The following is a 72,089-nucleotide window of genomic DNA, read 5'->3' on the forward strand; positions in this document are numbered from 1 at the left end:
TTGCAAGTTTGTCATCTTCCTCTTTAAGACTTAATTGACATTTAGTGTAAATACTAATCTCATCCTCAGTAAGCTTTCCCAACAACCTTTTTTTATATATAAAGAACCTCTAGCTGATCACTCCAACTTTTCCTGCTGTGTTTTCTCTCATAAGTGCTCAGTTTCCCCACCCTTCTAATAACACCCTGCATCTCATTGGCAAAGGATCTCCAAGCTCCTTCATTATTGCCTCTTCTTCTCAATCTGCATCTTCAGTATACCTGATGAGCAACTCATCCTTGAGCAGGGAATTATTGACCTTCAACTTCCTAGTGTCCCATTGGCTCAATTTCTCCTCCTCCCAATCTCACATGCCACTCCCACTTCAAGGGCATGTGATCAGAGAGGGCAGAGGAATGATCAATTTCAAGCTTTAAGGTATGAGGGACCCAGGTAGCTTGATGATTAAGGAAGACCCTGTCTAATTTGGAGGAGCCAAAGTACTGTAAACTGAAGTAGGTGTGTCCAGGGTGAGTTCCCCAACCCCCCAAGCTGCACCCTTCAAGATAGTACTCCCTCCACTTTGGTCAAAGTGTTTTTCAACCATGTTGAAGTCCCCCATCAAGATGCAAGGTCCTTGAATATTAAGGCCAGAAAGCAAGTCCCATAGACTCCCCCCCCTCTCTTTATAATTATGAGCTTCATAGATATTCACAACCTAGATTCTCTCTCCCCCAGTCTGAATCTCCACCACCAGAGCCCTACCATTAGGGTGATTGGCAACTAAGCAAGGGTTCAGAAATTTATTTATGATGGTCATCACACCACTATATCCAATCCCCCCATAATGCACTACCCAGACCTTGAAGCTATCCCTCCTAGCCACTTCCCCCCCAACAGGTTGTGTTCTTGGGTGGCTAGAATGGAGAGCCCCCATTCCTTAACAAGACTCCAAAAGGTTGAATTTTTTCCCTATCTTTGATACCTTTCACATTCCAAGTGCAACCCTTGACCTCCAACTTATTATTCATGTAAAGGCAGTTTCAGGGACCATTTCTACCTCCTCATTGCCTCCCTCATCAGGGGTTGGATTATGGGGATTCTTCTAGGTTGTCTCAACCTGCCAGTTAAATCTTTCCATGGAAGAGGTCTCACTATTTCACTCTACCAAGAGGACTAAAAGGGTTGGAATAAATCAAAGGGCTAAGATCACGAGCGAGGAGATTTGTTAGCACCCTTCTCCTTAATAAAGGATTTATTCTAAGACCTCCTGGCTTCTTCCTTGGTTAGTCTAAGACTAGATTTACTCTTTGTCTTCTCCATAACCTTGGACCACGCCCCTTTTGCTTGTCCACTTCCCAGAGGGTCCAACGAGCCTTACCCCTTATCTTCTTTCTTTTGATTATCAGTAGTCACAACTTTGTCTATTTTCATACCCCCCCCCTCTCTGAGTCATCAGCCTCTTTCTCCTCTCCATTGGCTCTCATCCGAGGTTCATTCCCACAAAATCTGGCTATGTGACCAAAGCCTCCACACTTAAAACACGCTCCAGGGATGGGATTAAAGCCAATTCAATTTTACCAAGTTTCCCCAAGTCAACTTCCATGGATTTAGGAGTCTCAATCCCGGTATTCCAAGAAATACAAAACACTATTCGTCTGTTGGCTGAAATCGTCTTCTTTGGGAGTGTACAGAGTTGGGCCCAGAGATTTGGCTAATTCTCCAAGCACGGCGGCAGCGATCGGAGCTAGGGAGGAAGACAATGAGCTCAACTCACAGAGGACAAGATTCTTTTAAACTTTTATTTACATAAAAAAGAGGATCAAAAGGTACTCCATGCACTAACTTAGGACCCATAAATAGAGGAGCCCTTGCAAAAAGCTTAGATATAGCCTGTCCTCTGAAGAAAAGAACACCCAAGATAAAAAATCAACGAGACCAACTTTTCGTGAAAGACATCCTCCTATAGCCATCTTCCAAGCTCTACTTTAGAGGGAGAGCGTCCTTGAGCAAAATAAAATGACACTGCATAATGAGAATAGGTTTACTTGCCTTCTTACCAGGTCGGCAGGGACCCTTGTACAGAAATTTGCTTTAGTTGATTGATCAGAAAGGATGCTAGGGCCCAATCTACTCGCTACCCACTCTGGATGCTTCCTCTTCGCATCCAGAGTTTCATGGCATTGCAATCTTCCAAGTCCCAGTCGCCCCAACTACGAGCCTCCTCCTGCACTCGAGCCTCACTCTCCCCCCTGCGACCACTCTTCTTCCCATGACTAAGGTAGCTAATCTTGCATGTGCGATGTATGCCGACCACACACCCCACTAAACATGCACGAGCGAAGTAAATAACCACTCCTTGTTCTATGCCTTCTCTTCTTTCAAGTTTCCTCGATTGAGAAGTGGGAATACCTTCTAAAGGGCTTTTCCCTACAATCCATATAAGTGGCTTGCAAATCATTAAATGCATTGCCACAAACTTTTGCTTGTCTTGCATTGCCACAAACTTTTGGTTATGTCATACTCATTGTGATGGCCAAGTTATTTAATTGCTCATAGCTTAATTGTCACGCCGTTGAAGTCTATTAAGAGGATATTTATATTTATATATATATAAATTTTGCCTTAAAGATTGTGTTGGGAAAAAATAGGGTCACACTGAAGGAAGAAGGATCACCTCACCTCAAGGCGTGCCATCTGCTGTTGTACGAAGAAATACAGCATGGCCGTCCGAGTGACAGTGGCGAAGAGCCCGGCGGATCCTAAGATGCAGGAAGGTAGCGGGGTGCCGTGGGGAGCTACGGTCACGCCCTTCGCAGCGCGAGACGAGAAGGGCATCCCTCCCGTATACCTGGCCCACAGCAGCAAGGATCCCCATCGCTTGCCCCGTTGCGAGAACTGCTGGGCGTACATCAGCTCCCTCTGCGAGATCGAGCAGTATGCCTGGAGATGCGCCCTCTGCGACTCTCTCAACGCTCTCTCCGAGTCCGACTGCGCGCGCTACACATCACCTCAGTGCCCAGAACTCTCCTCTTCTTTCATCGACATGGAACTTCCAGGTCAACTCCCTCTTCCATCAGTTCACTAGGAGTTCCCCCAAAGTAAGCAACTTCTTACGGTAGCCTGCCGGCTGTAAATTTGTTTAAACAGAAGATGACCTAGCAGTCAAGGACGACTTTCAAGGGAAACCGGTTTTTGTTGCAGCCGTGGACCTTTCTGGTAAGGCGAATTATAGCTCCGTGAAAATACTGATCCGTGGAAAACTGAAAAGCAAAAGAACTAGCTATCTATACTATGAATATGTGTAAAGAGAGAGAGAGAGAAAAAAAGAAGGATTATAAAAGACCCAAAGGGTCTATGAAACCAAAAGTAATACATGTGATATGTGGGTAACTATATGCCAGCAAAACATGAAAGGAAAAAAACTAGCTACCCGAAGAATAGGATCCATGTACTGGGTGTGTCTCGCATGTACTATGTGATCAACGGTCAACCCAATTGGCCATGTGGTTTCGATGGCTCGTGTGATCCCTTTGTCCATGTGGGGTTTGACTGGCCTCCTTTACCGTAGGCTGAGGCAGTCTAAAAAAGTCTATAATGGAGTTTGACTCTTGAGAAGCATCTGGCTGGCTGTGGGCCTGAGGCACTGTGTCAACATAGAGCTCTATTAGGTACATACCCTAGGATTGCTGATAGGCACACTGCATAACCTATCAGAGAGGGCGCGAAACTCATAATAGCCCGTAAATACATGCCTAAACATCTTTGGTCCTCATATTTGCGGACCTGTGTGAGGGGGCTAGATCTGTCTTGGAAGAGAATGAAATCTCCCTTGGATCTCATGGTAGGGTGGGCATCTAAACAAATAGCACTCCTCGTCCTCCTGCTCAAGACTCGAGTGCCAACTGAGAGCGAGAAGGGGCCAAGGCCTAAGAGGAGGTAGGGAGAGTGTGGGGCAGCCAAGGCTCAAGCCTCAACGAGGTAGGGAGAGTGTGGGGCAGCCAAGAGGAAGGGTGGAGTAGTAGGTGGAACAGAGAGTGTGGGGCAGCCAAGGGGGCAGCCAAGAGGAAGGGTGGAGTGGTAGGGAGAGCACTCAAGCAGCAGGCTCAACCAAAAAAACAGACGCAGCAAAATAAACCCGAACAGCAAATAAAACCCGCCGCCGCCACCGCCGCCGCCGTCGCGCACATGCGCACATGCCGGAACGCCCGGAACGGGCGTTCTGCCCTACGTTCCGGCGTTCCGCTCGCCGTTCCGCCACGTTCCACTGCAAGTCACGTTCCGCCTGCCGTTTCTGCGTTCCGGGCACGCGTTGAGCTCCAGACCGGCGTTCCGGCGTTCCAGGAAGGCGGAACGCCGTTCCGCGGTAACTATGAGCTCGGCAGAGTAGGTGCTGGATTGCTACCCCCTCTGGATCTCCAATTTGGGGCATTGCTACCACCTTGATTGTTTTGACGGGTGGAGGTAGTGGGGTTGGAGGTGTTGCCTCTATTTTCCTTGGCTTTAAAAACACACTCATCAAAAATGTCCAGTCATTTGGCAATAAGTGCAAAATCTATTCTTTTTGGGAATATTTTGCCAGTGGGGAATGGGTGTTGAGGCAGGGTTTTTGGAATCAATATTGTTGCCTGGAGGTTTGCCTTGATTTCTTGAGTTGCCGTTCCCCTTCCCTTGTGTCCTTTTTGAGTAGAGGTGGTATTGGACACAAGGGCCCCCTCTTGAGTGGAGGAAGAGGATGACTTCTTGGGATGAAATTGGTCATGCAACCGAGCGAAGCGCAAGAGTTGGTACTCACACTCATATAGGTTAGGCAAAGGTTCTAAACTAATGGTCTGTGTGACAAAAGTAAAGAAGCTAGGCGGCAACTTGTTTAGTAAAGTGATAACCTGGTCTTCCTGGGACTTGGCAGAACCAGTGGTGGCATACTCGGCGTTAAGGTGCCGATATTCAGCAACTTTGACGGTCAGGTCATTCCCTTCTTTGATAGAGAAAATTTGAATTTGATGCTCAAGATCAATGTGCGATTACGTGCGGCATCTCTCTCTGCAAGGTGTGCCCATCTGTCAGAGACATAGGGGAATTGCTGGAGTTGAGAATGAAACTCTGGCAAAAGGCCTTGCATGAGCTCCACTATAGCAGTGGCATTTCTAACTTCCCAATGGCTGATGACTTCAGGAGATGCTAGGGAAGGGTGGGGTTTTGGTTCAAATCCCTTTACTAGGTTCGAGGAACCTTGGGAAGTAAAAACTTGTTCCATAAGATTAACCCAGGTTGTATAATTAGACCCGTTAGAACTAGTCTTTTCTGTGAAAGCATTTCTGGACATAGATACATGAAAGGAAGATGGTGGGGGAGTCCAGGATGGCTGGTGCCCATATCCAGACTGTAAGGTTTGAGGAGGAAAACCAAAAAACCCATAGGTGTGGGACCCGTCGAGGGTGCTCCATAAGATGGAGTAAAGTTTTGGGCACTGAGCATAGGTGGAATACCTAGTTGAGGCACAAACCTTGGAGAGGACACATAATTAGGAAAAACACCAGTGCCAGAGATTGGTTGGTAAACCACCTGATACCCCGGAATGTTGGGTGGTACCCCAGTGCCAGAGGGCTTAGTGCTGAAAGATACGTGGGATAGGTAGAACCCATGCGCAGGACCCAAAGGAGGTGCAGGCGGTGACGATTGCATGCCAACAATAGTAGGAAGAGATATGGGTTGGGTGGGAGGGTTTTGTGCTTGAATTTGAGCAGTATTCCATTACACATTACAAGTAGGGACAGAAAGTGATCCAGAGGAGAAAACAGTGTTACCTCCTTGAACACCAGAAGTCGGAGAGTGAATTATACTCCTAGACCCTCCTCTGTTTGGGTTCACAAAATGCTAGGGATCGAGGGTAGTTGATGGTACCGTTTGTTGAACCTGTGCTACAGAAGAAGATACCCAGGTAGAGTTAGGAATATACGTACTAAAAGGCACATACGTATCTCGTGTACTTGCATGGAGCATGTCTATTTTGGTATAGTTTCGTGAACGGAGATTGTCCTTACTAATGTTGCATTGCATAGCATCTTTATGTGCTTGCTTGCAATTGAAATTGCATGCTGTTTTCATACTTGCCTGACCAATGTGTAGTTTCGGGTAAGGGGACGCTTGCCCATGAACCGTGTGTGTAATTGTCTACTGACATGGTTATGTGGCATGTGACAGGTGGTAGGTGGTCATAAATCTAGCTTTAGGAATTAGCACTAACTTATAAGTGAGTGTGTACTTACTACATTAAGTTTTGGGCGACCAAAACTCTCTTATAAGTTATGACCAGCCCTGTATTCGACCTTATTCCCTTTGTACAAAGGGAGCAACCAGCCATGTGTCATTCTAGATTGCACCACAATGCACTTGTCCTCTCTACCTGACACCTAGAGTGGACAACTCACCATCTCTTTCTTCCCTCTCTCTTCATGAGGTATGTTTCGCTGTATTTTCTGCACTTTCTCCTTCCCAACTCCATATCCAAGCTTGCTAGTGTGTTTTCCAAGTTTCCAAGAGTGTTTCCAGGTGGTGTTCACTCTCCCACACACTCCCAATGACTGAAATTTAACAAAACAGCTCTCAAACCAGCTTTTCTCTCTCTCTCTCTCTCTCTCTCTCAGTTAGTTGTTGTTTCAGTCTCAGTTAGTTGTTTAGTTGTTTTAGCTTTTCTTACACAGACATTGTATCAGATCCACCAATTGTTGTAACCTTTTTGGTCTCATAGGTCATTTTGGCCTTTTGAGGACGTTAATATATCATTTCATTTCATTTTCATTTTCTCTCTCTGCTACGCTAGTCTGTCCGTACAGCAGCACCGTAGAGTGGCTGCCACCAGAGGAAGAAGCCAGCCGTACAGTTGACAGTTTTGCTCCCTCTTATTCTTTGCTGGCCATACACTGCAGGCAGGGACTGTCGAGATTGGGCCGTACAACCTGGGCAGCCGACTGGGCTCTCGTATTCATCTCTCCCCCCCTCGGCAGTTATATAGGGGCCCACAGCTGGGCAGCCCCTTTATCTACAGGCCCCTGTTTCTCCACAGCAGTCGGGCAGGCTTTCGGTGGCCGTGTAGCATACTGTCCTGCCCTTTATCTCTTGCGCAGGTCTTACACAGGGTACAGCAGCTTATTCTCTCCTTGCACAGGCCCTACAGAGGAGCAGCAGTTGTACAGCACTCCAGTCCATCCATACACTGGTTGTACAGAAAGTACAGCAGCGGTACAACATACTTTTTCTTTGGTGCAGGCCGTACAGATGCTAAGAACAGCCCGTGTGCAGTAGCTGTACAACGGTACAGTTTAGGATCACACGTGTGTAACTCAAGGGCTGGTTTGGGGCGTGTTTTCAGGGGCTTCTCTTTCTTGACTGTTTGTCGACCTTTTGGGAGCTGAGTTGTTTCTCTGAAGTATTGGTGGAAAGATCTGGTGTTGTTCATACTCGCACCTTTGTTTGGTTGTAACCCTTTTATTCATTGGAATAAAGCAATTCCTATGGGGGCCGGCCGTTCCGGCTCAGTGTTGTGTTCCTTTTAATATTGTTTATGGTCATTTCCGCTGCGTTTTCACATCTTTGTTTGGCATCTGAAGTGTTTGTCCTTTGTTCCGGGATTCCGTTTGGTTTCATCCGCACTCCAGAGGAACTAGTGGATTTGGAGTTGGTGGATTGGAAGGTAATCTCTAGCATTTTGTGACGGCTATTGAGGATTTTTTTGCTTTGCTTTTGGGGCATGGATCAACTAGCACAAGTTGTGTGGCTTTTGGGTTGGCGGCTTCCTGAGCCCAACTTGGCGACTAGTTGACACTTTTCGATGGGTTTCATCGGGCTCATTAGTGTGCTACCTTGGATGTCAGGTGGGCCTTGACATTTCAGTTTAGTAGCACCCTCTGCTCTTGAGCCTTTAGAGGAAGCTCCTTTATTTGAGCACGACTCGGCTTCCAGATCCTCTTAGCCACCATGTGGTACATCACTTCTTGTTGGTGCGTCCCTCTTGTATTGGTGGTATAGAGGCTAATCTGAAACTTTCTTTGGTTAGGAGGAGATGGTCGACATGCGCGGGTGAAAGGTAGGCTGGCATGTGCTAATTCAACCTTGACGTGAGGGAGGCCTTGACTTGAGTGACTTGATAGTCTAGATGTAAAAGGCACTCTTAAGCTTGTCTAATCCTATCTCCTAAAAACAGTCCAAAACAAGAAAAGAGAAGCAAAAAAAGGGGAGTAGGCAAGCGCACCACCCGACTGCAGGATTAGGACTCTAATCCACCCCTAAGTAGTGAGGGCTAAGGCTCCACTCCACAGATACATGCCAGTCAGCATTGGCATCCCATACTACCAGTAGCATTGGCTCTCATACCACTAGTGCTTGCCCACGGGGCCCACTACAAGACTGTTTGTGATTTGCCATGTCCACGGCATAACTAGAAATAGTTAACCTGCTATAGATAGCCAACAGCGTAGTTTTATTAATTTTGAACCTTAGCCCTTTGCATGTGCCTGCTATCTTTGAATCCCATAACCCTATTGGATCAGTCTTGCTAATCCGAGGATTAGCTCTAGGTAGTAGAGCCCTCTTGGGCAAGCTGGGCAAGCTGATAGTGCGCAATCTTTAGTTAGAAGCAGAGCTCTTGAAGGATTTGCTCATTAGCCGCATCTCCTTGAGGCTTCCTTCCGGCGGACGCCTGTGGACCCCCAGCATCTAATGGATTTTCTCTGAGGCTCCTCTGCACGAGTATGACCCCTCTTTGGAGGACAAGTTTACTTCCAGCCTTTTTTGCACTTGGAGGATGCTTCTCCCAGTTCAGTTCTGATTCAGTCCTCTCGAGAATTGGAGGAGGATCATGAGCGGCAACCTCTAGTGTGGAACCCCCTTTACCCCCGAGACACTTGGTGGGGGCCGATCACATTTCTCCGTGGGCAGGTAGGCTTTGTGTGGGACTTGCCAAACCTTCGGCTCCTGGCAGAGCTTCCGTCGACTCCCAAAGGAGACCAAGATGGCGCACCTCTTGTGCCTGAGGGGAGCATGACATCGATTTAGCCATTCCTCTGGATTGGCTTCTTCCGTGAGAGACTTCCCCCTCCCCAGGATGGCTTTATTTTCTTGGACAGGAGTAGTCTTTGGTGTGTCACGCGAATTCACGGTGCTCACATTGGAGGTGGTTTTCCATGGGCAGCAGCTTACCCGTTCTCAAAGGACACTCGGAGATGATCTTTCCACTCCCCAATAGCGTTCGAGTTGTGGGATCGTAGGGGGGGGAGTGGTCTATCGATCCTCCCCTTTTTGAGGTCGGGGGCATCGCATCCTGGCGCCTCTGGCTTTGGGAGAATAGACCCCTTGCAAGTGTTCAATGGGACCCAGGTGAGTGATAGTGGCATGGTGACATTCCTGACCATGACATACCCTTTTTGAGTACTCTGCCCGACTGGGCAGACGGATCCTTCCTGCAGACGGTTGATGGCATCCCAACAGCCCTTCCTCATTGGTAGGCACAGGCAGTACCTGCACTTGTATAGAGGATTAGTGGTAGAGCCTCTGGAGCATTTTCGGGGCCTGGAAGGTGTTACTTTTTCTCTGATTTAACTCTTAGAAGGATCTTTTCTTGGGATTTTTTTTTTCAAGAAGGATCTTTTCTCGGTTAAAATATATCTCAATTGGGTAAAAACAGAATTGGGTAAAATTGGCACAAACAATTCAGCGGAAATGTGTCAGAATATGATACAAATTGGACCTTGAGTGAAATTTGGGTGTTATTAGGCAAAAATTGGGTCAACTGGGCGAAATGGGGCATATTGTGTGTCAATTTGATGCATGATCAACTCACCATCATTTGCATTTCATTCTTTTCCCAAGGAAATTTAAGCTCTCATACCACTGAAACAATCTTGTACTATTCTTTGGCTCATTGATTTCTCCCTAATTATTGTATTCAGTTTAAAACAACCTTAAAGCCTCTTTTGTAAGAAAACATCTTGGATAAAATTCAATACCACATTTCAAAAATCACAGGCCATGGACTCTGCACTAGTGGGCCAATCGAGAATTCGTACCATATCAAGCCTGAGATGCCATAAATCTTGTCATGCCTCTTCTTTAGAGTGAAGCCTATCAAATCCCTAGTCAAATTCAGTATGTAATTCTAACGTAGTTTCAAAAGAGAGACTTCTTCTTTAGGAGAGAGTTTTTTACTTGAGTTTTCCCTAGCCAAATTTAGTAAATAGGCTTCCCTCTAGCCAAAATTGGTATCTAATTACTAACCTAATTTCAAAAGAGAAACTTCCTTTTTAGGAGAAAGTTTATAACTTAAATTACAAAAACAACTTCTCTTTGGGCAAAGAGCCATGTGTAGAGCAAAAATTGCGCAAATGAATTGTTGAATTCCCAACTCTTGGTCATTGAACAAGTACAGGTGAAAACCCTTGCTTGCATTTTTTTAATCCTAATCTATAAGTATTTTCATATTGATGCTTTGCAGCTTCTGAAGAGTTTTTGGAGCTTGTCAAAAGTGCACTTCTGGCAGCATTAGAAGGTGAGAAATTTCTTCTCTTTTGTTGGTGTGGATTGTGGCCATACTTGCAAACAAGTAGAAATCCTTATTTACTCTGCAATTCTGAACTTGTGGAACTGAACTTGCATCATTTTACAGTATAACAAGCTGATTGAGAAAGAAATTAGGGTCGATCGATGTTTGGCTGTCATGAATATCATGGCTGGTTCACTTTTTACTTGATAGAAAGAATAGAACCCTTTGTGAGATATGTTTGTTGGACATGGGTTTTTTTAGCAGTTTCATGGTGGCTTAATGACACATCAGCTGATCCCACTTTGAGAATGTGATCTGTCTTATATTTGACCATCAAGGATGTGCTTTCGACCATGTTCCAGGCTATTATTGGAAGGAAAATCAAAGTTTTAGAGGACACACAAGAAGAGCTATGAATACTGCCTTGATTCTTTTTTTCTGAAGACAAAAGAATTGAGAGTCTGGCAGAAGTGGTCACTGAAGAATGCAAGTATGCACAAAGATCGTTTAAACAATGGAGAATGGAACAAAAGCCATTTATGCACAAGGACACAGCAGTGGGTTCCAAACCAGAACAGGCCCTCCTCTTGGGTCCCTATTTGCTTTACCGATATGAAAATGGAAGTACAACATTTGAACGCTCACTTTTACCTCATTGTGCTGTCAAGGTCTTACCAAGCTGAGAACCATTGCAGATTTCTGTCCAGTTCTGTCTGTCATTTTCCGTCTAGATATGTTTCACTTTTTGTCCGGATCTATGTGTGTATGAGGGAGCGGGCTTTTGCTTGGGGCATAGTAACAGGACATGGCTGTTTCCAAAAGTTGCGCAAATTCCAATTCTCGGGAGTTTCCGTTTCCGTTTCCTCGTTTCCTAATTTCTCCTGAGAATTTTCCCACGATTTTCCCGTGGTAAGTTTTGTTTTCCTTGTTATTTCTATTAGATTAGATCTATATCGTTTCCTACCTGTTTCCGTTTCGTAGCTGAGGTTGGAATGATGACAAGAGAGTTTTTTTTCTTTGGGAGGGAGAGAGGGAAGGGGGGGCGTGCATGCCCTCTCTCATCCTTTTGCTGGTAGCCTGCTTGACCAGCAGCTGTGTGTAGGCCCCAGGGGTTTTAACCCTTATTTCCCTATCGAAGGGGTGTTTCACCTGCAGCTAGACCCTCATCACATGGGATCAATAAGTGATTCCTGGGCATCCCTCATGGCTTGCACCAACTCAAAAACAACCAAACGTTTTCTGCTAGCTTTTTTTACTCTCCTGAAGCTAGGCGGCCAACATATGGACCAGGCCACAAAATTGCATGCCTGTCTTTTTCTCCAACTGGACCATCGTCTTGTACTCATCCTCTAGATCTTGGGGGTCTTGTAGGCATCTAGCTCTTTCGAGGATCTTTGCTCTCTCTTTGATGGCACCATGTGTGCGGGTGGACGATGCATGTCTGGCCTGGAGGCTCGTAAGGGCTGACTGCTACCTCGGCATGCTAGCTGTCATCTGGTGTGGGCCAAGGAAATAAGTGATGGTGGACTCGGTGGTGTCATGTAGTGGCTGCGTCGTGGCCTGTGGCCACATCCGAGACACCTGATAGTGCCACATCTTTCACAGGAGAAGAACTAGGCATCTCTGATCTGTGTAAATCACTCGTGACAAAGGGCCGAAACCCTCTCTGAGGTTCTCCCATGTATCTCACAATATGATGGGCATATAAACAAGTAATGCTCCTCTATCTCCCCACTGCGCATAGTCTGCTTATGTGCTCCTCCGCGGTATACCCTTTCTTCCCCGTCTCAATCTGAAGGCTGTGGGACGGTACACTCAACTGGCCAATGGCAACCCTCATGACATGAGACATGTGTTGGTGGAGATAACTTGCCTCATGTGATAATTTGGAACATGGCATCTAGGACCATGGTTGCTGCCCCAAACTCAGCCAAGGCAATCTTATGTCGTGCTTAAGGCTTACTCGTGATCATACCTGAAAGCATCATGACCTGCAGTCTTTTAATCCTCCTCCAGGAGAGAGAGAGAGAGAGAGAGAGAGAGAGAGAGAGAGAGAGAGAGAGAGAGATTTGATCCTGCCATTTTTTCTTAAAAACATCTAAGATGTAAGCACTTCTTTGCAAATTTGCTAATGTGTGTGCAGCACTAGAACCTGGAGTTCTTTTTGGCTTGGCAACATTCAGCCATAAGATTGGGCTTTATGATATACAAGGGCCTGTTCCTGTTGTCAAGAATGTGATAATACCCCCTGAGCTGGATGGACACATTCCTGTTGATCTGGAGGATGCTATGCCTCTTGGCTCTTTTTTGGCACCTGTATGTTGGGTTAAATTTATCTCTCTCTTCTTTTGTAATAGACAGTTCTGAACGCTTTTTTTCCCTTATTTTTTAACTATTATTTTACTAGAGGAAATGTTATGATTTTAGTTATTAGGCAGTTGAGCTCTATTTGAATATGTCGAGGGCTGATTTGCAATCCGGTTTTGCAGGTGGAAACCAATAAGGACAATATTGCAGCTGCCTTGGAGACTCTCAAACCCACCAGCTCATGGGAGAGGACTACTGCTGCAGGTCAGGGAATTGAAGGAGTGACCATGGGAGGACGTGGATTTGGCGTTGCAATGGATGCATTATTGAATTATCTTGGTGCTGATCATGGTGTCACCTTTGCAATCGGTATGCACCTGTTTTATGCACTCGAAGTTAAGGAAGCTGCCATGTATCTGAAGCCCCACAAAATCTTGACACATTTATTTTTAATTATTCGAAAAACGTCATAGGTTTAAAAACTTTTCTCCCCTTTATTTTAAAATTTTAGCACTTGAGTTTTCCAGACACATAATTGCTTGAAATGGGTTGTGTACCTTGTAGCACGGGTCTTTGCGTTCCTGTCTGGTCCACCAGACTATGGAGCTGGGCAGCTTGATACTAGGAGGTATGGTGAGCAGTATGCTAGCAAGGGTGAAGATGCTGACAAAGCATTGCTTCCTGAGCAAATTCCTTTCTACAAGGACCTTGTGAGTGATCTGACGATCATGCCATTTTTTCCTTTAAGAACGTTCATTTTTTGCTTTCTTTTGTTAGGAGGGAGCAGAGGTCCTTTTTAATATGAAAGGGAGGTTTATGAAGTGGCGGTGTTTCCTAGGCAGGAGTGGCAGTTCAAGCAGGGGTGTGTGTGGATATTTTTGCCGTTACTAATGAGTACACAGACTTGGCTTCACTCAAGTTTCTGAGTATTGATAGTGGAGGTTCTTTGTTTCTCTACTCCAACACAGACGATGCAACATTGCCTCAAGATTTGTAAGCCTGTTTACTGCTCCTAATTGAACTTTCAAGCACTGATAAGTACTGGGCTATAAGTTTTACAAAGCTGTTTTTGCTGTCATGCATAGCACATCAAGGTTGTCAATAATTTGCTGCACCATATATGGGTCTGATATCAGCATGTCTATCCTATAGATTTCTGTACTGCTGAACCACCAAACATTTTGGCCATGCGGATGATGGCGTGGTTGTACTCTGTTTATTAGGATCTCCTTATCACACTCTTTAAACAGAGTTTTGCTGTTGTCCGTCCAATCTTCATGTTATTTTCTTTGGAAGGCCAAAAACTGCTCATGAGACCAAATAGTGTGTATGGATTACTATTGTCGAAGATGTCCTTAACATTCTATAAGAGCTAATAACGAGGAAATGTGTGTGTGTGTGTGAGAGAGAGAGATTAACTTAAAGGTCTATGAGACACCAAAGAGAGAGATATTAACATTTTCAAAAGACCCGAAGGTGAGACCAAAGAGTAATACAATAGCTCCATGAAAATACTGATCCATGGGAAAAACTGAAAATTGAGAAAAGAACCTAGCTACCTGTACATCCCAAGTCCCAAGCAGGGTTAACAGGTCTAACTTCAGGTTAGGTTGGCCTAAGACTGGGGGTTAGGCATCTCATTGGGAGGTTAGTGGTACTTATGAGGCTCTATGAAAAGCAGGCGCTTTTTGCTGTATGCATGAAGCCTTTGAGCCTATGGATGCATGCGAAGAGGGAGATCACAGTCAGGCCTGAATTTGCACCGCAGAAGAGGGCCTTATGCTGTCTAACAGTAGCGTATTGAGGGCTGGTTTGATCTTGTGGAAGGCTGAATTCCATGAGGTTGCTTATGGAAAACTCACGCTTTTTAGGTCATACTGGATTGCTCTCTATATTTGTGTGGCTGTAAGCAACAGGGTGTGCTGCATGGTGCTGGATGACTGAAACCTCTGTTGTATGCATGGGCTGGCTGCAAGGAGAAGGTGCATAAGTGCTGCAGGATACTGAGAGAGTTGGGCTGTAGGGCATCGTACAGGAGGCCCCATGATAGGCCGTACAGGGCCACTTGTGGGCTGCCGTACAGGCAGGTGGCCGTCCCTACAGGGCTGCGTGTATGTGTGGACAAACTGCAGAGGTATGATTTTTCTTAAAAAAGCATGGGCGTAGATGGGTTTTAGGCATTGTTTGCTTTTTGGCAAACTGAATGCCTAAAAAATGAGCAAGTGCCAGAAAAGCCAAATAAGGCTTTAGCCTTGGGTTGTTGGTCGATGGTCGACCTCTATGAGCATGTGCTTCTGCATGAACGCTGGCTCCTCCTATCTTAAGCTTTGGGCAGCCATCCTCACGCGTAAGGGACTCGTACAGTTTCACGTCTGCTGAATTTTGCACTTTCTTTTTATGCTGACCTTGTCTAAGGTTTGGTCGAGTTGATACCATGACGGAACAACATGCTATGGCAGGTATGCCTTTGGACTCTTATGGTGGGCCGCCGACACATCTACCTCCCTTACAGGTCACGGGTGAGGGCCCATCTGCCCATGGAAGTACTGTTGGGAACTCAAGTACAAGTATGTCCTACAACGCAGGTACCACCTCAGTTTATGGGACAGGCCATCCAGGGAGCAGTATCGGAAATGATCCAAATCAATTGCTTTTACTTCTTTTGCTCACCTGCTTAAGGGCAACCTTCTCTGCCTCTCGGACAGCCATCAGCTACTCCCTATTCCTTGGAATCTCCTCTTGTGAGTAACTTGTACTTCAACCTTCTTGATTTACAGAGACAATTATAGGAGTTACGCTCCATGGTTCCCCAAGCTGCAGCTAAGAAATAAACTCCCCAGACAGATCTTTTTCCATTTGGATCCATTTTAAGGAGAGCAACTGTTACATGCACTGAGGTTGATCATGATGACACACAACAGGGCCTTCTTTACATAGTTACCGCGGAATGGGAACGTTCCGGGAACGTCGGATGCTAGAACGGGAGCGGATCGGGAACGTCGTGGAACGCCACGTCATATGACATGTCAGCATATGACACAAAAAAATGTAACTTTTTGTATACGGATAGCCAAATATGCTTCATAATATTTGCTCCCCCAAGACATGAACATACATTTCTGCAAGCAAAACTTAAATTTTGTTTTTTTTCGGGACGTTTCGGGACGTTCCGGGAACGTGCCTTCGCCCGGAACGGCGTTCCGACGTTCCAGGAAGACGGAACGACGTTCCGTGGTAACTATGCTTCTTTATACCTTTATGTGGTGAGAATCTTTAGCATCCAAATTCACCCGCCGCGGGGGGGGGGGGGGGGGGGGGGGGGGACCGCAAGTTCCACGTGAGAAACTGGAGAAAAGCGTGCAAAAAACAGTAGCCTACCTGTACTCTTCGCACAGCTGCCTTCAGTTGATTTCGTAATGGGTTGAGCACAAAGGGCCTAATGCCTTCCCTTTTTATGGTTTAAAAAACAGACGTGCTTTTTTCCCAAGAAAATAGGCCTATTATAAACTGTGCGCTAAAACTGCCCGCATTCCTTTTTTTTTTCAACAAAAAAAGCCCCATGCTTTTTATAATAAAAAACAGCATAGCTTTTGATTTAAAAAGCACAATAACCCTATAAGTGGCCCAATGGAGCTTAAAATGCTGGTTGCCACCCTCTGCTTTCTCTCTCTCTTTCCATGTGCCGACCAATTGCCGTCCACCTGCTCAGCCCATATGCGCCAGGCTGCACCTGCTGGCTGGCCTCTGTATGGCTATCTATAGCGTGTACAGCCTGATGCTGCTGTATGGCATGGTCCAGGCCTGCAGCCCTGCGCACAGAAGCCCTGCTGGCCTGACCCGGCTGATGTCATGCGCACAGAATTTCTGCTCAGCAGCTGCTCACCTTGTCTTTGCGCTTCCCTGGTGACATCAGCGCACTGACCTGCTGTTCTGCAACACTTGCTGTGGACAGCCCACACACAGCAAGCACCACAAGAGAAGTGCCACCACATCCTGTGCGGCCAGCAGTGCGCAGCACTGCTGCTGTAACCTGGCCGCTGGCTCTTCATTTATTCATCTCATGTTTCAAGAACTTAGCGTCCATATACCTGCAGAAGACAAACCCCTCTTGATTGGTTATCTGAAAATCTGGGAGTTTAAATGATGTGCTCTTTGAGTGCATGGTTGTAATAGAATTTCCCTTTTGGGAGTAAAGAAATCATGTAGGGAGGGGGGCCAGTCCATCTTTGGCCCCTAGTGTGGAGTACAGAGCACACATATTGCACACATATACACAGAGTTTGCATCTGCATGCATTCTCCAGTTGCATCGTATGTTGTCATCTTAATTAACTGAAAAAGTATGATTTCTTTGGCACAGCCCTGACAGCTAACAATGAAATGACCTTGAAGTCAGATGGTGCCATTAGCTGATGAGACTCTTTCTACTTTTGTAGGTATCGCATGCTTAGTCGACCGTATGCGTTTGGCTGTGTCTTCAAGTTAAGAACATCTGTAGAGTGTAAACCTTCTCGGGCTGTAAGTGCTGCTTTACATTATTGTTGATGTTGCTCCTACTTAATAATAAGATTAAGGACTGGGAATTTTGCAAAAAGTTTTCAAGGGGTGGCCTAAGTTGCAGATTTTTCCAACCTAATATTGTTGATTCTCTCTGATCACTGTTCTTTAGATTATATAACTTCAGGTGTCCAAGGTTTTATGTTTTTTTTGGTTGCAGTACGGCCATTTCTTCCCCGATCCACAATATGAAAATGTGCAGCATATCATATGCTGTGACATTCATGCAACATATGCTTACGACTTTGAATTCACAAACACAACAGGATTTGACAGGTTTGGTAATAAATGACTTGAATTGCACTTCTTATGTGTCTGTTTCACTTTCTTAGTTCCTTTTTCTTCTTTGTGGGAAAATCTTGATTAAAGTGTGGAACTTTGCTCCAGGTGTCTTAAATTGTCGAGCAGTGAAGCTTGGCCATTAAGGTCTTCTATGTCTAGGGAAGAAGCATTGTATAAGCATTAGGTATCATAGGCTTAGGCTGGCCTTTGGCTAACCTTAGCAGAGAGGCTCGTTGGCCAGCAGCAGCCAAAGCCCACAAGCCACGTGTGTGAAAGCGCAATATAAACGTCACTTTTGAGCAAGTCGTGGGCATTTTTTAACAGGCCGTCAGCATATGCATAGCTGACTTGAGGAAGGGAACTGTATAGAACGTTGGTCATGTTCGTCCATGCCCGCCCGCCGGCCGTTTATGGTGTGAACTCTCTCTATCTCTTGGCACTTTTTACCCTGACTGGACAGGGTTTTTTTTTCATGGGAATACACTTTAGTGTGTGGTTACTTTGCCCTAGAGTACTTCATTGTACTTTTATCTATTATTCATCGAGTACATCTTTCGAGCTCCCTCACGTTTCTCCTTGTGCTTGAGCTTGTGTATGTGTGTGTGCAGGCTAGCTGCCCTCCTACCCAACATTGGTATTAGAGCTTGGTTAGGGTTAGGGTTAGGGTTAGGGTTACACATCAGAGCTAGGGTTTGCCCTTCTTTCTCAAGCTTGAGCCTACTGCACTGAACACTGCTCGACCTGCAACTGCACCTGTTCTGCCCGACCAGCTGCTGTGTGCTCCCCCTCCCCCCCCCCTTCCCCCCTTGAAGCTGCTGACCTGCGCCGTCAACTCCTTGCAGCTACCGCCCTGCGTCCCTTTGCAGCCGCCCGACTATACCTGGCGAATCTGCGCATACCTGCTGTCTTGCGCAGCTATTGCCACGTGTCACCACGATTGCAGCCGCCTTGCTTACTGCTACCATGTGCCGACTGTACCTGTTGTGCGCCGTCGACTGTACATGATTGTACCTGCTGCCCGACCTGTTGTGTGCCGCCGATTGTACCTGCTGCTGCTACTGTTCGTCCTGCGCAAGTTATAGGTTGTATACAACCTTGTGGGATTTCAGATTTTAACCTGAAATTGCACATTTTGTCTGCTAAAATTTGAGCCTTTTCACCATTGAGCTTGCATTTGCAACATTGGCACACATTGGCATTGATTTCAGCAGATTTAGTGTGTAATTGCACTAGAAATTTGGGGATTTTGCAGAAATTGACACTATTTGTAGGTCTATTATAGACATTTGTAGGCATTTTGGGTGTTACAGGCACATTTACTTGGTTGGCATTGGGGCATTTCTCCCAATTTTTTGGTCATTACAGCATTTGGCATAAGTGACAATTGCACATTTGGACACTTTAGCAGATTTACAGGTGCCGGTTCAGATTTGGTCTAATTGACTGCCTAAAATTTGGGGCTTTTCTACATTGAGCCCATTTTTGCAGCATTCGACCCATTTACCTTTGATTTTGCCAGGATTTGAGAACTTGTTGCAAAAAGTTAGCTGATCGTGTTTTTCACGGCATATGTATACATTTGTGGTTTGTTGCAGTATATGTATGCCATTGTGGACACGTTGACAGATTTGCATTATCGTGCAGTACGCTTGCAGATTTGGGACATGCATATGTATTTCTTGCGGTGAAGGAGTTCTCTTTCAGTCCATTGATTATCATGCTATTTATCTCCCGCATTCTTACAGTTTTGCTGGGCATTGCCTACTCTTGTGGTGACTTGTGACAGATTTGCTATGTTGTCATGGCCAACAGTAACAATGACCTCTTTGGCATGCTGTCTCAAGAGGACAAACTCAATGGGGATAGTTATCCTATGTGGGCTTATATGATGTGTCATGTATTGGTTGCCAAGAATGTATGGCTAATAGATGTGGATGGCACTGAGGAGCGCCCTCTCGCACCTGCTCCAGTGGAAGGTGAAGTGATTTCTTCTCACCCTCCTGCAAGTCCAACTCCTCGTCCTCCTCCTACCCAGCAGTAGCGTACTTGGGATGCTTAGGCCTATGCATTGATTGCTCTCTTGTGCCGCAGGCATATAATTCCGCACATTCGTTCCTGCACCACCGCAAAGGGTGCTTGGGATACCTTGGCGGTGTTGTATTCATGTCTCAATGAGACTCGTGTAGCTTACCTTCGGGGCAAGCTTGAGACTGACCAGATGCTTGAAGGTGACTCTATCGATCAGTATCTTATGCATGTGAAAGACCTTCGAGAGCAGCTCACTAATATTGATGAGGTCTTGACAGATGGCTATCTTGTTCAGACAGTCTTGCGTAATTTTTCCCACTCTTATCAGACATTTGGCACCCCTTTGCGGTTGTTGGTTGGCAATGCACCTAATGCGGTTACTTTTGACAACCTTGTGACTCTCTTGCTCAATGAAGAGCAATCCCGTTCCAACAGGAACAACGTGATGTTTGCTGAGTCAGCAATGACTGCTCCCTTTCGTGGGAATCGATCTGGGCCTAAACCTAGCCCATCGGATCCTCCCAAATCAGAGGACAAGCCTGAAAGAAAAAGCGTTGTGATTATTGCAAGAAAACAGGGCACACCATAGAGGAATGCAGGAAGCATATTGAGAGTGAAAAAAAAGCAGCAGTTGGCATTTTCTTCCATAGGTGTAGATTAGGCCAATTTGGCTACACATGTGTCAGCCTTGACCATTACATCTTCATCACCTGCAAAGATGTCTTCTGATGCCGTTGCTTTTGATGACTATGCTCTATAGGCAGTACTTCTCGGTATGCATTGTCTGCTGGCAGACGCATTTCAGGGGAGGATTTTACTTGCCCACATGCAGTTGGTGATGCCTCATGGTCACTTATGCTTGTTGACCTTTATGCTTGTCTATGCTAGACGCTTTCTCTTATGTGATGTCTAGTGGAGATGCCTTTTATGATGCTTTCCCTTGCAGCGGGATTGTTTCTATAGTGTCGACATTGTCACTTTCTCACATGTGATGTTTACTGGGAGTGCCTTCTACACACTTGGCCAGTGTTGGCTTGTCCTCATGGTTTTTACATGTCACATGTATATGACTCATTGTAGGATTATGCATCTTTACACTTGCCATACATGCCACTGATCATGGCATCGCCGAGAGTTTACCCATCCTCTCATAACATTGGCTGATGCCCGCCCAGAGCCCCCTCTTTTTCTCCCGATTTTCATTTTTTCCCATTGTTGAATTTTTACTTTTATCAGCCCTACCATTGCTGATTTTTCCTCATCGGGCCCTCCATTGATGAGTTTCTCTCTTGCAGCTTACATTGCATGTCTCACAGGCATGACTTCTGGATCCTGTTGCCTTTACACATGCGTATATTGCTACATCTTCTTATGCTTATCACTGGTGCAGTTACAGAGCTATGCTTTGCTCTCTTGTTGTCATTGATGTAGATTACATGCAGTTGAGTTTGGCATTTGGATGCTTGTCTTCAGGGGGGGTATTATGCGATGCCTCTTGATTTGATGCAGTTGATGTTCACACGATCCTTGACATGCATTTCAGGTGATGCGTTTATGTACTACTGTGCTCTAGCTTTAGCACTATGACATTGGGGTTTCTCATCTTCCCGGTCATATAGTGCTTCCTTTTCACATTGGCACTGCAGTTCATCTTTGCCATTGTGATCTCTGATCACTCTTACTGTGGAGCATAGTACATGGTTGCTTTCACAACTTACGCACCTTGTACTCGTTCACACTGTTCACTTGAGGGGCGTTTGTTGGTCATGTTAGTCCATGCCTGCTGGGCAGTTTATGGTGTGAACTCTCTCTATCCCCGGGCACTTTTTACCCTGACTGGACATGGGTTTTTTCCTCGTGGGAACACACTTTAGTGTGTGGGCACTTTGCCCTAGAGTACTACTGATGCATTGTACTTTTATCTATTATTCATCGAGTACATCTTTCCAGCTCCCTCACGTTTGTCCTTGTGCTTGAGCTTGTGTATGTGTGTGTGCAGGCTAGCTACTCTCCTACCCAACATAGAAGCAGCCCTTTAGTCCCATTCCAAAATCATCTCATTCTTTTATCATTCAGCAGTGAAACAAAGTAGTTTCCATGTTGCTTGACTCCTAGGATTTGTGCATACATCTGTGCAGCAGAGCACTTCATTTGCTACAGTCCAAGGCAGTAACAGAAGTCAACTTCAGCATTCCGCCATCAGTCCCGCATTCCCTCAACTATTTGGGCGTGCACAATGGCTCACGATGTGGCTTCTAAGTTGTCTACAAATTGCTTGATGGCTCAAGCGATGTTTGGTCTATTTTGTCCTTGCGTTTGGCATCGCACAATCAAGTGTCATCAAGCAAGTTTCTTGGTGAAGTGTGTCTTGTAAAGTTCTCCAAAGCAATAAAGTAAATACTCATGGTTGTAGGAGGGGGCCTTTAAATATCACATGAAACGGCCGTTTTAGTCCCTAGAAACACGTTTCTCTGTTTCAGGACCCCATTGATTTCCATGGCCGTTTCTCGTTTCCCAAGTGCTATTGTCATAGGAAACGGCCGTTTCCACCCCTAAAAACTTGTTTCCTAGTTTCCATTCCCCGAACGTTTCCGTTCCCATTTCTCGTTTAAGTGGGTAGTTGGGACCCAATCTGGTGTCCTGCATTTCTATAGCTCTATCTCTTGTGTACAAAGATTAAAGTGGATTGCTTAAACTCTCTTTCCTAAAAGAAAAGGTATAAAGAAGGCCTTGCTGTGTGATATATGATCATACTTGTTGCATGCTACAAGGAGCAAGATGCACATCCATATGTGAAATGCTTTGTGTGGAGGTCCTTGTGAACCTTGGTTCTTCCATTGTGTAACTCCAAGAGGGCTTTGGTGACATTGGCTGTGGTAAAAAGACTAGTGCGTGTGGGGCGTAGATTGTGGGATCAGTTAGGTGCAAGCTGATGTGGAATGTTGATTAGAGAGTCAGTGGTTTCTTGTCCCCAAGGAGGCACCAGGCCTCCAAGCTGTCTACACTCAAAAAAGATAGTTTACCTTATCTTCGTGTTTTGTGTACAAAAAATGCTTCTTCCTCCAGGTTGGGTGACCGAAAGATCTTTGCATTTCATATGTGGAGATCGGCTCACACTCCTTTTCGTGGAGGAGGTGAAGCTGCGTGGCTTCGCACTCATCATCATACCATCCATTTTGAGGCTGAAGCCATAGGAGGTTTGGTGGTGGAACAAATGGTGTGAGATTAGGTGGCTAGGGCAGACTTTGTGAATGATAGATGTAAGCTGCAAAGTGATGGTAGTGAGAAGTTTAAGCTGACTGGTAGAGATGATGAGCGTAAACCAATTTGAGATCATGGTGAAAGTGGATGCAGGATGAAAGTGGAGGTGGGAGGATCGGGCCCGTGGGAGAGAGGGGGGTGCTTTGAGATGGGTGGGAGTGGGATGGCAAAGTCCCTTATATGTTGCATAAGAGCGGAGACCCCATCAAGTTATCAACCGTGCTCGAGCCGCCACCGTGTGGGAAGCAAGTGAGGCTGTCCAATGATGGCCAATGTGGCATCCCAACAGCTCATGCATGTCACTCAAAAGTAAAATGAAAATTCTTAGCTGCGGAAAAGAAAGATAGGACCAAGGTACTACATAGGCCCTCTGTTTTCAATATAGTAGACAGCAAGAGAAAAAAAGATATATGAACATCTGCGAAAGGCCAAAGTGGCCTATGAGACCAAAACATAGTACACAGCTGATGGTGTCTCATCAAAAGTAAGACAAAAAGGAATAAAAAAGTCCTAAACAGCTATGAAAGGAAAATACTCCTACTGAGGTACAACAAAAGTGTAGACTGGTGTAATCTGCTCATCTCAGTATCTCTCTCATGGGGTGTTATAAGATAGAGAAACGAGAGAGAGAGAGAGAGAGAGAGAGAGAGAGAGAGAGAGAGTTCTATTAGACTTCTTCAAAAGACCATAAAGGTCTATGAGACAAGAAGTTACAAAGTCGTGTCACAAAATCTGGTAACATATGAAATGAAATGGATAAAAGAAAACTTGTCTACCTCAAGCCCAAGGCCCATACATCATGTCAATGTTGGTGTGCCATTACTATCCACGGACCACATCCACATCCATAAGAGAGAGAGAGAGAGAGAGAGAGAGAGAGAGAGAGAGAGAGAGAGAAAGTTGTATTAACGTCTTCAAAAAGCCAAAATGACCTATGAGACGAAAAGGTTACATCCTAAAATAAAAAAAAAAGAGAGGAGATAAGGATAAGGTGTTAAACCCTTATCAATTTCACACCACAATGGCCACTTGGTTATTGGAAAATGTGAAAGTGCATGTTACTACATTTGTTTTCTCTCTCTAGCCTCAAAATATAAGGAAAATATTGGCTTTACAAAAGCCATGGTATTTTTGATCACTTGGATTTTGTGGGTACCCTTCCCTTGCTTGCACGCATAAAATGGTTGTATTTTCTCTCACCCACATTTTATGAGGGTCCCTTGCCCGAGCCCATGGGTGCCCAAAATGGTTTGTAATGTGGTGTGCGTTGAGTTGTGCACGCATAGGCGATGCACTTCATGGGTTGGAACTATGTTCAAATTGGACTTAGCGGTTCCACTGTGAGCAAGTCGGCTCAAAATGGACTTCGTGTCTAGGATGGTAGACACATGCACACACACTTGTTGAACACTCCAATTTGCATTGAGGGGAGTGGTGAGATTGGCAATGCCAAATTTGTTGGGGGTGAGAGGTGAGTGATAAAATTGATTGGAGAGATGTTATGCACACACCCAAGTTTACATTGAGGAGGGGTCTTGAAATGTGCAATGTAAAATGAATGGGTTATTTGGTTGAGTATGTGAACGCACCCTAGAGGTGCAAGATAAAAATGCCACATGTAATATTGTATGGTGTGTGAGTGTTGACCAAAAGAGTGGAAAAGGAGTTGACACATCGATGATGATGTGTAAAGTGGGATAAGGCTAGAAAGCCTATATCATTATATGGTTCACTTGAGATATGCAATAGAATTGAGTGTTGAGTGTGCAATCTCTCTCTCTCTCTCTCTCTCTCTCTCTCTCTCTTATGGAGTTCTTCGTGTGGTTTAATCCACCCTAATTATGTTGCTGAACCACTTCCTCTATTAGAACCTTGGTAGCCCTAACACGATTTGCCATCACATATGGCTACAAAATCTAATTAGCTTGTGCAACTTGAAAGTCAAAAGACACCTCATGGTTCTCTTCCTGAGGTGCATCAAGAAGCAAGGTATCCTGAAGCATCCGACTAGCCTCCTTCCCTGCATATTCACCTCTGATCAATCTCTACCTTTTAGCCTGATCTTAAGGCTCAGGCTTAGGCTCAGGCTCGGGCTCAGGCCCTTCACCCTCAAACTTCTCTGCATTTTCTATTGCTTTGGGAATGGGGGGATTATCTTGGAATACAAAGAACTACACTCCTAAAATTTAGGAGAGTTGCTATTTTTGGTCCTACTCCGATGGAAATTCCGTTCGCGTCATTACATTTGGAATTGAGCAGATACGAAGGGTTGCCAAAGTGCCTATGACAGAATGTCTACCAGTTGGGATATATTTAGAGATAAAGTTTATGGAAGGACCCATCTCTTAGATTGGGACATGTGGCATGAAAGTGGACCACAGTGAGGCAAGTGGCCTCACACTTGTCAGAAAGTGGATCAGAATGTCTACCAGTTGGGATATGTTTAGAGATAAAGTTTATGGAAGGACCCATCTCTTAGATTGGGACATGTGGCATGAAAGTGGACCACAGTGAGCCAAGTGGCCACACACTTGTCAGAAAGTGGATCAAAGTGAGACAAGTGGCCTTACACTTGTCACTTCAGCTATTTTGTGGCTCTCCACTTGTCATTGAAGCCTTCTCTTGCCATTTTCGCTCATGGGAGGCCCAAATCTATAAATTGGAGCCCCCTCTCTTCATTAAAAGAGGCTCTCTTGCTACACACTAGCCTCTACCACCGTTACAAGTTGTCCTAATGATGGCTACTCTCTTTCTCTCTCTCTTGAAGGTAACTACCCATGAAGAATACCGGCTGTTGGGGACTATTTTGGAGGCTTCCATCACGAAGAAATAGTGAAGGCAAGGGTATTTAATCATTTTATTATGATTTCTAGCCACTGGACTTGCAAATTTCATAGTCATAGGGAATGGGCATTTTTAGACTCAGGAATGTTGGGGATGGCAGCATCTTCCCGTTCCCATTCCCGTCCCACGTCACTCTATAGTCACATGGAATGGCCATTCTCAATCTTTTCCGTCCCCGTTCCCCGTCCCCATTTTGCGTCCCATGTGACTATGATTGCAATACCTGCTCTACCATCCACTGTACCGGCTGCACGAGCCCTTGTACTTGTCATACCTATTCTACCAGCCATTGTACTTGCTGTACCAACCACTATACCTACTGTACCAACCTATACCAGCCATTGTATCTATTGTACCAACCACTGTACTTGTTGTACCGGCTGAGGCTCTCCACTGTATGTAAACTGTACTGCAGATCTGCCTATCCGCTGTGGGGGAGGTGTTGAAGATCATGACCTTGGTCTTTCCGAGGTTCAAAATAAGGTTCCGGTCCTCACAAAAGGCCCATAATGCATCCAAATGCCTCTGCAGCCCCTCTGGTGAATCAGAAATAAGAACAATATCATCTGCATACAAGAGGATCGGTATTAGGACTCCTGCTAAATGTGCTCCTGGTCCTTTGTGTGTGTCTGTGTAATCCGAGATCTCGTCAATGTATAGACCAAATAGAGTAGGAGACAAGGGGCAGCCCTACTTCACCCCGATAGTACTGTGTATGATCTCTGAGTCACCTCTTGGAGCCCGTATTCTGCCTGTGACTGATTCATAGAGTGTAATGATCCCCCAAAGCATCTGTGTTGGCACTTCCATATCCTGCAGTCTCCTCATCGGTCTGGCCGGTGGGACGGTATCAAAAGCTTTGTGAAAATCCACAAAGCAGCAGTATATCCAATGCCCGTGAGCTCTCCCCTCCTCAATGATCCCCCGTAGTGTAAAGATATGATCAGTGTGGAGTGCCATCTCCTGAAGCCTGCCTGCCTTGGTGCTCTGAGTCTCTGCTCCTTGGACCATCCACTAAGCTCATGCTCCAAAATCAAACTATAAATCTTGGCCAAGGTGTGACCAATCATGAGAGAGAGAGAGAGAGAGAGAGAGAGAGAGAGAGAGAGAGAGAGATTTCTTATTGGAATTGCTGATATTCAGGACAAGAGAAGGTCCCCCCACATTACAAATTGCCTTTCAATACACTGTTATGGTTCCCTTTGAAAGCCAGGGCCAGCCTGATCTGCAGATGGAAAGGTAAGGCTGTTTCAAGCTCTGTTAAGAATGTGCTTCCACTTAAATTGGCTGTGGCTGTAAGTCAGCCTGTTCATCCTGCAACTATATGGACATGAAGTGGAAGGATTATCTTTTTGTGTGTACAATGGTGAATTATGTTATACATAATTATGACTGAGGTGCAATATATCCTTTATGCCTAAAGAAGAAGTTGATACCAGGAAGCGTTTTACACTGAAAAGGCGTCTGAGGTTACGAACAATACAATTAGAAGTAGCACGGAATGTGGGTGAATTATATGAGAGTGCTGATTCCGAGGTGATTCTGTCTATATTGATGCACAAGGTGATTTATATTCTTTTGCCTCTGTATTCTTTGATGTGGTTTGTCAACAATTTCAAAAATCTTGTTTTGTTCATATTGCCGATTAATTGAATTCGAACATGTTTGGTAATTTTCTACTTTGCATGATGCTTAAATTCAATTGAAAATGTGTTCATAAAATTTGTAATCATTGCAAATAATGGCCAATGAGGTGATACCTCAAGTGGTTATCACCTCAAGTGGTGAAGGTGTTTGCCTAGGACCAAGAGGTCACCCCCCTTGGTGCTTCCTTGGCAGCATCGCCTCGGGTTAGATAATTAAGCGCCTAGGGGTAGTGAAAAATCGGTAACTATGGGAGGATCTTGGGCCTAAGGCCTGGCGGGAAAAAAAATAAATGATTGCAAATAATGTACAGCGTAATTGTGTCAATGACCTCTCCTTAGTAAAGATATAACAGATAAATACGTTGCTGATTATCTTATCCACCCCATGAATAGAGTCAAGCACCCTGCCTCTTGCTTAGTGTTGATGATTAAATGCAACATGGTTATTTCTCATTATCTTAGCTAACACCCTGTATAGAGTCAAGCACAGAGCCTCCTGCTCAACCTTGATGATTAATTAAATTGACCCCTTGGGAAGCATAGTAAGGCATCATACTTTTTTAAAAATAACTAGGTGTACATCTCCTTAAGTGTAGGCGTCATGGAGTCCCGGAGAATTTGATTGAACAGGGCCCAATTTGAATTTTTGAAATGAAACTAAGGATGAGCTTAGACTTTGTATCCTAACTACTAGACAATAGCATGCCAAGGCTGATTGTAAAAGGCTCAAGAGGAGTTGGAATCATGGCTACCTTACTGTACGTTTTGAGTCTGCTCACATGGGTATTCTGCAGTAGGTTTTTCCCAAAAAGGGTCTTGTCATTGATCTTAGGATACACACAAGATACATAAAGAGGTAAGACAAGGCATGGCCCCAGTTAGCAGCTACTTCTTTCTTTTAGGAGGGGGTTGACAAGTCCAAGCCTGTGATGAGTTTCACAGAATCAGCAGGTTCAGTGGAGTTACATGAGGTTTGATGGCTATTTTGACTTGGAGGCTCTGGATTGATGGTGAATGCCCTGATGGAGATTTGTAGTTTGGACATTGGAGGCCGGGGTGGATTGGTGGACAATGGCCGATGCAGACACTACCTTTCTTTGTCTAATTAATAAAATTTGGCAAGACAAATCTAGCTTAGAGCCTCCACTAGAATTTGGAGGAGGAACTCTAAATGAGATGCACCAAGTTACGAGGGTCACATACAACTTTCATGTGCCATCTGGATGAGTTTGCATAGTTCTAGGAGGCAAGGTCATGTTGCAGTTTTTCTAGGTTGATCAACAAAGGTGGCCTATCAGTGAATGAGTGGAAACGAGTCATGTTTATGTTCCCTGTTGTCCACAAAGACAGCACCGTCAGTGCCATAGAACACTTTTTCTGGGGATGCAGAAGAGACCCAGGGAGTATTAATGGGGATTTCTCTTATAAAAACCATGTGCTTAGGCATAGTTTGATTGCTTGGATATTGGAGTGAGCACGTAGTTCTTTTGGATGTGTGCAGACTTGCAGATTGTGCACTTCTCATATGCACTGTGATTTGCTTGAGACAGGACTTCAGCACAGGCACATCATGCTCGTTTTAAACCTTATTATATAGCAATTAGCTCAGGCCTGCGAGAGCATAGCCAGTCTGACAGCATGGTTGTTTTTGAGAGCAGGGTGCTCAAGGGCAAGTGAGGTAGGTCAGTTTCGATCTGTCGATCTGATATTGTTGATGCTTTGTCCTATCTCTCTTCAGCAGGATGATGGATCTAGAGCAACTCCAGATCCTCAAAAGGACTGTGATAATGGGGGGTATGATACCGTTTTTAAAATCCCGCTTGTTGTAATATGGCACATCATTTTCTTGACTAGGAGTGATTTTATCATAAGATTTCTCATTTGTTTGCTATGTGGACATGCCCCCGTTTTCTTGGGCCACCATTTTTATATTTACATAATTTTTTTTTCTTTTCTAAACTATTATGTAAAGTCGTTCAAAAACTGTGTATTGGAAGCATTTTGAATTTTGATAAGATTTCTCACATGTGCATGTCTCTTGCTTTCTTTGATTGGATACAGATAATATGTGCATCTTTGGAGGAAGGTGTAAGAGAGGCAAGGCTTTTGCTACATGATTGGCTAGTGATACTCACAGCTCAGTATAATGAGCTCTGTAAATTAGCACGATTTGGTCAATCAAGTACTATGAGTAAACTTGATGCAGCATTCTCTCAATGCCCTAAGCTACAGGTCTTACCACGGCTTGTGTTTGCCTTATTGAGGAGCCCCCTTCTCCAGTTCCATGAAGAAGGTGTACATCCTGATTATCGAATATATCTACAGTGCCTCTTTAGGTATGTTGCTGTTACAACAACTTAGGAATTTTTTGTATATCGATGATCTATGAATCCATGCTATATGTATGTGCATACACGACTTGTTGAATTTAAAAAATTGGACATGTTTCTTGATGTTTTAAGTTGATTATGAATGCTTTATATTGTTTGCAGTGCTCTTGAGCCAAGCTCACTCTTACGTGCTGTCTATCCAGTACTCTCTTCTTACAGTTCTCCAGATAAGCAAGCATATCCACGGCATTCTTTAAGTCGAGCTGCACTCATAACGAGTAGTAGCCCTATCTTCTTCCTGGATGCATTTACTGTCCTTATTGTGTATTATACCTCCACAGCAGACCCTGCACTTCCTTTCCCACCACCACAAAACTGTAAGTTCCAAATGTTACCTGTTTTCTTTCTTTAGCAAAAGGTTATGCACACATCTACTCTTGTTAAGGCATGCCCACAAAGCATGCTTGTGCGTGGAGAGAAAGAAATAAAGAAAGATTGTATTAACGTCTACCAAAGACCCAGAGCAAAGTCATGAACATGGAAAGAGAAATCCTGTGTGTCTAAAGCAGGGCCCATGCATTGTGTAGACCTTGCACGTACAATGAACAAGTTATTATGTGGTATCCTCTCTTGCAACTGAATGCATAGAGTCAATGTCAATCCTCTGTGTCGGTGTCACTCTGTGTTGCCCTGATTTGAAGCTGATTAGAAGAGGGACTTGGTCTCTAGGGGTGGGGGCGTGCAGCTCCGAAGGAATCGTACCCTCTCTGTGAGGACTCCATGTGTGCGTGGGGAAATTATGCCTTGAGCTCGGGGTGTACTCTCCCAATGAGGTGATGAAGCACCTTTTCCACGATCTACCTGTCCCCTCTGATGTTGTCTGGACTAGTAAGTATGGTCCCAAGCATCGCTGGTCTCTGCAATGCATCACGCATGATAAGGGCCCAAATTTCTCTCCGAAGAGACAGTGAAACCTCCCTTCTATCTTGTAGTAGAGTGGGGATCTGAACAGGCAACGCGTCTCTGTCTCTCTCTCAGTCATGCAGAGTCTCCATATCTGCTCCTCCGGTAGTATGCCCTTTGCTTTCCCTATCTCTATAATCGAGGCAACGGCAAGACACACTCGACTGACCAAAAGGCAATCCTCATAGCATGGGCTATGTGTCTATGTAGATATTGGGGTTTCTATCGTGGGTCTCCCTCAGAAAGTGCTCTCTATAGAACTGGAATGTTGTGGAAAGCTCTGGTAGGGATAGCCATGTCTGTGCTGTGTGAAGCAGAGTCAAGTTTAGGTGGATAATTTGGTTGATCCCCGCCTGTGGGAGATCCAAAAGAGGGGCATTCAGGCTGCAATCAAAGGGAAGGCGATCCATTTGAAGGCCGTGTGAATCAAACCATCTAGTGGTACGGAATACCAGGAGTTCCTCTTGTGCCAGTTGTCTGGAAGATTCAAGTGCCAAGCTTGGGAGGTGATCTCTATCAAGTGTGAAGACATGGCGCAGCATCAAGGACCAAGGAGCACCAAACTCAGCCAATACAATCTCATGAGTTACCAAGGGTTTACTCCTAATCATGCACAATAGCTTCATCACCTACAGTCTATCTTCCTCCACTGCTCCTCCCAAATCAAGAGGCACGTACATCGCAGCAGGGTGAACCAAAGTGCTAAGGGCTAGCATTTGGTACTGGGTTCTAGGGAGTGAGCCTAGAAGCACTATCTCTCTAGATGGGCCAAGGCAGCATAACCTCTCGCCAAGTGATGAGCTGCCGGCTGCATAGAAAAGATGAGGTGACTGAAGGTAACCCCAAGGTAAACATACGATATAACAAGCTCAACCACATTGCCTCTTAATGAGGACTGTCTGGCTGCAACCTGATGGAAAGTGTTAAAGACTATTACCAAGTTTGATTATGAGGCCCCTCTCATCACAAGATCTGATGAATTTGGTGAGAGTCGAGACACATGGGGTTTTGGTGGGGTTTCGGTGAGACATTGTGAGACATGTGCCCATGCCTAACCCAACAACATGAAATACATGCTTGCAAGATGGGATTAGGTCGATTCAGTGTACATCATGCATTAAGTGTGTTTGCTTGGCATATGACTTGCATGTTTTTGATTTGCCTGCATGTATTAAAACGTGGAATTTGATCTCATGGCTTAAAATGTGACAAGTGGCCTCACACACTTGTCACTTTAGCTCTTGTGTCACTCTCCACTTGTCATTATGGGGTCATTATGGAATTCACTTTGCATTTTTTACTCATGGGAGCCCCAAATCTATAAATTGGAGCCCTCATTCTTCATTTAGGGAGGCTCTACTGCAACAAACTAGCCTTTACCATGTTGGCAACTCCTCTCTATTCTTGGTGGTCACGTGAGTAGGGATGTCGTAGCACCTAGTCCATGATCTTATACTTCATGATTGGACAATCTTTAAGGTAAAGTTCGTACTTTTTGTATTCTTGTCTTTACTTGTTTTGTTTTAGTGAATTAGTCATTTAAAGTTTGTTTTGCTAATTAGTCTCATTAAAAATTTGTTTCGTTTTAGTGAATTAGTCATTTAAAGTTTGTTTTGCTAATTCTTTGTTGTGGTTCAATAAAGAATTTGTGTATGTATGTGTGCGTGTGTGATTTAGTTATGTATTTGTCTATTTTTGCAAGTTATTATTAGTGAATATTTTTTTTCTTGGGTGTCTCTATTAAGCCTTTTTTTTTTGTTTGTTTTTGGTGATTCTCTTCTTTCTTTTAAAATTATTCGTAAGTTTAGATTCATCTGGCCTTATGACGGTATATATGTTCTCTACTCCAAGGTTATGGCTCTCTACCACAATTACATGCTTCCCTAATGTTGGTTGCTCTCTTTTTGTCTCTCTTGAACAACATGTCGGTTTGCCACATGGTTGTCAATAGAGGAAGTGATCAAAGGCCAAGAAGGTATTTGTTGAAAATTCATTTAAGCCCATGCTCAGCTTGTATAAAAGTCATGATATAGGCTCATAAGACATGTTTGATGGGATTTTATTGTCAAATCCCCAAAGGATCACCTCGTAGAACGCTCCTGATACAAGACTCGAAACTTGCAAAATAAAGCCAAGCAACGTGAAGGGGGTGCATGCCAGACTCACCTCCCAACCTTGACAGCCGTGGGCAAACCCACAAGTCTTGGCTGTCCCCACCGAGCCACAAGCTGAGCTAACTAGCTGGACGTACCGACCAATCTCTACCTCGTGACGTCCCATACCGCCACGAAGCTACCCTCGCGGGCCTCAAGACTGTTGTCGGCCTTGGTTGCATAAAGCAAGTGCATGTTTGCACTAGATCCAGGCTCTTGACCATAGAGCTCTCACAAGACACGCGAGACTCTATATACTATTGACTAACCTTGGCCACTCTTTTATAGGCTCTTGGTCGGTCACCGGGCGTCCACACTTGGGTGTCCGCCCGTCCATACTTGGGTGCCCGCCCTTTAGTCTATCCCTAGCCCAGCTCGCCAATCAGCCTGCCTAGCTCCAAGCTTCCCCAAGCCTCGAAGCTAGTCTTATATGCTTGTAGCACACAGTAGATACATACTGTGCACATGACATACTTCCCTTCCTCTAAGAGCTCACTCCTGAGCTCATTAAAAACCCAGGGTAATCCCTCTGAAGGGTAGTCAATGTCTCCCATGTAGCGTCCTCCTCAACACGATCTTTCCACTTGATCTTGTATTCCGTGAGAAGTGTATTACGCAATCGTCTTTCACGAAATCCAAGGATCTTTTCCGTTTCGTGTGGAACAAATGTCATGTCCTCAACATCTATGATTTCTTGAGGAGTAACTAACTGGTCTGTTTCACCCAGTACTTCCTTAAGTCTACTAACATGAAATACGGGATGAACTTCACATGAGAAGGCAAATCCAGTTCATATGCGACTGAACCAATCCGTCATGTAATACAAAATGGTCTACAGAATCTAGGGGATAATTTCGGAGATCGACCTGTTCATAAAGTCTCAGAATCTTTCGGAACTCCTCGCAAATACCCCATCGTTCCTTCAAAGAACTCTCTAGGTGAACGATGTCTATTAGAATAAAATCTGCCTCTGTCTTGAGCACTTCTAATAGATTCCTTTGCAACTTGTAACATTTCTTGCATATCTTGCAGAAAATTACGTGCTGCATCATGCTGAAGTCCTGGAAATCCCACGGTATTAGGTAATCTAGGTTGAAAACCATACATAAGCATAAAAGGACTAAAACGTATACTCGTATGTTTAGTACTATTATATGCAAATTCTAACATAGGATGATAATCCTCCCATGAACTCTGTCTTTTGGAGACATATGCTGGAAGCATATCCTCCAAAATTTGATTAACTCTTCAGTCTGGCCATCAGATTGAGGATAATCTGAGGAACTCAAATTTAAAGTTGTTTTCAACTTCTAAAAAACAAGCCTCCAAAAGTCACTTGTAAACTTAGTGTCCCTATCACTGACTATGGCCTGCAGTAACCCGTACAGTCTAAACAATTGCTCCATAAATTGCCTTGCTAATTGCGTAGGTGTAATGGTCTTCCGTGTTGGTAAAAATCTAGCCATTTTTGTGAAGCGATCCACCACAACCCGAATAGAATCGTGGCCTTGACGTGTTCTTGGTTATCGAGTGATAAAATCCATGGAAATATTCTCCCATTTATTATCCGGGATTTGCAAAGGATGCAACATCCCAGCTTGTCTGAAGCGTTCAGCTTTATTTGCTTGACAAACTTGACACTTGAGGACATAATCTTTTTTTTTTTCCGAAAAAAGATCCTTTCATTAGTTATAAAAACGCCCGCTGGGCTACAAAACCTCTCCTGCTCGTAAGTGGGCAGAGCAGAGATCCAATCAAGGCAGCTAGGGAGACTCTCCCTAGGTGCAAAAAAGTACAAATCTCATTACAAAAAATTGAGAGGCTATATCTTACAATAGGAGGGGGAAAAATCCAAACAGGTGGCCTGTAGTGCCAGCGGTGGGTACCCACGTGTAGGGTATAGAAGGGGCCGCTGCGCCAAGTGGTGTGAAAGGCCTGGCGCCGGCGGCCGCAAGATCGCCGCATCCGAGTCGCCCCTGATGTGGGCGGTCATACTGTCCTCGTAGGGTGTGAATCAGCTCCTGCCAAATCCCCCGAACAGTCTCTGCTGGTGGCTCCAGTCTCCCCTCAAAGGCCCTGAAACACGGGGCTCTCCAGGTGAACCAGATGGTGAGGCTGCTGAGAAGCTCCCATCGTAAATCCCTCTCCTGTGTCCAGCCGGCGGTGGACGAGAAATCCGGTGAAGGGACAAGGTGAGGCTGGCCCCTAATGAATCTGATGGCCTGGCTGTCCTGCTCCGTCTCGTACCCTAGAGCAGGCCCTGACGAAGTCGACCAAGGGGCGGCACCCCACGTATACATGCCCTTTGGAGAGAGGGGGGCCAAAATGCGCAGCATCCTCAGCCAAATCTGCTGCGCCTGTGGACAGTCCCATAGGCAGTGTCTTTGTGTCTCCCATGGGTGGCCGCATCGGACGCAGGCCGCCGAAAGACCACTGTAGACAAGTTGCCAACTGCAGAGCCCCCGTGGGCAACCAGCCACTAGAAAGTCGAGATCCTGTGTGCCTCTCGACTAGCCCAGAGTCTGGTCAAGAAATCCTCCAGGAACTCCTGTGAGAGTCCCTGTAGCCGCCAATGCTCCGATGCAGCTGGAGAGACCATCCTCCTCGCAATCAAAATATGCCTTCCCAACCGAACAGTGTACTGGAAAAAGGTGATCTATGTGGCCTCGGGGGACGCATAAGGATCATGCCACTCGTACTCGCCAGGGTCCCACTGGAGCCGGGCCAAGGGGCGCGCAACATATGTCCATATGCGCCTTGAGGACATAATCTTCTACATACTCTTTCATCTTTGGCCAATAAAAAGTGTGTTTCACTAAAGCTAATGTCCTGTGTACCCCAAGGTGTCCAGCAGAAAAAGCGTCATGACACTCCCTAAGAATTTTGGACCTAATGTTCGGGATATGTGGTACACAAATTTTGTCATTACGGAGTAATAAACCATTCCGAATCATCCACTGGCCTCCCGCAGCCTGAATGGTAGGCTGCTCAGTCACTGAGTCTTGGTCAACCAATGAGCTCCCGTCCTGGATCTTCTGCCAATATGGACCAAAATAACTACCAGTCCTGCAAAGCCCTCTCAATGACTGAAATAAGCCAGTAGAAATCTCGGTGAACGACAAAGTATTCACCTCTCTAATTCGACTAAGCGCATTTGCGACACTATTTATGGACCCCTTTCGATAACGAATCTCAAAATCAAAATCTTGCATTAACTCAGCCCATCGAGCTTTCCTTCCTCTCAAATCATATGCATCACACACATACTAGATGGACTGATGATCAGTCAATACCACAAACCTGGAGCCATATAAATAATATCTCCAAACCTTGAGAGCTTGAATGACAGCATAAAGCTCCTTCTCAAGGGTTGGCCAACGAGATTGAGTGTTGTCCAACTTTTTACTCTCGAAAGCAATAGGTCTGCCATCTTGAAATAGAGCAGTCCCGATTGCATAGTCACTGGCATCAGTCTCAAGAACATAAGGCCTACTGGGATCGGGTAGTGCTAAGATAGGTGCTTCCTTAACTTTATCTTTCAAAAGTCTAAAGGCCATATCCAGATCGTTATTCCAAGTGATAGGCTGATTCGACTTACGTCCACGACCTTTCAACACGCTGGTCATCGATAGTGTGAGCTGTCACCAGCCTGGACATTTCCCAGTCTGAAAGGGGTCTGGTGGACTCCAGGATGTTTAAATATTTGGAAAGTACAAGCTTTGGGAATGGGGGATTATCCTAGAATACAAAGGACCACACTCCTAAAATTTAGGAGAGTTGCTATTTTTGGCCTGACTTCGATGGAAATTCTGTTCGCGTCATTACATCTGGAATTGAGCAGATACCAAGAGTTGGCAAAGTGCCTATGACAAAATGTCTACCAGTTGGGATATTTTTAGAGGTAAAGATTATGGAAGGACCCATCTCTTAGATTGGGACATGTGGCAAGAAAGTGGACCAAAGTGAGACAAGTGACCTGACACTTGTTAGAAAATGGATCAAAGTGAGACAAGTGGCCTCACACTTGTCACTTCAGCTATTGTGTGGCTCTCCACTTGTCATCGTAGCCTTCTCTTGCCATTTTAGCTCATGGGAGGCCCAAATCTATAAATTGGAGCCCTCTCTCTTCATTAATGGAGGCTTTCTTGCTCCACACTAGCCTCTACCACCGTTACAGGTTGCCCTAATGATGGCTACTCTCTTTCTCTCTCACTTGAAGGCTGGCCATGAAGAATACCGGCTGTTGGGGACTGTTTTGGAGGCTTCCATCGCGAAGAAATACTGAAGGCAAGGGTATTTAATCATTTATTATGATTTCTAGCCATTGTACTTGTTGTACAAGCTGTACCAGCCCTTGTACTGGCTGTACCAGCTTTTGTACTTGCTATACCACCCATTGTACCGGCTGTACCAGCTTCTGTACTTGCTGTACCTGCTGTACCAGCCACAGTACCGGCTGTACCAGCCACTGTACCTGCTGTACCAGCCCTTGTACTGGCTGTACCAGCTTTAGTACTTGCTGTACCACCCATTGTAACGGCTGCACCAGCTTTTGTACTTGTTGTACTTGCTGTACCTATTGTACCAGGCACCGTACTGGCTGTACCAGCCACTGTACCTATTGTACCGGCTGAATGGAGAGTTGCACTTGCTGTACCCTCTCTATTGCATGAAGACCCGTGGTTTTTGGGGAAGAATCAGTACCCACACGGAGGCATATGGATTATATTGTTGGCTCGGCATTTCTACAGCCTATGTTCCGGCTTGGTTGCCTTGTGTTGGGCTGTGTTCTGGCATTTGTATATGGATAATCCGGCATCTCCCGTGGGGAGAGTAAGGCCCTCAAAGCTTGTACATGATATTATTCTCCTTGGGTAATAAAATACTCCAAGGGGGGGGGTCGGCCCATTCCGGCCTCTATGCGGTGTCACACGTGCAAGCTCCATTTTCAGCATTTGTGGATGTTTTGTCCAGTTTTATGTTTTATGCAAAGTGATGATGGATATGTGTTAAGGCTGTGGCCATGTTTAAGTGTTTTAACATGCATTGATGGTATCAACAAGTGTGTAAAAGGCCCTAGTCCCCCGGGCACCCGCCGCGAGTTACATTGGTATCAGAGCATAGGCTTTCTTGGAAGCGGAGGCTTCCTTCTATCAATAAGGAAGAGAGAAGATCTCGAGTGGGGACCACACTTACCATCATTGCTGTTAAGCATGGCCAGCCGCTTCATAGCTTATGAAGCAAGAGCATGATCAGTAGACAGCTTGTTGATCTAAGGATTTATGAATTCACAGAATTTTATCGTGGAAGTGTGAAGTTGGCTTTATGTGCACACGTTTAGCACTCTTTCCATATGGATATTGTGGATATATTATCAAGCTTACAGGCAAGCTATATGGAGATATATCTCGGGATATCTTAAGGATATGGTGAGGAGATATTTCTTTTGGCTTCACGACCAACCTGGCAAAGAAAAGCTAAGTATACTTTGAGTTTGCAAAGTTGGTGCTTTGGCTATTTACTATGAAGTATTTTTGATGTTCACTAACCCTTGTATAGCTATGCAAGGAGAAAGGTGTTGTTGTTTGCCTTGAGATGGTTTCAGGGAAACATTGTTTATGGCTCCCTTTAATGGGATGAATTCTTTTCATGGCTCCCTTTATTGGGATGGATTATATCTATGGAGATTTCTTTCTTGGACGAGATCTATATAGATATTGGGCTTCACAAGCAATTTCTATGGACGAATCTGACCGAGTTTATAGAGAAGAAATCTTTGGATATCTCATGGATATGATGTTTTTATGGATAAAGTCCACCTCTACTCCAAGGTGTGTGGTTAGCACGGAGTATGTGGTAAGAGTTATGGTATACAAGGATTATGGTATACAGGTCTATGGATTCCTGGACTTCTTTTCTAGGGATTTGGATCCATCCTCAGGTTTATGGATTATGTCACAAACCCCTATATTCTAGGGACATGCGGATGCGTGTCAGGCCTAGAAACATGCAGATGCATGTATGTATTATACCTGGGCATGTGTATGGATCATATGAGTGGATGCATATGAGTCCAAGGACATGGCAGGACATTTGTGGACTTTCGGGCGGTGCCCGTGTGGATTCCGGCCATGCACACATGGTGTGTTGGCAGGCGGAATATTTTCAAGTAGCAGAAATGCTTATGGAACTCCAGGTTATCTATGCCTGCGAGTGATTGTTTTATCTTCTAGGGACATGCGGATGCGTGTCAGGCCTAGAAACATGCGGATGCATGTATGTATTATACCTGGGCATGTGTATGGATCATATGAGTGGATGCATATGAGTCCAAGGACATGGCAGGACATTTGTGGACTTTCGGGCGGTGCCCGTGTGGATTCCGGCCATGCACACATGGTATGTTATGATGGCAGGCGGAATATTTTCAAGTAGCAGAAATGCTTATGGAACTCCAGGTTATCTATGCCTGCGAGTGATTGTTTTATCTGGTTACTTGAGCCCACCTCTCATCCAAGGTGTGTGGTCATAGTATTAACACGGAGTGCAAGTGGTAAAGTGGACATGACGGGACTTATGTCTATGCCAAGGGTCATGTGGACCGATGTCTTGTTTGCAGGAGACTTATTTTGTCTCGCCCATTTACTTGGGACATGGATTATGATATCTGGACTTATGGGACTGTTTTGTCTCGCCATTTACTTGGGACATGGATTATGATATCTGGACTTATGGGACTGATTTGTCTCGCCCATTTACTTGGGATATGATTATGATATCTGGACTTATGGGACTGTTTTTTGTCTCGTCCATTTATCTTGGGACATGATTTTGATATTGGTATTATGGAGATTTATTTAGTCTCGCCCATTTCATTGGGACATGGATTCTTCACTTATATTGGATTTTTGAGACTGTCTCGTCTCACCGACTTGATGGAACATGATTATATCTTGAATGTATAGCTTGAAGCTTAAAGTTGCGGACAACTTTTAAGAAGCTGGGAAGGATGTCACCAGCCTGGACATTTCCCAGTTTGAAAGGGGTCTGGTGGACTCCAGGATGTTTAAATATTTGGAAAGTACAAGCTTTGGGAATGGGGGATTATCCTAGAATACAAAGGACCACACTCCTAAAATTTAGGAGAGTTGCTATTTTTGGCCTGACTTCGATGGAAATTCTGTTCGCGTCATTACATCTAGAATTGAGTAGATACCAAGAGTTGGCAAAGTGCCTATGACAAAATGTCTACCAGTTGGGATATTTTTAGAGGTAAAGATTATGGAAGGACCCATCTCTTAGATTGGGACATGTGGCAAGAAAGTGGACCAAAGTGAGACAAGTGGCCTGACACTTGTTAGAAAATGGATCAAAGTGAGACAAGTGGCCTCACACTTGTCACTTCAGCTATTGTGTGGCTCTCCACTTGTCATCGTAGCCTTCTCTTGCCATTTTAGCTCATGGGAGGTCCAAATCTATAAATTGGAGCCCTCTCTCTTCATTAATGGAGGCTCTCTTGCTCCACACTAGCCTCTACCATCGTTACAGGTTGCCCTAATGATGGCTACTCTCTTTCTCTCTCACTTGAAGGCTGGCCATGAAGAATACCGGCTGTTGGGGACTGTTTTGGAGGCTTCCATCGCGAAGAAATACTGAAGGCAAGGGTATTTAATCATTTATTATGATTTCTAGCCATTGTACTTGTTGTACCAGCATTTGTACTTGTTGTACAAGCTGTACCAACCCTTGTACTGGCTGTACCAGCTTCTCTACTTGCTATACCACCCATTGTACCGGTTGTACCAGCTTCTATACTTGTTGTACCTGCTGTACCAGCCATCGTACCGATTGTACCAGCCACTGTACCTGCTGTACCAGCCCTTGTATTGGCTGTACCAGCTTTAGTACTTGCTGTACCACCCATTGTAACGGCTGCACCAGCTTCTGTACTTGTACTTGTTGTACCTATTGTACCAGCCATCGTACCGACTGTACCAGCCACTGTACCTACTGTACCGGCTGAATGGAGAGTTGTACTTGCTGTACCCTCTCTATTGCATGAAGACCCGTGGTTTTTGGGGAAGAATCAGTACCCACACGGAGGTATATGGATTATATTGTTGGCTCGGCATTTCTACAGTCTATGTTCCGGCTTGGTTGCCTTGTGTTGGGCTGTGTTCTGGCATTTGTATATGGATAATCCGGCATCTCCCGTGGGGAGAGTAAGGCCCTCAAAGCTTGTACATGATATTATTCTCCTTGGGTAATAAAAGACTCCAAGGGGGGGGTCGGCCCATTCCGGCCTCTATGCGGTGTCACATGTGCAAGCTCCATTTTCAGCATTTGTGGATGTTTTGTCTAGCTTTATGTTTTATGCAAAGTGATGATGGATATGTGTTAAGACTGTGGCCATGTTTAAGTGTTTTAACATGCATTGATGGTATCAACAAGTGTGTAAAAGGCCCTAGTCTCCCGGGCACCCGCCGCGAGTTACATGAGCTGAGAGTACTCTCGCACAGATTTTCGAAGAAAACAACAAAACCGAGAAAAGAACGAAGTTGTTTCATAGTCTACGGTATAGGCCAGGCCAAAACCTTCTGAACTCGGTAATAGTCAATGCTCAACCCGTCTCTTGTGATCTTGTGTCCCAAGTAAATGATTTCTGTCATAAAAAACTCACATTTACTTAATTTAGCATGCAGTCGATTCTGTCTTAAAATAGTTAAGATAATCGTGAGGTGTCTAACGTGATCCTCAAGAGTACGGCTATATATTAAAATATCATCTAAGAACACCACCATAAATTTCTCCAAATGTTGATGTAAAAGATCGTTCTTCATTTGCTGAAAAGTGGTTGGAGCATTGGTTAACCCAAAAGGTAATACGAGAAACTCATAATGGCCATACCTAATCCGAAAGGCGGTTCGTTCGACGTGTTTTTCATGAATACGTATCTGATGATAGCCAGTATGTAAATCTATCTTTGTGAAGTACTTCGCTCCGGCTAAACGGTCAATCAGGTCATTTGATCTAGGGAGAGGATAACGGTTCTTGATTGTCAGCTTGTTCAATCTCTTGTAATCTACACACATTGTCCAGGTGTTGTCTTTCTTTCTCCTAAGTAACACAGGCGCACCCGAAGGTGATTTACTTGGACGGATCTGGCCCATTCTCAAATAATCTTCGAGTTGTTTAGCCAACTCATCTTCCTCAGCCTGGCTCATCCTGTAAGGTGGAATGCTAACAGGTTGAGTACCAGGGACCATATCAATACGATGATCCACTGCCCTTTCAGGTGGTAAGCCTGAAGGCAGTTCCTTAGAAAATACATCTTGAAACGAATCAAGTAACTTTTGTAATTCGTTGCTTTCAAACACACTTAATTCATTGACATGCATAATAGGTATGAGAAATGAAGAAAGTGCAATCAAGACACAGTGGAAAGCATTATACAAAGAAGAATCCATTATACTTCCAAAATCAAGGTTATTTACAAGAGGTCCCTGAGAGGGATGTTTACAATCACCCAAGATACAATACTGGGTTTTCCTATGTTCAAAAGAAAAAGTATGACTAGATCAATCTATCTGGACCTGAAGTGTCTTAAACCACTCAATCCCTAATACCAAGTCTACATGCTCTAGATGCATAATATAGTACTCCAAAGTATCTTCGTAGTCCTGAATCCGGATTGGTAGCTTCTCCACCTTGCGATCCCATACTTGCCGACCCGTAGGTAGGCGTACCTCGTAGGTATGATCACTAGGTGTTGTGTCCAGACCCAATTTTTGCAGAAGTTTGTAATTAACAAAGTTGTGTGAGCTGCCAGGGTCCAGAAGAATGTGGATTCTATGGCCATGCACTTCTCCATAAACTCGGAGAAGATCATGCAAGCCAAAAACTTTAGAGTTGAACATACAATCAGAACATGAACTAGGGCGAGAAAGAACAGCGGCTGAAGTACTTGTTAAAGTCAACTGGTTAGCTGTCTTTGGCTTGGGTCCTGCGTTGGCCTTTGCACCATTTTTCTTCGAGCACTCGTTATGCATATGTCCTTTTTCTTCGCAGATAAAGCAACGTCTCTCCTTTTTGAGCTTCAAAGCCTTGAGGAGACGATTTTTCTTTGCTGGGGTCAAAGTAGAATTCTTCGAAGGTTGGTCTGAAGACTTTCCTTCAGTCGTGCTAGCCATCGGTGCGGAGAACTTCCTTTTGTGCTTGCTCCCCTGCTCGATCACGGGTTTAGATTTGGAAGAGACCATTGTATCGTCATAAATATGAGCAGAATGAATGGTCTCATTCAAAGTTTTGCATTTTCTGTTTTTAACCTGTAAACGGTACGAGTCGGGTAAACCGGCTATGAAGAAACCCAAAAGAGTAGTAGAATCCATCTTCATAGCTTTCATCTGCAAGTCTCTAAATTTCAGGAGGTGGACCTCATAAGTGAGGTTCTGCGAGGTCATGGTGAAACTAGCAAACTGAGCAACGATATTGTAGTCATCCTCCTTCTTGAGGAATTCTTTTTTGAAGACTTCTTCAAACTGTGTCCAAGTTGTTGATTTATGTGAGGATTATGTTGTTAATCTCTCATATTGTGTACTAATTACTACTTAAGTACTTAACTTAGAGAACAAGAACCTTCAGGAGAACACTTGAGAGAAGATTGAATTGACTTGAATTGAATTGATTAAACTGAGTACAATACGTCTCTTATATAGGAGATGAAGAGACATTTGAAGAGGCATGTCTTTTGATGAAAGGACATGACCATAGACGAAAGGATACAACTTTAGGCTAAGGGATGTGTCTATTCGGTGTAGAGGCACAACCATTCATCAAGGGATACAACCATTCGTCGAAGGGATGTGGCTATTCGATGAAGAGGTACATCCTTTGGCGAAGAGTCGCAACCAATCGAGGGTAGGGAGACACATTTGAAGAGGCATGTCCTTTGATGAAAGGACATGACCATAGACGAAAGGATACAACTTTAGGCTAAGGGATGTGTCTATTCGATGTAGAGGCACAACCATTCATCAAGGGATACAACCATTTGTCGAAGGGATGTGGCTATTCGATGAAGAGGTACATCCTTTGGCAAAGAGTCGCAACCAATCGAGGGTAGGGAGACACAGTTGAAGAGGCATGTCCTTTGATGAAAGGACATGACCATAGACGAAAGGATACAACTTTAGGCTAAGGGATGTGTGTGTTTGATGTAGAGGCACAACCATTCATCAAGGGATACAACCATTCGTCGAAGGGATGTGGCTATTCGATGAAGAGGTACATCCTTTGGCGAAGAGTCGCAACCAATCGAGGGTAGGGGTTCCCTTGGCTGGTTACTCTTTGCATTTGCAACAGGAATCGGCAATGAAGAGAGTATCTGATACATATATACGTCACAATCGTGACAGTTTAGGTTTGAGTTCTTTCCACCAAAGCAAAGCTTTGCTTGAGATGAAGAGACACATTTGAAGAGGCATGTCCTTTGATGAAAGGACATAACCATAGACGAAAGGATACAACTTTAGGCTAAGGGATGTGTCTATTCGATGTAGAGGCACAACCATTCATGAAGGGATACAACCATTCGTCGAAGGGATGTGGCTATTCGATGAAGAGGTACATCCTTTGGCGAAGAGTCGCAACCAATCGAGGGTAGGGAGACACATTTGAAGAGGCATGTCCTTTGATGAAAGGACATGACCATAGACGAAAGGATACAACTTTAGGCTAAGGGATGTGTCTATTCGATGTAGAGGCACAACCATTCATCAAGGGATACAACCATTCGTCGAAGGGATGTGGCTATTCGATGAAGAGGTATATCCTTTGGCAAAGAGTCGCAGCCAATCGAGGGTAGGGGTTCCCTTGGTTGGTTACTCTTTGCATCTGCAACAGGAATCAGCAATGAAGAGAGTATCTGATACATACATACGTCACAAGTGACATTCCCTCCCATTTTAGATAAAACCCATGTGTCAAATGATAGACATCCGTTTGTCAAAGAACTCCTGAAGAAGATTAGGGTACTGCTGCATTTCTTCATCTGTTTGCCAAGTGGAATCAGACTCATCCAAATCCATCCACTTCACAAGAAATTTTGTAGTCAACTTTCTTCTTGTTTTCTCTGTCGCACGTCAAGAATTACTTCTGGAACAAGGATAATATGGTCATGTCTGGAATACGCGAATCTCCTTGAACATACTGTTTGAGCCAAGAAATGTGAAAAGTCGGATGAACCTTCCCCCATGAAGGTGGAAGTTCCAACTTGTAACTGACAACTGAATTTTTCTTAAGAATCTTGAAAGGCCCATAGAAGCGAGCTCGCAACTTTGGAAAAACTGACTTCATTGTTTAGTAGCGGTGAGGTGCCACATATAACAAGACCAAATCTCCTTCTTGAAAATCTGCATGTCGACGATGCTTGTTGGCTTGTTTTTGATATTTTTGTTGCACATGGACCAATTTATCTCGAACTTGCACAAGGACATCTTGCATCTCCTGAACCAACTGATCTGCCAATGCCACTTTGTGTTGTAAAACAAAGTTTGTAGGCACAAGAGGAGTATGCCTATATGCTGCTTGAAATGGAGTTAATCCAACTGCTGAATGATGGGAATTATTATAAGCAAATTCCACGAGTGGCAAATAATCTTCCCACGATGCCAAACGGGATTGAATGTAATGTCGAATCATTTCTTCCAAAATCTGATTGACTCTTTCAGTCTGTCCATCTGTTTGAGGATGATAGGCTGAACTGAACAACAAATTCGTGCCAAGAGATTTGATCAAAGACGTCCAAAAATGTCCAGTGAACTTTGGATCTCTGTTAGAGATGATGGTCTTTGGCAAACCATGCAATTTGAAGACATGTTGCACGAACAATGACGCCACATCTGGGGCTGAAGCAGCTTTCTTGCAAGGAATGAAATGCGCCATTTTGGAAAATCGATCAACCATCACAAGAATCTGAGCATTGCCTTTGTATGAACGAGGGTCTAAATTAAAGCAAAACTAGTAGTGAGGAATCCATGGAAGAAGCTCAGATGATTGATGAGCGAGTGGAGGAGATAGTTTCAAGGTCCCCAACAATATCTAGTGGCTTGTTAAACATCACCAAAGGGCTAATATAGTTGGATATAGTGGTAATAAAATCCATACTGATACTTTCCCATCTCTCGTTGGGAATTGGCAACGGTTGAAGTAACCTTGAGGAAGTTGTCGAGAGGCTTTCATTATCTGACATGAATGACAAGCTTTGACAAAATTGATAACATATTGCTGCATCTGAGGCCAGAAGTAAGTAGCAGACAAAAGCCGATATGTCTTGTTGATACCAAGATGAGCAGCATAAGGAACTTCATGATGCTCTTGAATGAGAATCTTCCGTAGTAATGAAGTATTGTGAGGCACACAAATGCGATCAGAAAAGAACACCAACTCATCTATGATGGTGTAGGCTGCAAACATGTTCATTTCTGCAGGACTGGGATTAGAAGATTTGAGAGCACGGAACGCATCTCCAAAATCTTTGTCAGTCAAATACTCATTTTTGAAACAAGCAGGGATTTCCTTTTGTACATCTGTGATGGCAAAATTAGTGGCTCGAGGCATGCGGCTCAAAGCATCTGCAACCACATTCTGAAGACCAGAAACATACAGGATAATCATGTGGAAATTAGCCAAGAATTCAACCCATCGGCCTTGTCGAGAGTTCATAACAGGTTGAGTGAAAATGTACGTCAGAGATTGATGATCTGTACGTACAACTGAATCTGCTCCAAGAAGATAATGTCTCCAAGTCCGATAAGCATGCACGATTGCCAAAAACTCCTTATCATACACAGGATACTTGCTTTGAATGGCTGAAAACTTCCTTCTGTCAAAAGCAATGACACGATCATTCTGCATCAAAACTCCGCAGAAGCACGATCTGAGGCATCTGTCATTACATCAAAGGGCTGGGTGGGATCTGCTATGGCCAAGACCGGGGTTGTCGTCAAGGCATGCTTGAGATCATTGAAGGATTGCTCAGCTTCCAAAGACCACTGAAGTTTGTCCAGCTTTGTCAGTTCTGTCAAAGGGGCAGCAATCTCCGAAAATCTATGCACCTTGTTGTGATAAAAGCAAGTCCCAAGAAAGATCGAACATCTGAAATGGTGAGAGGCAAAGGCCAATCCACAATCGCCTGAATCTTCTTAGGATCTACTGCAATCCCATTAGTAGAAATGATATGACCAAGATATTCCACATGGTTCGTAAAAAATTCGCTCTTCTTCTTGTTGATGTACAGCATATTGGTGCGTAGTACTTCAAATCTGTAAATGCTCTTTGTGATCGACCATAGATCGGCTAAAAACCAGAATATCATCGAGATAAACGATCACAAACTTGTCCAAGTACGGCCCAAAAATTTCATTCATCAGGGTCATGAAAGTGGCCGGGGCATTGGTTAACCCAAAAGGTATGACCAAGAATTCATAATGGCCATATTTTGTCCGAAAGGCTGTCTTGTATTCATCACCATTATGGATACGAATTTGATGATAGCCAGACTTCAAATCAATCTTGGAAAACACCTTTGCACCAAGCAGTTGGTCGAACAACTCATTGATGCGAGGCAAAGGGAATTTGTTCTTGATTGTCAGCTTGTTGAGAGCATGGTAATCAATGCAAAGTCGCATTGATCCATCCTTCTTTTTGACAAGCAAAACCGGGGCTCCGAAGGGACTTTTGCTGGGATGGATGTGACCTTTGTCCAGCAACTCCTGTAATTGCTTTTGTATATGGAGCTCGGGTTGGAGGAGGTTGACCTAGGATAAGATCAATCGGGTGATCCACAGGACGACGAGGAGGCAACGTCGTCGGAAGATCATTCGGAAACAAATCTTGAAAAGGCCTGAAGAAGGGTTGCTCCAAGTAAGCAGTTGTTGATGGACGAGGCTTGAGATTGCTCACTAGTTTCTGCTTCAATCTCCCGTAACATAACCAAGGATGTTGTACAGTCACGTTTGTGGACGAGGCGTTTGACTTGCAGGGCAAAAACAACAGTGATGGGTTTGGCACTGAAAAGGCCACGAAGTTCCAGCTCTCGACCATCATGGTATAACTGGATTGAATGAGAACAAAAGTTGATCACTGGATCATATCGATATAGCCAAGATTGTCCCAGTATCATGTCATAATGTGACAACGGCATCACTGAAAAACGGTGATCTTGGTAATCTTGAATCTGGAACTGAAGCTGTTGCACCTTTTTGTTACAATTAAGGAAGGAACCATGAGCAAGCTCTACTTGAAAAGCATCCACAAAATGTCGGGTCTGTAGGCGAAGCTTGTGAACCAAAGAAGTGCCCACAAAATTAGTGGAACAACCATTGTCCACCAGCACATTGATGGGATGGTCGCCAATGAAACCCAGAAGACTAAGGACCTGCTTGGAAAGATTCACCGGAACAGGGTTGGTACTTTGGCCATTAAGCATCAGGGTACTAACAACTTCAGAAACGCGAACAGAGCAAGCTATTTGTTTGTTTTTGTCTTTCACAGGAGACGGGTCATGATCAGCATGGTGGCAACTGTCCACCTGAGAATTGCGCCGAGTGTTGGAGGGTTTAGAGCGCTTAGGACATTCATACCACCGGTGATTGCCAGAACAAATTGTACAGAGACCTGGTGGACGACTAGGTTGGGATGAAGGGGCAGTCGATGAAGAGGTTTGCTGTTCTGAAGAGGTTTCTCGCTTGAAGTTGCGCCGATCATTGCTGCGACGGTCCTGTCGGGACCGATCTTGGTTTTCGGTGCCAGAGGATTAGGTCTGAGAGGATCCTGCGTTTGACGCGGGAGCTTGCCCGGAGAAGCGCGTTCGGAAGGACTGTTGTCCAGAATATGGTCGCTGAGAGTTGAGTTGTCCAGGATTGGGACGCTGGGGTTGGCTAGTCCCATTGGATCGATTCCGCTGGTAAGAACGGGCGCCGGAGGAAAAGTTCTTGGTAGGACGCCTGTAATGCGCTCGACATACGAGATTGCTTCATCCAGGGTGGCAGGATTGTACTTATGGACTTCATCTTGGATCGTGGGTTTTAAGCCTGTCAATGAAGCTGGTCAGAGGGGCTGAGTGTCTCTATCTCGAGAGCCAGTTTTTGAAACTCTGAGATGTACGCGGCCATGGAGCCAGTTTGACTTAGGCGGCGGAGAGAAGACCTGGCATGAAAGTTCGCATTTGCAGGCTCAAAAGCCTTGCGAAGAGCACACCGGAATTTATCCCACGTTGGAGTAGACTTGCCATTTGAAATCCTGCGTCGCCACCAAAGGAAGGCGGTATCTTTCAAGAGGGTACTGGCCAATGCCACCTTTTTAGTTTCGGGCAATTCGGTATTTGAGAAATAAACCTCCATCTTGTAGAGCCAGTGATCGATTAACTGCTTATCGCGGCGGCCATTGTAGGGCTCAGGTAACTTGATATCCATCTTTCTTGTCTGTGCTGTGGTCATTAATTTATACAAAAGTTTGAGTTCAATACTGTCTACCTCGGCGGTCGGATCGGGAGGAGTTGAAGGATTGTCTTGTTGGCCCACCGAGGATGATGATGATGATGTTGGGGAACGCGAACGACGCGCTCGCTGTGACTTCTTGGATCCCTCGCGCTGGTGTTGGTGCCGTTGTTGCATGTCTTCCATTTGTGATCGCATTGATGCCATTCCGTCGAAAAGGGCCCGTTGCAAGTCCTCCATCTGTTGTTGAAGAGTGGTCATCTGCAAGGCCTCTATCTAAGGATCGGCGGGTGGCATGTTGTCGTGCGAAGTCGACATCTGGAGAACTCAGAGAGAGTACTGCGGTGAAGCAGGAAAGGTCCACCTGAAATGTAGGATGGAAGGAACAGCTACTGGAGAGGCAGTAACGGGATCCTCGTACTCGAAGTCGGGGTCTTCCACTTCCTCGGGATCGTCCTCGAAGGGTACTTCGTCTGCTTCTACTTCTTCGTTTGGTTCCGCCAAAGAGCTGGGCACTGGAGATAATGGAGTATAATCGAGGACGAAGATCTCGTAGTAGAATGTCACAGGAGGGCGCGTGGAGGAGATATTGCGGAGGCCATCCACACTGCACTTTGGAAGAAAGTGTGCCAACTGAGGGTACCGTGACAAAAAGTACTCGAAATGAGCAAGGTGCAGTGGCTCGCAGGTGAGGAAAATAGTCTAGATCGCCCAAGTGTCGGGTTCGGTTACATGCGGACTGCTGATGTGTATGCGGTACACCTGTGAGGCCGGGGCTACTGGGATAGGAGAGTCCGGGAGACTTGGAATCCACCCAGCATCGGCGGAAAGTGGCACAGTCGGGGCACGAGGAGGGTTGTGTTTGGGAAGAAGAGCCTCGGGGATCTCGTCGATGTAACTCAGGTAGGAGATGTGGGGGGGGGGGGGGTGGTTGCCGAATCGCCAACAAAAAGGGGGGGGGAACGGTTCACACTACCGCATGCCCGTTTTTTTTAAAAAAAAAATTGAAGACCCACGTGTCAATGTTATGTATTAATTATTATTTTTTAAAATGGTGTAAAGGTGACGCGCCTGGATCGCATAGCCGACCGGAGGAAAAGGTGCATCGCTTCGAAAAGGCGCCGCCAGCGAATAAGCGAAGAGGTGGAGGGTGGTCGCTATGTGGCGGCGAGGGGCTCAGGGCCGGCAGCTGCACGAAGCAAGCAAGGGGCTCACGCCGACAGCGAACAAAGCAAGGAGAGGGGGGGGGGGCGTTCATATTCGGCAGCGAGAGGGGGGATTCCTGCCATGCTGCAAACGCCTAACACCACCGGCAGCAGGGAGGGAGGGTAATCCAGGTATGCAGCAAGGGTTCCCTCTCTAAAACACACACGGTGCGTGTGTATGGGTGTGGAAATTATTATTATTATTATTATTTACATCACCATGGGCAAAGATTTACGCCAAGTCCACCATCGCTCCGTTGCTTCCATACAACACCGAGAAGAGGGGTGGACAAGGGAGTGCCGCGGAGAGGGTGAGGGCTTCACAACCTACGGGTAGGAAAAATTTTGCTCTGATACCACTGTGAGGATTATGTTGTTAATCCCTCATATTGTGTACTAATTACTACATAAGTACTTAACTTAGAGAACAAGAACCGTCAGGAGAACACTTGAGAGAAGATTGAATTGACTTGAATTGAATTGATTAAATTGAGTACAATAGATCTCTTATATAGGAGATGAAGAGACATTTGAAGAGGCATGTCCTTTGATGAAAGGACATGACCATAGACGAAAGGATACAACTTTAGGCTAAGGGATGTGTCTATTCGGTGTAGAGGCACAACCATTCATCAAGGGATACAACCATTCGTCGAAGGGATGTGGCTATTCGATGAAGAGGTACATCCTTTGGCGAAGAGTTGCAACCAATCGAGGGTAGGGAGACACATTTGAAGAGGCATGTCCTTTGATGAAAGGACATGACCATAGACGAAAGGATACAACTTTAGGCTAAGGGATGTGTCTATTCGATGTAAAGGCACAACCATTCATCAAGGGATACAACCATTCGTCGAAGGGATGTGGCTATTCGATGAAGAGGTACATCCTTTGGCAAAGAGTCGCAACTAATCGAGGGTAGGGAGACACATTTGAAGAGGCATGTCCTTTGATGAAAGGACATGACCATAGACGAAAGGATACAACTTTAGGTTAAGGGATGTGTCTATTCGATGTAGAGGCACAACCATTCATCAAGGGATACAACCATTCGTCGAAGGGATGTGGCTATTCGATGAAGAGGTACATCCTTTGGCGAAGAGTCGCAACCAATCGAGGGTAGGGGTTCCCTTGGTTGGTTACTCTTTGCATCTGCAACAAGAATCAGCAATGAAGAGAGTATCTGATACATACATACGTCACAATCGTGATAGTTTAGGTTTGAGTTCTTTCCACCAAAGCAAAGCTTTGCTTGAGAGGAAACCTGTTGCTAACGGAATCTTTTTGCCATCGTCATATGGATGAAACTGGAAATGGACCTGTCACTTATGTAGCCATGTGTCCACTATCTCCTTGGTACGCTGCTTTTGCTTGCCCCCAAACTGTTCCGGAGTAATGTTGGGGCCTAAAGCAGATGCTAAGGTATCCATACCCGAGAGAGTAGACAGGGTAGTGGTCAATAAAGAGATGGAGTTTTGTAAAGGCTGCATTTGTGTGGCGACTTGTGCCTGGCGTTCCGAGAAAGAAGCTTCAAAAGCAACTTTAAACTCTTGAAAATCAGATTTTGATACAAAATCGTCGAAAACATCGCCATCGGTGGCCTTAGTAGCTGGTAGGTCTTCACGTTCGGGAATGGGTTCCATCTCCGATTCTTGGGTCGACATCTTGAAGAGGGCAAGATGAGAGAAAAGCTTGGCTTTGAACAAGGAAGAGTGCTAAAGAGTACGAGGAGGAGTGTGGCAAGAAGCCCTCTTGAGGGGAATTTTATAGGCCTTCCGAAAAGCATGTGTTTTTACGCATTGCTTTTGTGTTAAAAAAAAAAACCATGCTGGAGGGTTGAAAAAAAAAACACACCCATAAAGCTTGGTTAAAAAAAAACACTTTTAAAAAAACACATAAGCTACATAAACTAGTTGCCTAGAAGATTAAAAAAAAACATGCTTTTTTTGTTTTTTTTAAAAACACGCTTTTGAAAGGTTGTTTTTAACAAGGTTCAAAAAACAAAAGCAAGGCGTGTGTTTAAATAATAAAAAAACGAAGGCTAAAAATATATAAAAAAAAAACGATTGCTTTCCAATCGCCACCTGTTGGCTGGTCGATTGATGCTTTCCGCTTTTTTTTCCTGCAGCCCGTTGATCGCCACCTGTCAATCGAAGGAAAGAAAGCCTTCGCCACCTACTAACAGCAACGAAAATACAAAAAAAAAACAGAGCCCAGCTGTTCCCCTTGATGCGCAAACACCCGCCAGCTGTTCCTTTGCTGCATGACTGCTTTCCTCTCCCTCTCTCTCTCTCTCTCTTTCTGATGCTGTTCACAGTGCTGACTGGGTCACACAACCGACAGCTCATGCTTTACTCCTTGTCAATAAAATAACTCCTCTTCTTGCTTAACAAGATAACCCTTTCTATGACCACAACTTCTGAGTCCTAACGATGGAAACATAACATGCTGAACTCTGAAAAACAGCAGTATGCACAAAAAACCAGCAGCCTTCTCAAATTCATACCTCTTTCTTCTCTACCTATCGACTTGCATGTTCTCGAGGCTTGCTCTGATACCACTGTCTAATCCCCAAAGGATCACCTTGTAGAACGCTCCTGATACAAAACTCGAAACCTGCAAAATAAAGCCAAGCAACGTGAAGGGGGTGAAGGCCAGACTCACCTCCCAACCTTGACAGCCATGGGCAAACCCACAAGTCTTGGCTGTCCCCACCGAGCCACGAGCTGAGCTAACTAGCTAGACGTACCGACCAATCTCTACCTCGTGACGTTCCATACTGCCACGAAGCTACCCTCGCGGGCCTCGAGACTGCTGCCAGCCTTGGTTGCATAAAGGAGGTGCACGTCTGCACTAGATCGAGGCTCCTGACCATAGAGCTCTTACAAGACACGCGAAACTCTATATACTATTGACTAACCTTGGCCACCCTTTTATAGGCTCTTGGCCGGTCACCGAGCGTCCACATTTTTGCGCCCGCCCATCCATACTTGGGTGTCTGCCCGTTAGTCTATCCCTAGCCTGTTAAAATATTGCATCTCTGTTAATGCTGTCGTGGAGGTCATGTCGGCCTGTTTTCTACAGCCGACTGCTTCATGCACAAGTATATAAGAGTTGCTCTCTTTTATTCATTCAATCATCTTTCATTGCCCTATTTGCTGGCTCTTGTACTTTGTAACCTCAAGCTAATAAAGCTCTTGTTCTTGCTTGCAATCTTTCTCTCTCATGTTTATTTTCTTCCGCTTGTGCACATTCTTTCATGGTATCATACGCTTAGGCTCTAGCTGTTGCACAATCTGCTTCTCTCCGTTTTCTGTTTCCCTAGATTCTCCAGGCTGTAGATCCTTCAAACGGTGGCTGCGTTTTTTATTCTACAGAGGCAAGTGGAGGAATTCTAGCTGCAAATTCAGTAAGTGCATTAGAGAAGTGGCACATCGGCTCTTCTCCCTTCCCCTCTTCCGGTAGGAGGTTTCCGGTGGTGTGATTCTGGGTTTCTTTTGCTGCTGTCCAGCCTACATCTTCAGAGGGGGCTACTAGTCCCTAGTTGGATCCTGTGGAAAGGTGCTTGAGAGAGCACGTGGATTACTTAGCTACAGAGGTTGTTTGAGACATAGCTTGTTTGAGGCAGACATGGGTCTCCCCTGCACGAACAAGGAGGACAAGCTCAGTGGTTCAAACTATGATCACTGGAAGCTACAGATGAAGGTCTGGTTCACACACAAGGGACTTTGGGAGATTGTTCAGGGCCACGAACGAAAGCCCGAACGCCCTACCAGCTCTAGGAAGTGGACTCAGGACCAGGAGGATGCCTTTCTCGCAGAACTTTCAACTTGGGAGAATCAAGACTCAAAAGCTCACTCTGCACTTGCACGAGCCATCTCACCAGAGGTCTCCCCCGCCGTGCAAACATTGGATTGTGCTGCTTTGGATAAAGCTGATAGATCTATATGCACGGGACTCTACAATGCGGTCTGTCAACCTATTGGGTCAGCTCTTTTCCTTGGAGTTTACAGCAGGGACTTTCATGCAGTCATTTGTGATGAAGGTTAAGGTAATTCATGACCAATTAAGTGGCAATGGGTACTGCCCTGACCTCTTCAGCTTACAAGGAAAGTTTCCCATGCAAAACTAAACATGTGTAAAAGTTTCCCATGCAAACTAAAACATGTGTAAAAGTTTCCCATGCAACCTAACATGTGTAATCTTTTTCTATTTTGAACTAAGAAAGCTTTTTAGAAAGGAATTCACCTATAAAAGAAGGTAATTCCCTTCATTTTGGAAGAGGAGAGTTCATGTAAACTTGTGCACTTTCGAGAGCAGGAAGGCAAGAAGACTAGCTTCTTCTCTACCAAGTGTAGAGAACCATTTTTCAAGAGCGAAGGCTATCATGTGAAGACGGAGGTGCTACTCAAGAAGAGGCTTTGAAGAGTTGAAGAAGAGCCTGCTGATTTTCTTCATCAAAGGACTTCACTCTTGTGAGCATCCTTGCCACAAGAGAAGATATCCGGTAGGCCATTGGGGTGGCACACGAACGGGTGAGTTTCTCCAACACTCGATGCATGTATGTGCGTGTTTTTTTAAACATGAAGCGATGAATCCCGTTACATACAAACTAGGAGATTCCAAAGGCTTTGTTTTCTATCTTGTTTGATGGCAGTACCATGCTGATTCAAATCAGCCCATACTCTTGTAAAATTCTGGAGGAATAATTCATATTCCTGTGAAGGGGCCCGGCCGTTCCGGGTCTATGCTGTGTCGTCTCTCTCTCTCTCTCTCTCTCTCTCTCATTTATTCTTCCATCTATTTGGCTCATGTATTGTTGGCTGAAAGTTCACAAGTTTTACTTCAATTTTTAGGCATGATTAAAAGTGGATTAATGTGATTTAGCAGTGATAAGCTTGTTACGCAACCTTAGTGAGTTTCAGTGGTATCAGGAACATAAAGTATAGAGGCTACACAAAGCATTGTATGGTTTGAAACAAGTTCCAAGAGCTTGGTATGGTAAAATACATGTTCATTTGACTAGCAAGGGTTATGCGAATAGTCCAGTTGAAACCACCTTGTATGAAAAAAACTAGTGCCAATATTCTCATAGTCATCTTGTATGTAGATGACATGCTCATAACAAGGACTTGTGAAGATGAAATTTCAGATTTCAAGACTGATTTGAAAGCTGAATTTGATATGTTAGATTTGGGGCCTTTACACTACTATCTCGGCATTCAATTTATGCATAGAGATGATGGAATTGTTATGTAGCAAACTAAGTACATAAAGAGTTTGCTGAAAAGATTTCACGTGGAAGTATGTGAGAGAGAGATTACATGGAGGGGAGATCGGTTTATCTTACTGCCCTACACAAGATAATGTTGTAGATCTATGTACGAAGGCTCTGCCTAGAGAGAAGTTTGAAGCTTTCCGAAAAGCTTTAGACTTGCTCTCATATATAGAGAGTGATGTGCTACCTTGTACAATTCACACTTACACTACAAGGGGGATTTGAAGGCAAATGCACACTTATGGGGCAAATGCACACTTAAGGTAGTGCTATGTGTGAACAAGACCTTAACAATTTGGTTTTTCCCCATGGATATCGAGTGTGAAAGGACACTATCTTTTGCTTTGTACTTACATATTATTATGATGGATGGTTGACTCCATCACCTCCACTGATTCTCACTCTCACCTTTTGTGTATTGTGTCTATCTCCATCTCTGTTAACACACACTCTCTCTCTCTTCCAGTTCCAGTTTCATATTCTAGGTGCCAGTAGTATCATCTTTATTTTTCATTTTCTGGTTTTTTTATCCAGACATTGTATCAGATCCACCATGATGTAACTTTTTGGTCTCATAGGTCATTATGGCCTTTTGAAGACGTTAATATAACATTTCATTTCATTTCTCTCTTGCTGTGGCTATGCAACAAAGTGGTGGGTCAGCCCATGAGAGTTTGTGGGTTGTCAACCCACTCGGTGGTTTGGGTTCCCGCACACACGCACGCACACACACACACACACACACACACACACACACACACACACACACTCATTGAAACAGGTGGTGAGATTTTTAGCTAGACCTCATTTTTGGGCAGTTAGGCTATATATGATTGACCTTGACATATGACAGAAAGAGGACTGAGATATTGACAGTACATGACAGCGACATAGACAGCATTAAGAGGTTTGCATAGATGCGAGATTAAGATGCAAACATATCATACAAGCAACATACAGTGTACACCCATGAGAGAGGACATGGACAAGGCGCCCCTACCTGATGGCTCGGATGATGATGATGCATGAGAAGACAGCTGTGTAGGGTCCTTCATTTCCCAAGAAAAGACGCTCCATTACTAAAGAATTTGTACATTTGGATAAACAGATACAATCCCTCTAGTGAGGTGAGAGTGTAAGAAGGGGGACTCCATATATGGCCGGTCACTTTAGGAGGGAGCTTTTCACTGTGAGCTTGTAGTAGGAAGAAATCTTATCTTTGCCTCCAGACAAAATGGAGCGGGGGCTCCACATGCAAAGAAAAGCTGCCTCATCTCTGTATAGCCCTGAAGCTCCCCTTGAGACTTTCCCATGGGTCATAGGTCTGCAGCTTGCCCAAATGATACGGAAGGACTCTGCATAGTGTCTAATGCATTTTGCTGACTTCCGTGACTGCCATCCCATTGATATGCTAGATGGAGTGCGAACAGCCGTTGTCTTGGAAGAGTGCTAGACTTGTCTCCATCACCTATGTGACCTTGCTTCAAGTGATGGAGTGCAGTCTCTGTAAGTTCCTCAGTGAAAAGGCCCAACCATGGAGTGCTAGAGAGAACGTCGTAGGACTCCCATGCCGCACTGCATCATTGATAGCTTACTGATTGTGGCCAGCCATAGGGCATAGCATGCCGTGAGCTAACCAATGCTGTTGGAAGTAAGGGATGAAGCCTCGTTGATGAAATTGGATTTGGCGTCTGAGGCAAGTTTTGTTGCAGACGTGATAGCTGGGGTGGGAAGGGTGTGCTGTAGGGTTTTACCAGTACAATCTCCCTAGTATGTGGATTCCTTTGTAGTCAGGCAAAGGGAGGGTTCTGCTAAATTTGGCCGCCAAGAGGGGTCTGCTGCCACTACCCGAGGAGAAGAGTCCATGTGCTAGGTGCAGCCATAGAAGTCAGGAAATTAAATATTCTGTGGGGAGGCCTTGAGGTTCTTCTTGGTGGCATCTGGAGAGAAAGTCAGGCTCAGGCTGCTCCCATGCCCTATTAAAAAGATCACTTGGATAAGGGCACTTGGACATGTGCTGTTCATATTTGTGGCCACGATAGAAGTGCATTGTATATGAGTGGTTTGGTTGGATTCTTTGAGCTTCATGCTCCCTAGTCTTTACAAAAAAGCCCAATGTCTGCATCATGTATTATCTCCGCAAAACCCAGTCATTGCAACATACGCGTAGCGTTTGTTGGATCTCATAGGCTGGAGAGAGAGAGAGACGTCTGCAAAGGATCCAATGGCTATATGAGACCAAAAGGAACTATTGGGCCATGGGAAAGACTTGAAAAAGACTAGCTATCTGTCTATCTCAGCATCATAACAATGAGGGGGCTGTGTGTGCGTGAACGGTGAAAGAGAGAGCGCGAGAGAGCTTGTATAAGCGTCTATGAAAGACCCAAAGGGTCTTTGAGACCAAAAGTGATACATGTGACTTCTGAGTAAAGTGGATGCCAAAAAAGTATGAAAATGAAAAAAAACCATCAGCTAAAGGAAACAAGACCACATGGACCGTGTATACAATGAAATGGGTAGAACTCACCGTCCATTTGATTGGAATACTTTCGCACAAGATATGTCAAAGCCTAATAGACTTGCAGAACAATCTCAAGACCTACTCTTGGATTGCCTTTAGATTGAAAATGGTCGTCTGTCCCCTAGGAATGGTGTGCTGTCACATCGATGGCTTTCTTCTGCTAAGCTTTGGCTCTTTGATGTGTTCTTTGTGTCATCATCGGAGGGTGTCTAGGCGTTTGGATGTCAGGATGGAGACTCCCTTTGCTGCTAGATGCCCAGGTGAACTTGTGGTCGTATCCTTGTCATCTGACTTGTCCAATGCTGATATAAGGAGTGCATCTGTTCGTCTTGCCCCATTTGTTCTTTCATGAGTTGGTCGCTGTGTCTCTGTATCTCATGCAGAAAGAGTGCCACACACCTTTAGTCCTCGTACTCTCTGATTTGACGGGGTCTCTCTGAATAGGCTCGATCTTATGCATATAACATACCATACTTGTTTGCAGCTCTCAGTTCTCATGTGTAAATGGCACCTCTTTCCTTGCTTCAATGTGGAGCCTATGTGATGACAGGTGGAGCTGGTTCATGGAGATGCTTAGTGCATGTGACATATGAATCTTTTGGTAACATGGCAAGTGAATAAACTGATCTGGGGAGTTGGTATATGCTTATTCTGATGACTATTGATTGCATTCTGTACTGGTACCTAACGAGGTTCTTACAATACTTTTAAAACCCCTTGATTACAATATGCAGTGTTCCATAGGCAGTACAAATGCATAAGCTTCTATTTATGAAGTCATGTCTGTTCTAGACCTTATTAGTCGGCCCCCAATTCTTCATCGATGTGTCTAGTATACTTTTCCATGCAGCCTGTGCATGTTGTTAGTACACAATTTTTAAGAGAGAGAGAGAGAGAGAGAGAGAGAGAGAGAGAGAGAGAGAGAGAGAGAGAGCTAATTGTTGATTTTGTCTCTTTTGAAGGCTTGTTACGCTCAACTATTAACAAGTTGAAACTGGAAAGAAGCATCACGCCAAAGCTGCTAATTATTAGGGAAGGTCATGACAGAACAGAGTCTTTTGATAATTTTCTGATCGAGGAACAGGATGTGGATGGGGCAGGCATAGGCAATGGAATGGGCTTTATCTCCTTTCTGGACCATATATCTCATAATGTCAAAGAATACATGAAATAAGAGGTACTCCTGTAGCCTTGATGATGGAGTGAAATAATGGTCTGCTTGCTTGTGGACGAATGTAATCTCCTCACCAGCATTTGGTCTGGTTTCCCGTTTTGCAATGGAAGAGATGTCAGATAGTGGTTATGAAGAAAGGAACTGCCTTTCCCACAACTTGGATGTCTGCAAAATCACTTTCCTATCCCAAAGTAGAGGGATAACCTAATCAGGTAGCTTTGTTTGAATGGATGTTGCAAGCCTTCAAAAGTATTCATGTAGATTGTGGTTAGTATTTCTTTGAAGTTTGGCCTACTGTAGATCTTTGTAGTGTCGAAAAAATCTTAGTTTCGTTTTACACCCTGTTGAACCATGAACCTCTCTCAACATTCATGTGGGATGTTGAGAAACTACTGAGAGCTTCTAAGGACACTCCAGCAAGCCGATTTTAAGAGGAAAGTGGAGGTCTCTACATTCACAGATTCAACTTAGGAAGTGAAATGCAAGGCATTGACAAAATAAATGCACTGGATCATGCAGCAGGTCTTGTAACTCTCATCAAAAAAAGCTTTGTATCTTATTTGAGACACTGTTCGTGCACGATCAGGATAAAATAAATGCAGAGTTTAGAGGCAATGTGTAACTCGCAGTGCCCAGGCGACTAGGGCCTTTGACACACTTGTTGATACCATCAATGCATATTAAAACATTTAAACATGGCTACAACCTTAACACATCTATCATCACTTTGCATAAAAAATAAAAGCTGGACAAAACATCCACAAATGCTTAAAATGGACCTTGCACATGTGACACCGCATAGAGGCCGGAATGGGCCGACCCCCCACTTGGAGTATTTTATTACCCAAGGAGAATAATATCATGTACAAGCTTTGAGGGCATTACTCTCCCCACGGGAGATGCCGGATAATCCATATACAAATGCCATAACACAACCCAACACGAGGCAACCAAGCCGAAACAAAGGCTGTAGAAATGCCGAGCCAACAATATAATCCATATACCTCCGTGTGGGTATTGATTCTTTCCCAAAAACCACAAGTCTTCATGCAATAGAGTTGGTACAACAGGCTCAGCTCTCCATTCAGTACAATGGTTGGTACAACTGGTATATTGGTTGGTACAGTCGGTACCAGGGTTGGTACAGCCAGAATAGTGGTTGGTATAGCAAGTACAGTGGCTAGTACAACAAATACAAGGGCTGGTACAGCGATGGAAGCCTCCAAAACAATCTCCAATAGTCGGTATACTTCATGGAGAGAGAGAAATGAAATGAAATGAAATGTTATATTAACGTCTTCAAAAGGCCATAATGACCTATGAGACCAAAAGTTACATCATGGTGGATCTGATACAATGCCTGGATAAAAAAACCCAGAAAATGAAAAATAAAGATGATACTACTGGCACCTAGAAAATGAAACTGGAACTGGAAGGTACACTATGGAGGTACCTCCATCTCATAATATGTGCCGCATCGGACACTGGCGGATCTCCTCAATATCCTCTGTGGTCAGCACCCTGACTGGGTGTCTCGCATGCCTCGCAAGAATAATCCGAATCTGCCGCTGCAACCTCCGTCTATGCTGGGATGCCCTCCTCCGTGGTCGTGGGCGTCTGGACCACCCAAGCTCAATCGCACGATCAATCAGTGTACCCCTGGTGTGGGCGGTATCCATGTCCTGCTGCTGCTGTGGTCCATCTGGCGCAGTGATGGCCGGACTAAAGAAGTCTGTAATGTGCCTCTGAGTTTGGCTCTCTGTGCGCCTAAGCAGGCTATCTCTATGTCTCCGCAGCTCAAGCAAGAACAATCCCAAACACCTCTGGTCCTGGTACCCCATGACTCTGAGAGAGAGAGAGAGAGAGAGAGAGAGAGAGAGAGAGAGAGAGTAGCCATCATTAGGGCAGCCTGTAACGGTGGAGAGGCTAGTGTGCAGCAAGAGAGCCTCTTTCAATGAAGAGAGAGGGCTCCAATTTATAGATTTGGGGCTTCCATGAGTGAAAAGGGAAAGCGAAGGCTATGATGACAAGTGGAGAGCCACACAAAAGCTGAAGTGACAAGTGTGAGGCCGCTTGTCTCACTTTGATCCACTTTCTTGCCACATGTCCCAATCTAAGAGATGGGTTCTCCCATATTCTTTATCTCTAAAAATATCCCAACTAGTAGCCCATTTGTCATAGGTACTTTGGTAACTCTTGGAATCTGCTCAATTTTAGATGTAATGATGCGAATAGAATTTCCATCGGAGTTGGGCCAAAAATAGCAACTCTTCTAAATTTTAGGAGTGTGATTCTTTGTATTGTAGGATAATCTCCCATTCGCAAAGCTTGTACTTTCCAAATATTTAGACGTCTTGGAATCCACCAGACTCCTTTCATACTGAGAAAGCCTTGGCTAGTGACACAGTATGTGCATATTTGAAGGCAATGATTAATATTTTGGTTGTTGAGAAAATGAACTTGATTCTTTTTTCAAGAGACTATTATTTCTACTTTTTCAACTCGGTGCTAGAATTTTAACACTGTCCTGCAGGATCAGGGTAGACTAAATTCTGAGCTTAGAGGCAGTGTGCATATTTTGGCCATCGCCATCCTTTGTAACAAGCTTTCCTTTAATTCCACAATAGTTGCATGTTACACCATATGATGACAACAACAACTTTTTTTCGGGAAAAGAAAAAACAACCACAAAGGGCTAAGTACAACCACGACGGGCTGGATACAAACTCGCCTCATATAAGGATGGGAAACAAGTGATCATAAGGGGAAGAGATGCTTCTCTTCCGGCCGGCCACTCTGTGAGGAGAAGGCTATCTCATACAGGGGGGACAACCACATAGGTGGTTTGTAGTGCCAAATGGGGTCACTGCCTCTATTTGTGAGGAAAGGGCCAAGCCTCCAAAGTCTCAAGAAGGCTTCCCGCCACTTTCGCATGTGGTGAGAACCCCCCTTAGCTTCCCCCACTGACCGTGGAGGATGTGAATAATATCAAGCCGTATGCTCCTGATGGTCTTGCTACATCTAGCACGCCAAATGTGCGAGGCTGTGCGGTGCTACTGCAAATCTCCCACCTCTGGCATGAGCCTGGCCGCCAATCACTTGTAGGAGGGGCTGTGACTGGTACTGCTGCAATACGATGGTGAGAGACCTGAAGGGTTAGCCCTCCCCCATCCTCCTCATAAGCCCTGATCGTTCCAGCCTCTGTTGCCCAAGCAATAGTGTCCCAAGTGATGTACACCCTATGATGACTTTTGATATCTCACTCATCAGTCATGTATTTATTTGCATACGTACTCTTCCTTTGATTCAAGAACACATTCTTTTTGTGAGGATTATGTTGTTAATCCTGCATATTGTGTACTAATTACTACTTAAGTAATTAACTTAGAACAAGAACCTTCAGGAGAACACTTGAGACAAGATTGAATTGACTTGTTGTTATTAAACTGAGTACAATAGGTCTCTTATATAGGAGATGAAGAGACACATTTGAAGAGGCATGTCCTTTAACGAAAGGACATGACCTTAGGCGAAAGGGTACAACTTTTAGGCTAAGGGATGTGTCTAGTCGATGTAGAGGCACAACCATTCATTAAGGGATACAACCATTCGTCGAAGAGATGTGGCTATTCGATGAAGAGGTACATCCTTTGATGAAGAGTCGCAACCAGTCGAGGGTAGGGGTTCCCTTTGGCTGGTTACTCTTTGCATCTGCAACAGTAATCAGCAATGAAGAGAGAATCTGATACATAAACACATCACAATCGTGACATTCCCTCCCATTTAAAATAAAACCCATGTGTCAAATGATATACGTCCGTTTGTCAAAGAACTCCTGAAGAAGGTTAGGGTACTGCTGCATTTCTTCATCTGTTTGCCAAGTGGAATCAGACTCATCCAAGTCCATCCACTTCACAAGAAATTCTGTAGTCAACTTTCTTCTTGTTTCCTTCTGTCTTACGTCAAGTATTACTTCTGGAACAAGGATAATATGGTCATCTTCAATTTCTGGTACATATGAAGATAAGTCTGGAACAGGCGAATCTCCTTGAATATACTGTTTGAGCCAAGAAATGTGAAAAGTCGGATGAATCTTTCCCCATGACGGTGGAAGTTCCAACTTGTAACTGACAACTGAATTTTTCTTAAGAATCTTGAAAGGCCCATAGAAGCGAGGTCGTAACTTTGGAAAAACTGACTTCACTGTTTTGTAGCGGTGAGGTGCCACATATAATAAGTCCAAATCTCCTTCTTGAAATTCTGCATGTCGACGATGCTTGTTGGCCTGTTTTTGATATTTTTGTTGCACATGGATCAATTTATCTCGAACTTGCACAAGTACATCTTGCATCTCCTGAACCAACTGATCTGCCAACGCCACTTTGTGTTGTAAAACAAAGTTTGTAGGCACAAGAGGAGTATGCCCATATGCTGCTTGAAATGGAGTTAATCCAATTGCTCAATGGTGGGAATTATTATAAGCAAATTTCACGAGTGGTAAATAATCTTCCCAAGACGGAATTGAATGTAATGTCGAATCATTTCTTCCAAAATCTGATTGACTCTTTCAGTCTGTCCATCTGTTTGAGGATGATAGGCTGAACTGAATAACAAATTTGTGCCAAGAGATTTGAACAAAGACGTCCAAAAATGTCCAGTGAACTTTGGATCTCTGTCAGAGATGATGGTCTTTGGCAAACCATGCAATTTGAAGACATGTTGCACGAATAATGACGCCACATCTGGGGCTGAAGTAGCTTTCTTGCAAGGAATGAAATGTGCCATTTTGGAAAATCGATCAACCACCACAAGAATCTGAGCATTGCGTTTGGATGAACGAGGCAAGGTGGTGATAAAATCCATACTGATACTTTCCCACATCTCATTGGGAACTGGCAACGGTTGAAGTAACCCTTGAGGAAGTTGTCGAGAGGCTTTCATTGTTTGACATGAATGACAAGCTTTGACAAATTTGATAACATCTTGTTGCATCTGAGGCCAGAAGTATGTAGCAGACAAAAGTCGATATGTCTTGTTGATACGAGGGTGAGCAGCATAAGGGACTTCATGATGTTATTGAATAAGAATCTTCCGCAATGAAGTATTGTGAGGCACACAAATGCGATCAGAGAAGAACAGCAACTCATCCATGATAATATAGGCTGCAAACATGTTCATTTCTGCAGGACTGGGATTAGAAGATTTGAGAGCACGGAACGCATCTCCAAAATCTCTATCCGTCAAATATTCATTTTTGAAACAAGCAGGGATTTCCATTTGCACATCTGTGATGGCAAAATTAATGGCTCGAGGCATGCGGCTTAAGGCATCTGCAACCACATTCTGAAGACCAGGAACATACTGAATAATCATGTGGAAATTAGCCAAGAATTCAACCCATCTGCCTTGTCGAGAGTTCATAACAGGCTGAGTGAAAATGTACGTCAGAGATTGATGATCTGTATGTACAACTGAATCTGCTCCAAGAAGATAATGTCTCCATGTTCGATAAGCATGCACGATTGCCAAAAACTCCTTATCATACACAGGATACTTGCTTTGAATGGCTGAAAACTTTCTGCTGTCAAAAGCAATGACACGATCATTCTGCATCAAAACTCCACCAGAAGCACGATCTGATGCATCTGTCATTACATCAAAGGGCTGAGTGGGATCTGCAATGGCCAAGACCGGGGTTGTCATCAAGGCATGCGTGAGATCATTGAAGGATTGCTCAGCTTCCGAAGACCACTGAAGTTTGTCTAGCTTTGTCAGTTCTGTCAAAGGGGCAGCAATCTCCGAAAATCTATGCACCTTGTTGTGATAAAAGTTAGCAAGTCCCAAGAAAGATCGAACATCTGAAATGGTGAGAGGCAAAGGCCAATCCACAATCGCCTGAATCTTCTTAGGATCTACTGCAATCCCATTAGCAGAAATGATGTGACCAAGATATTCCACATGGTTTTTGAAAAATTCGCTCTTCTTTTTGTTGATGTACAGCACATTGTTGCGTAGTACTTCAAAGACTATCTGTAAATGCTCTTTGTGATCGACCATAGATCGGCTAAAAACCAGAATATCATCAAGATAAACGATCACGAACTTGTCCAAGTACGGCCCAAAAATTTCATTCATCAGGGTCATGAAAGTGGCCAGGGCATTGGTTAACCCAAAAGGTATGACCAAGAATTCATAATGGCCATATTTTGTCCGAAAGGCTGTCTTGTATTCATCACCATTACGGATACGAATTTGATGATAGCCGGACTTTAAATCAATCTTGGAAAACACCTTAGCACCAAGCAGTTGGTCGAACAATTCATCGATGCGAGACAAATGAAATTTGTTCTTGATTGTCAGCTTATTGAGAGCACGGTAATCAATGCAAAGCCGCATTGATCCATCCTTCTTCTTGACAAGTAAAACCGGGGCTCCGAAGGGACTTTTGCTGGGACGGATGTGACCTTTGTCCAGCAACTCCTGTAATTGCTTTTGTATCTCCTGAGATTCAGAGTAAGAAACACGGTATGGAGCTCGGGTTGGAGGAGGTTGACCTGGGATAAGATCAATCGGGTGATCCATAGGACGACGAGGAGGCAATGTCGTCGGAAGATCATTCGGAAACAAATCCTGAAAAGGCATGAAGAAGGGTTGCTCCAAGTAAGCAGTAGTTGATGACGAGGCTTGAGATTGCTCACTGGTTTCTGCTTCAATCTCCCGTAACATGACCAAGGATGTTGTACTGTCACGTTTGCGAACGAGACGTTTGACTTGCAGGGCAGAAACAACGGTGATGGGTTTGGCACTGAAAAGGCCATGAAGTTCGTGCTCTCGACCATCATGATATAATTGGATTGAATGGGAACGAAAGCTGATCACCAGATCATAACGATACAACCAAGATTGTCCCAATATCATGTCATAATGTGACAACGGCATTACTGAAAAATTAAGGTGATCTTGGTAATCTTGTATCTCGAACTGGAGCTGTTGCACCTTTTGGTTACAATTAAGGAAGGAACCATTAGCAAGCTCCACTTGAAAAGCATCCACAAAATGTCGGGTCTGTAGGCGAAGCTTGTGAACCAAAGAAGTGCCCACAAAATTAGTGGAACAACCACTGTCCACCAGCACATTGATGGGATGGTCGCCAATGAAGCCAAGAAGACTAAGGACCTGTTTGGAAAGATTCACCGGAACAGGGTTGGTACTTTGGCCATTAAGCATCAGGGTACTGACAAACTCCGAAACGCGAACAGAACAAGCCATCTGTTTGTTCTTGTCTTTCACAGGAGGTGGGTCATGATCAGCATGGTGACAACTGTCCACCTGAGAATTGCACCGAGTGTTGGAGGATTTAGGACGTTGAGGGCATTCATACCACCGGTGATCGCCAGAACAAATTGTGCAGAGGCCTGGGCGACTAGGTTGGGATGAAGGGGCAGTTGATGAAGAGGTTTGCTGTCCTGAAGAGTTTTCTCGCTTGAAGTTGCGCCGATCATTGTTGCGACGGTCCTGTCGAGACCGATCTCGGTTTCTGCTGCTGCCAGAAGATTCGGTGTGAGAGGATCCTGCATTTGACGCGGAAGTTTGCCCGGAAAAGCGTGGCCGAAAGGACTGTTATCCAGAATATGGTCGCCGAAAGTTGGGTTGTCCAGAATTAGGACGCTGGGGTTGGCTAGTCCCATTGAATCGATTCCGTTGAGAGGAACGGGCGCTAGAGGAAAAGTTCCTGGGAGGACACCGGTAATCACTAATGCGCTCGACATACGAGATTGCTTCATCCAGGGTGGCAGGATTATACTTATGGACTTCGTCTTGGATTGTGGGTTCAAGCCCGTCAATGAAGCTGTGAAGCTGATAAGAGGGGCTGAGTGTCTCTATCTCCAGAGCTAGTTTTTGAAACTCAGGCGGCGGAGAGAAGACCTGGCATGAAAATTCGCATTTGCAGGCTCAAAAGCCTTGCGAAGAGCACGCCGGAATTTATCCCACGTTGGAGTAGACTTGCCATCGGCAATCCTGCGTCGCCACCAGAGGAAGGCGGTATCCTTCAAGAGGGTACTGGCCAATGCCACCTTTTTGTTCTCGGGCAATTCGGCATTTGAGAAATAGACCTCCATTTTGTAGAGCCAGTGATCGATTAACCGCTTATCGCGGCGACCATTGTAGGGCTCAGGTAACTTGATGTCCATCTTTCGTGTTTATGCTGTGGTCATTAATTTATATAAAAGTTTAAGTTCAACATTGTCTACCTCGACAGTCGGATCGGGAGGAGTTTCCTGTTGGCCCACCGAGGATGATGATGATGACTGTGGAGAATGCGAACGATGCGCTCGCTGTGACTTCCTGGATCCCTCGCGCTGATGTTGGTGCTCTGTTGCATGTCTTCCATTTGGGATCTCATGGATGCCATACCGTCGAAAATAGCCTTTTGCAAGTCCTCCATCTGTTGTTGGAGAGTAGTCATCTGCAAGGCCTTCTATGAGGATCGGCGGGTGGCACGTTGTCGTGCGAAGTCGACATCTGGAGCACTCAGAGAGAGTACTGTGGTGAAGCAGGAAAGGTCCACCCGAAATGGAGAATGGAAGGAACAGCTGCTGGAGAGGCAGTAATAGGATCCTCGTACGCGAAGTCGGGGTCTTCCACTTCTTCGGGATCGTCCTCCGAAGTTACTCCATCGGCTTCCGCCAAAGAACTGGGCACCGGAGATAATGGAGTATAGTCGGGGACGAAGATCTCGCAGTAAAATGTCACAGGAGGGCGCGTGGAGGAGATATTGCGTAAGCCATCCACACTGCACTTTGGAAGAAAGTGTGCCAACTGCGGGTACCGTGATAGAAAATACTCGAAATGAGTAAGATGGAGTGGCTCGTAGGTGAGGAAAATAGTCCAAATCGCCCAAGTGTCGGGTTCGGTCACATGCGGGCTGCTGACATGAATGCAGTACACCTGAGAGGCCGGGGATGCTGGGATAGGAGAGGCCTGAAGACTTGGAATCCACCCAACATCGGCGGGTAGTGGCACTGATTCCGGAGTGAGGGCACGAGGAGGGCTGTGTTCGGGAAGAACAGCCTCGAGGATCTCGTCGATGTAACTCAGGTAAGAGATGTGCATGTCGGGTTCCTCCGGAAAGTTGTCCATGAAGCATGCACGTAGAGGGTGAGAGCACACAGAGTATGTGGTGTGGGCAAAGCCAGGAAAACCCCCGAACAGCTAGGAAGAAGGGCGCCTATTCGCTGGAGGGAAGGAGGCGAGGAAGAACTAGGCGGCATCCTGACAGCCGGGGGGGGGGGGGGGGGGGGGGGCGGGTGGTGGTTTCCGAGTCGCCCACGGTGGCTGTTCACACCAACAAATCCCAAATGGACGGCTAGCGCACGCCTGTTGGGTTTGTTTGGGTTTTTTTTTTTTGATCCACGTGGCAATGCCCGTATTAATAGTGTATTGCTTTTTTTTTTTTGAAGGTTGACGCTTCGCTGACTGGAAGGATGCGCCGCTTCGAAGATTGGATCACGTCGCCGACTGGAGGGTGCGCCTCTTCGAACAGCGCCTCTTCGAACAGTGTGCCACGAGCAGTCGCTGCATGTATTAAGGAGGCTCACAACCGGCAGCCACTCTCAGCAAACAAGAGCGCACGTTGGCAGCAACCAAAGCGAAGAGAGGGGGGGGCTCCATATTCAGCAGCGAAAGGGGCAGTTCCTGCCATGCTGCGAACGCCGAACACCACCGGTCAGGGGAGGGAGTGTATTCCGGAAATACAGCAGGGGTCCCTCTCTGCTATACACACAATACGTGTATATGGGTGTGAGACCTTGTGTGCTTGTTTACATTACTGCGAGCAAGGATTCACGCCAAGTCCACCATCGCTCTGCTTCTTCCATACAACACCGAGAGGAGAGGAGAGGTGGATGAGGGAGTACCGCGGAGAGGGTGAGGGCTTCACAACCCACGGGTAGGAAAAAATTTGCTCTGATACCACTGTGAGGATTATGTTGTTAATCTTGCATATTGTGTACTAATTACTACTTAAGTAATTAACTTAGAACAAGAACCTTCAGGAGAACACTTGAGACAAGATTGAATTGACTTGTTGTTATTAAACTGAGTACAATAGGTCTCTTATATAGGAGATGAAGAGACACATTTGAAGAGGCATGTCCTTTAACGAAAGGACATGACCTTAGACGAAAGGGTACAACTTTTAGGCTAAGGGATGTGTCTAGTCGATGTAGAGGCACAACCATTCATTAAGGGATACAACCATTCGTCGAAGAGATGTGGCTATTCGATGAAGAGGTACATCCTTTGACGAAGAGTCGCAACCAGTCGAGGGTAGGGGTTCCCTTTGGCTGGTTACTCTTTGCATCTGCAACAGTAATCAGCAATGAAGAGAGAATCTGATACATAAACACGTCACAATCGTGACACTTTTTGTCAACTTGATAAAGAGATCAGTGATATTGCAAACTCTGTCTTTGATTCAAGAACGCATTCTTCATATCAACTTGATAAAGAGATCAGTGATATTGAAACCACTAGTTTGATCATAAGAAGCAATCTTTGTCATGGAGGGGGATCTACTCGGATGTGCTCTCAAAAAGTATTTGTGCCTTCAAGTGAATGTACACATCTCAACAGCTCATGCAAAAGCTTTCATCTAAGAGAGTAGTATACTTCTATCATGGAGCAGCCAGAAAGCTAAAAAATTGGAGAATGCAAGTGTGGAATTTCTTAGGTTGAGCAATAGCTTTTGATTAATTATGATGCATTAGAGTGAGGGTTTTTGTACACAAGTCATTTTGCTGAGAAGACGTGACAACAAAGAATTTACATTGATTAATCAGTTAGTTATCGCCAGGTAGAACCAACGTGAAACTAAGACCAGCTTTTAGGTTACTCAAATGTTGGAGGTCTATTCACACCAAGTTTCTCCAAAAATTCGTGGGCTAGCATAAGAGCACAAAAAAGTGGTTGCTATGTGTGGGTTGCCAAAGGCAATAATACGTCACGTCACGTCATAAGAGGAGGAGGTTCAAGTATGTGTAGTGCTTGTGTGCGCACGGTAGGTACCTCCGTTCAAGTAAAAAAGTAGTAGTTCCATGTGTGCGCACGGTGGTCGCGCCACACCCCCACACATTGCCACCGTTATTTTATCATGCGCAAGTATTTCAGTGTGCGGTTCCAAAGCAAAGGACATAATATAGTATGATGATTTTGTCTCTGCAAATATAAATTCCCTCACATGAATGGTTCGGTTCCCCGCCGATCGTTTTAAGTGGCTCTGTGAGGTTTGTTGGCCTTCGACATCAAGGTGGTGGCGGGTGTTACTGAGCAAGTGGTTGGCATGTGGCAGAACTCTGATGGCAGCCGGCAGGCAGGGAGAGGAGGGAAAGCACACCCCCCTGTGGTGAGCATGAACAAAGTAAGGCGTCTAAGAGGCTGGCAGTAAAATCATGGCAAGAAAGGAGAGTGAGAAGGCACAACAAAAATAAAAGGGTAGCCCGCGGGCGACGACTAGAAAGGAAGAGAGGTCGGGCATCCACGAACTGGTTGGCGGTGGTGCTCGTCCCTTGACTAGTCGGTTGAGTGGTGGTGGGCTGACTTGGGTTGTGCAAAACAGAAGTGGGTTTTACCTTTCTACCTAAAAGCATACAACCGTGGATGATTAAAAACACTCAAAACTTGTTAGAATTTGCAAACACCATTTTCTAAATTAAAAAATTACCCTTACATCTATCTATCTATTATCTATTAATCTCTCGACAAATCTCTTCCTTGACCACCTTGCTTGCCATATCAAAGAACAAAAACTCAATGTTATCGATAGGATCATGTGCGTTGGGATTTGGGCACACCATATTACCACCTTGATATATCAAGATAACTCATTCATTATATTTAAATTAGAGAGAGATTCAACTTCATTATTTATTCACAAGAAAAGCCATTTACACAACTTGATACACAACTGAAATTCTCTCTCACAGACATCCATCTCTCTCTATTCTAGAATGACTATCTTACTACGGGTGTAATGAAATATGGGGGGGCCATGGGCCTAATATTGTTTGTATATTGGCCATGGGCCAAGGACAATAAGATGTAAAAGTGAATGTGGCATGGGCATGGGCACATATTAATGTAGTGTGAACCCAATGTCTTATCATAAAAGCCAATATTGGCCATTTACTAATCATTCCATAATCATGATACTTTTCACTAATACAATTACAAGCTTCCATAGCTTTTCTTGGTGCAATCCACCCTTGCCGTGCTTCAAGTAAACAAGCACACATCTATTCTCCGTCCTTGTCTCTTGCAATGGTAATAGAGCTCTTGTTTCGATCCTTTACTTCATTCAATTTTGTCAATTTTCATGTGTTTTTTGATAATTTAGCTTAATCTTAATAATTTCTATTTAATCTTACCTAATCTAGCCAAATCTCACAAGATTGGATGGATTTGGTTAGGACTTGGTTGAGATTTATGAGAAACTAGTTCAATTTTGGTCAGTTGGGATCAATTTTTGAGC

General features: G+C 44.7%; 1 protein-coding gene across 2 annotated transcripts; it reads left to right on the forward strand.

Annotated features, from left to right (window-relative positions):
- The first annotated feature begins 2,538 nt into the window (after positions 1–2,538).
- On the forward strand, positions 2,539–60,128 carry LOC147626181 (sec23/sec24 transport family protein). 2 transcript variants are annotated; one of them, XM_086816297.1, is made up of 14 exons: positions 2,539–3,038; positions 3,130–3,198; positions 10,469–10,522; positions 12,660–12,832; positions 13,006–13,192; positions 13,388–13,533; positions 13,662–13,816; positions 17,259–17,340; positions 17,540–17,655; positions 26,938–27,033; positions 27,234–27,357; positions 29,502–29,776; positions 29,933–30,147; positions 59,349–60,128. In XM_086816297.1, exons 1-14 carry the CDS (start codon positions 2,702–2,704, stop codon positions 59,558–59,560), a joined length of 2,241 nt encoding a protein of 746 aa, XP_086672423.1. In that variant the 5' UTR covers positions 2,539–2,701; the 3' UTR covers positions 59,561–60,128. The 2 variants fall into 2 exon arrangements, with proteins under 2 accessions (XP_086672423.1, XP_086672425.1); XM_086816299.1 differs by lacking the exon at positions 29,933–30,147 and having other exon boundaries at positions 59,349–59,787.
- Positions 60,129–72,089: the final 11,961 nt, after the last annotated feature.

This window comes from Cibotium barometz, chromosome 22 (assembly GCF_041138505.1).
Source record: "Cibotium barometz isolate CiBa-2024 chromosome 22, ASM4113850v1, whole genome shotgun sequence".
NCBI lineage: Eukaryota > Viridiplantae > Streptophyta > Polypodiopsida > Cyatheales > Cibotiaceae > Cibotium > Cibotium barometz.

Coding starts and splice junctions, on each gene's coding strand:
- LOC147626181 (XM_086816297.1), top strand. CDS start 2,702: ATGGCCGTCCGAGTGACAGTGGCGAAGAGCCCGGCGGATCCTAAGATG. Junction 12,833..13,005: donor TTGGCTCTTTTTTGGCACCT/GTATGTTGGGTT, acceptor CCGGTTTTGCAG/GTGGAAACCAATAAGGACAA. Junction 17,341..17,539: donor AGTGTAAACCTTCTCGGGCT/GTAAGTGCTGCT, acceptor TTTTGGTTGCAG/TACGGCCATTTCTTCCCCGA.